The 51,730-nt window shown below is 38.5% G+C and overlaps 3 protein-coding genes across 3 annotated transcripts; 1 reads left to right on the top strand and 2 right to left on the bottom strand.

Annotated features, from left to right (window-relative positions):
• Positions 1-15,187: 15,187 nt before the first annotated feature.
• On the bottom strand, positions 15,188-25,013 carry LOC117291595 (rho GTPase-activating protein 8-like). Its single transcript, XM_033773410.1, has 10 exons — positions 24,790-25,013; positions 22,575-22,742; positions 21,855-21,942; positions 19,982-20,113; positions 19,017-19,202; positions 18,120-18,251; positions 17,707-17,777; positions 16,744-16,950; positions 15,897-16,003; positions 15,188-15,633 (listed from the first exon to the last, which is right to left on the bottom strand). Exons 1-10 carry the CDS (start codon positions 24,989-24,991, stop codon positions 15,406-15,408), a joined length of 1,521 nt encoding a protein of 506 aa, XP_033629301.1. The 5' UTR covers positions 24,992-25,013; the 3' UTR covers positions 15,188-15,405.
• Positions 25,014-25,145: 132 nt separating this feature from the next.
• Positions 25,146-29,108, top strand: LOC117291596 (small nuclear ribonucleoprotein E-like). Its single transcript, XM_033773411.1, has 5 exons — positions 25,146-25,310; positions 25,974-26,000; positions 26,412-26,474; positions 27,154-27,232; positions 27,672-29,108. The coding sequence occupies exons 1-5, from the start codon at positions 25,260-25,262 to the stop codon at positions 27,725-27,727; spliced, it is 276 nt and encodes a 91-aa protein (XP_033629302.1). The 5' UTR covers positions 25,146-25,259; the 3' UTR covers positions 27,728-29,108.
• Positions 29,109-31,552: 2,444 nt separating this feature from the next.
• Positions 31,553-49,409, bottom strand: LOC117291249 (EF-hand calcium-binding domain-containing protein 6-like). Its single transcript, XM_033772869.1, has 20 exons — positions 48,028-49,409; positions 47,629-47,720; positions 44,207-44,379; positions 43,274-43,340; positions 41,582-41,742; positions 40,856-40,993; positions 40,280-40,418; positions 39,961-40,095; positions 39,461-39,609; positions 38,469-38,582; positions 38,205-38,315; positions 37,512-37,691; positions 36,727-36,949; positions 36,195-36,319; positions 35,361-35,658; positions 34,986-35,072; positions 33,917-34,002; positions 33,719-33,797; positions 33,325-33,390; positions 31,553-32,447 (listed from the first exon to the last, which is right to left on the bottom strand). The coding sequence occupies exons 1-20, from the start codon at positions 48,395-48,397 to the stop codon at positions 32,232-32,234; spliced, it is 3,009 nt and encodes a 1,002-aa protein (XP_033628760.1). The 5' UTR covers positions 48,398-49,409; the 3' UTR covers positions 31,553-32,231.
• Positions 49,410-51,730: the final 2,321 nt, after the last annotated feature.

Consider the following 51,730-nt stretch of genomic DNA (forward strand, 5'->3'; position numbering starts at 1 on the left):
ACTTACATGTAGTATTAAATGTAATCAAATAATATAAATCTTGGCAAACAAGTGTAGATACTAGTGATGTATCCTCGAATATATACAATACAATTCTATATAAAGAATTGTCAGACTGAATTAGGAAAGCTTTATAAATTGTTTCCACAAGATTTTTTCCCTCAAATTTCACGAATGTCAACAACAAATCCTGATGGGTAAAGCTTCGTTTGTTGGTTTTAAAATTGTAAAGATCATTTTGACGATCATTTTGATGTATTTTTTTACCTGTTTGTGACAGCTATTATATTGGTCTTTCAAATCTCTAGCCTTTGTAACAACCAATAATTATTCTTCTGAAAGATGGATTTATAATATGGCTACCTGTTTGTTTATGAAACAACGACTGATTCACCACCATTTTTCCCACACTTTGGCAATATTTGTATTACTGTTTATAGAACAATCTAAATTTTAAGGCATTATTTTGTGAAACTCTTCAGAAAACCTGTGGAAAGCATTGTTTCATAGGGGGAAAACCCACAGCCCGCTAAGCTTGTAAAAGAACCGACCGTCTATGTTACAACCACTTTATTGTACTTTTTATCTGTCCAAGAAATATAATTGTGCAAGTCTTCCTTCTCAAGATTTCAAGAAGACTCCCATCTACAGTGGCTTATTTGATCTCTTATATTTTGTAAAATGGCATTCAAATTTCATGGTTGTGTAGAACAGATGTCATTAGGAATCTTATGGAAAACAATAAAGCACTAGCTTTTCAAGACCAATGGGAAAAGTTAAACAACAAATGAATTGTGCAATAGAGACTGTGCCAGGCCTGGAATTTCATTTTTTGAAAAGGCAAAGCCATTTTCATTTTGCAAAGGGCACTTCCATTGGAAAAACTTAATAGGAAAGTCAACAGGAATTATTTGAAGGGGCACCAAGGCAAAGACCAGCGTGTAATTCCAAGCCATGCAGTGCTACCAAAGAGCAAGGACGGGGATAAGAAAATGTGCGCAGACAAAAAGAGAGAGAAAAAGGTCACTGTTTCGGAGCAATCGACTAATCCAACCACTGAGAGTCACGCTTAGTCGAGCACGCCATTTTATGGGGACGCAGAGGCAGCTGAAGGGAGTCTCCAAAGTCGATTATTCCAACCTTGTGAATGATTCATGTCCCTGGTGAGATGCAACACAAACTGGCAATCATACGTTGCGCACACGCAACATTATTTATTTGCGTTTCTAATTCATGACCTTCCATATGGTCCGGCTGGATTAGTGTAGAGAGATGAACCACCTTGGTAAGAGCCTAGAGGAGAAGTGCACTAAGAATGTTTGTCTTTTCATAAATACAGTTTTAAAGGGTTAGTCGGTTTACTGCGTACATGTATGTATATCAAGCGTAACTATCGACCAATGCAGTGTCTCCAGTGCGTGTACTTGACATGAAATTGATCCGATTGAGCTGATCATCCACAATAAATCTTGATCGTGCCATTTTGGGGACCAATGCAAGCTGTGTTAGGCGTGCTCCATGAAAAATCCTATCATAAAAGTTGAACAGTGCAACCCATTATCATGAAAGATAACTTCAATATTGTTAACACGAGTCCTATAAGTAAGTCCTTAGTAAGTGGCAAAAATATGTCACAGGCAACTGGCAAAATTAGTCTCAAGCAAGTGGCCTAAAATTGTCCAAACCAGGCGACTAAAATTAGTCCTGGGACTAGCAAGTGGAATACAATTTTCCCAAACAAGTTGCCAAATTAGTCCTATTACTAGCAAGCGGCTAAAATAAGGCCTACTACTGGCAAAAATTTGTCTCAAGGAAGCAGCCAAAAAAAGTGTAGCAAAATTTGCAAGATACTGGGGGGGGGGGGGTTGCCCTTCCACCCTGACCCCTACCAACAAAACATGATTCGCCGCTTTCCTAACCCTTATTAATTAATAATCCAATCCAATTCAAAACCTTATAATAATAGAATATTTCATGATTGTCATTAGAGGCTACCAGTCAGGGTTGACAACAACACGTTTCTCTTCTTAAGAAATGAACGCCACACTAAACCTGTTTGAGTGATCACCACTCATTAGGAAGCGAAAGCGCGGTGCACTATCAAATCATTAATTTCCCCAAGATGCGTTTAGAGCGCCGGGGCCCAATCAAGTATTCATGCAACGCTGGGTTCCCTTCTTCGGATTACTGTAATTAATTTGGTTTTGTCTTTTAAAAGGTTGTCTATTGCCAAGTGCCTGGAGATATGCACTGCCAGGCAAAGTGTTTCCTAGTTGTGGCTTTTACATCTTCATTTTTGATTGAAAGAAAACATCAAAGACAAGATGGCTTATGTACCTATTTTAAAACAGTCAAATCCACAAAGGTTACCCTTTGCATTTTCAAATTATCTCAAAGTGTTGTTAGTATACGTTTCTATTTTGTTTAGAGCTTTATAAACAATTCAGTGTGTCTAGAAATATGTGACACTCACCCAACGCAAGTGTGTTTACGAATATTTTAAATTGAGAGTAAACAATGAAAGATCGACTAGAGCAAGATTTGAACCTGTGACCTTTAAGTTTTAAAACTGATCTAACTAGCCTGGTGGGCGAAAGAAGGAACATTGTGCCTTTTTGAAAGGGAGTTTTAAACTCGTGAAAAGGGAGTTTTAAACTCGTGACGCACAGGCAATTGTGCATCTACCTAGTGGACAACTCCATATTGCTTGTGAACCAATAGATGTACGCATGTGTGAATTTAAGCTTTTTTGATGGGAAATGTTATCAATGAATTATGAAAAAAAATTGTAAAAAATCAGGGTTTAAGTCAAAATGCCTAGAAACAAAGTTAGAGATAATCAACAAATCATGAATGCAAATCTTCTATAGAATCACAATACTCACTGTAGAAAGTAAAAATCCGTTTTCTTAACATACAAGACATTATGAATTCCCATAATTACTTCAACAAATGTTAATTGACTTAATGTTTGCATTACCTCCAATCAATAGATCTTTTTAGAGACGCATAAAATCTGACTTTCCGTTGCAAGCGCGATGAGTTAGAGTAAATAAGCCGCATTCACTCTGTCACAGTTTGCTCTCGAAGGTAAATTTACACAGAGTGCTGGAAGCAATATCTTTTCCTGCCCAAAAGGTGTCGCACAAAAGAAATTCTGCTAATAGACATTGATCTTTTATTCTCCATTAGAGACCATTTTTTGAGAGGAAGTACGATGTCAGTTATTAACGGATCAGCAGATCCAAGAAAACACCATCTGTCAGCTCGGACCTGGTTTATTTCATCTCTTGTTGAGCTGGCACAAACAAACAATGCAAGTTATTGTGGTCTTATTGTGACACGGGGTGTGGGTTCGAATCCCAGTTATGCCAATCAGCCATAGTGAGAGCTGGAGTACACTTGTTTCCCTGAGCAAGATGCTGGACTATAATTGCCTCTCTTCACCCAGAGGTATAAATGGGTAGCCTCATGGGTAGAAGTTGATGTGTTTGAAAAAGCCGTCAGAGCACCTTGGCAGCCATGGCTGAACACTCCCTAAGGAGCTGGGAAAGATTAAAGGAATGTTATTGGCCAAATGACCAGGGCACTTATGCAAAGCGCATTGATACATTAATGTAAAAAGTGCTATATGAACTAACTATTATTATTTTATTATCGTACGCAAGTTATTAAGCCATATTTTCTTTAATCAATTAAGTGGAGGCGATATGACATTTAAAGTCTGCCCAGTGATCTAGTCCAGACCTCCTGAACCAGCATGCAGGAATGCAGCTACTTAGCTCTAGCCAATGTGGTGTCATATTTCACCATGTCCATTATACTTCCATTACTTCCAAAATGAATGGATAACTTTGAGGACTGGATTAAGTTGATGTGTTTGATATTGGCCGGAGTCTAACCAATTGACCACGGTGGTGATTTGAAACAAGGTCCTCAGAATATTATATCTTGGTTTAAAAATCCACATTGTGCGATCAGGGTCATTCTTACTAATGGTTTTATCCTTCAACAGTTAAACATACATGCAAAACAAAATAATATGTAGTACACACACACATTATGTTTTTTGTACATTGGCTGTAATTCACACGTATCAGGCCTGATATAGCCAAGTGCTTGGAGAGCACCATGATACAGCACTAAAAAATTAACTGCTTCAGACTTTTTTTGATTCACTACACTCAATACTCAAACATTGGACATTAACGTTCAATGTCTCTTACATTACAAACTTGACACCATCGAAAGTGCAAGGATATAATTTCCTAAAGTAATGATTTTTATTTTTAGCTAGATGATTTGGTAATAAAACTATACCTTATATAATGAAACATTGATTAGTAAAATGTACCACTCAGTTGACATGGATACGGCCAGAGACAACGGAGAGATACTCACTGATATTCTGCTGTGCAGTGTGATTCATTGGAAATTCGTACCCAGCACCTTTAAAGATGCTGAACACCTTTGGTAAATTGTCAAAGACCAGTATTCTCACTTGGTGTCTCCCAACATACGCCTTAATGCAAACCTGTGAACATTTGGACTCAATTGGTCATTGAAGTTGCAAGAGAATAGGCCTAATGGAAGAAAATTCACCCTTGTTGTTTTCAGATGCTTATAAAAAGACATCAGCCGTGAAGTCTGTAAATGTTTGACGGAATGTTTGAAGTCTCTAAATGTTTGACAGAGAAATTACCTCTTTCTCAATAACTTTGATACTTCAGAGGGAGCCATGTCTCACAATGTGTATTAGTATTTGAGTGAGAAATTACCTCTTTCTCAAAAACTGCACTACTTCAGAGGGAACCGTTGCTCACAATGTTTCATACAATCACCAGCTCTCCATTGCTCGTTACCAAGTAAGTTTTTATGCTAACAATTATGAGGAATTTCCGAAAGTGTCCAGTGCCTTTAAGTTGCACCCCTGGTGATTGTAACACCAGACCTGCAAGACGGCAACTCCAATTCCCTCTATACTCAAGACAGTAGAGCTAAGGCTCAGACTAATAATCCAGTATCAAAGGCTCTCATGTGGTGTGACGATAGCAGCCTGAACAAGACCCTAAAGTACGTCCACATATGGAAAACCCCTTCAAAATCATTCAAGGTTTCTGAACACAGATTATGCTAATTCCTTGGAGTTATCCAAATGAGAATAGAGGATTTTTTTTTTTTCGAGATATACAATTTTTTCTCTCCTCTAGAACCTAATTCCCCAGGAACTCTATACTAATAGGCCTTGATGATCAGATGGGACTAATTTTAACAGAGCTACATGTACATCATACAAGTATTCGCTAAGCATGGAGAAAATCTGCTTAGCAGAAATTGGTACCAGCTATATTTATTCCACATGATGGGTGTTGTTTGAGCATAGATTGTCCTTTCTCTATGGTTTGTTACTGGCTCCCTCTGGATTTTGCTCAGCCGATCAATTTAATAATAAGCAAATATTCTGCATTGATGATGGTTGAAATATGAGCTGAAATGTGTAGTGCTTCTAGACTGTGTAAAGATACTGAAGATAGAGTGGAGAGGCTGCTACAAGGACACTATAATATTGAGGGGTTATAACGGGGCATTATAAGCCAATCATCGTAGGTTTCTTAAAACATGCACAATGCACAAGCACCATCTTAAAAATTATCACAGTGGCTGTGAAACTTAGAATATTAACTAACACTCATCTTGGTTAAATGGGTAACTACACCGATGTGTGTTAGCACTGTATACTCAGTACTTTCCCAAGTTCTGTTAAAAAATCACAGAACCCATGACCTTCGGAATTCTAGAGCAGTGTCACCAACTCGACCATCGAGATTGCCCGGTAGAGAGGCAGTTCGAATCCTTTGTTTAGCGGCGGGTTAAATTTGCATCGGGGATAAAGAATATTTATCTTGGTTTTACCCATACACATTCGTATGTTAGCTTTGTATACTACTAAAGATAGAACTTAAGCTGCCAAGATGGGTGCACTGCTGAAGTTCACATGATGTGCGCATGGCAGGTTTCATAGTTGTGTACCGTACCTACCACACTGTTTTGAAATCAGCGCGCCATGTCATACAGTAGTTGCCAGTTTGTTCCTTACTAGACTCGGGTTTCACCAAGAATCATTGGCGTGTAATTGATCATGCACATTAGGACCTGGGGCATTTGAACATTCCTATCAAACTGACTTTCTTCAGTACGCACAAAAAGGTTTGTCTCTTAAATCCATTCAAGTGAGCAAAACACTATTTTGTTTCTACATGCGTCAAAAATTGTCATTCCCAGTACATGTCTGGTTATATATCTTGTAGGATGCACGTAGGACACATCTGCTTCAAAGCTGCTACCATTCATTCCCACATTGTGGCGGAATTTTAAAAAGTATACAGAGCATAAATTATTGACAACGTAATGAAATAATCCCCCTGACATCTGATCAAACATATACTATTTACACTTTTCGGACACAAAGAGCGGGACATGCGACTCTCTTGTTAGCTTTTTGTAAGCAAACATCCAGAGTGCATTTTAGCAAAACAATCCTAATGAAATAATTGCTGGAATTGCCAGGCGCGCCTTGTTCTCACTGCTAAGAAATTACAACAGACATGACCGTACTAAAAAGGGTCCCCTTTCATAACTTGAAGGTCAGTCATACGGGCAAGGTCAAGTTTATTTTTTGTTTTGTTGGCGCGCAAACAGAGTTCATTGCTTCTTCGAAAAATGTCCAGGAATGCTCACTTAATTGCTTTCACTTTTTAATTTGTTTTCTGTATTCTCTGCGCATCGACCTTTTCCACAATTTACAGTAATGTCAGAATTCTTTAGTTCGAGCGTCGTCTTCAGGAACATCTCAAAGACACGATTGTTCCTCATTGTTAGAACTTACTCTTTATGGATCCAGCAATCCATACAAAATGAACGTACTTCTAACTACATTCTTTTCAACAAAGGATAATTCTTTGGAATTACTCCTCTCTCACATTAGCATTAGCCCTAGGGGAGTCTGTGTGTCTTTTTTGACATCCTGTTTTGAATCTTGCAACACACTTTATTTTTCATGTTAAGAGAAGTACACATAAGACAAGAAACTTGGGGGCATTTTTTCCCTTTAATTCCCAGCAAATATGGGACAATTATTTCGGAATTCTGGCTAAAACCCTTGTGGCTACTATGTGAATAATTATTAAATCTAACAATAATACAGCTGATTTTTTTTTAAAGGTCATGAAGGCACTATTCTTTGCTTTGATGTGATTTATCAGAAAAAGATTTGTATACATTATTTTGAGAATTTCTTTGTTTTCTTTCACGGACTATATTAGAGTCAGTACAAAGCGTTTGTCTCCTAAAATAGCATCACAATCCATTCATTTGGGCACAACGAAGTAACCCGGATGCTCACGCAAAGCAAAACCAACAGTCGCCCAGATACAAGAGCATAGTGCGAGATAGGCTTGACAATATTGTGACAATATCATCATGTTCAAATTCAATTCAATTCAAGGATTTGAATAATCAAATTTGTTGCAGACAAAGGGCTGAATTGAGAATAATTTACAATAAGCAGAAATATGAAACAACAATTATGTGAATTAATAACTCTCAAAGGAGGCAGAAAATATCAAATGCCACACGGTAAAGCAATAACAATTCCTTCAAAAAACCCATAAAGGCAACACTTGAGTAGAGGTAATTAAATATGTCAGTATGAAGCATTCCAAACATAGCAGTAATTAAACTAATTTGTGAACATATCCATCATGTGTCTCGAGCTCATCTCATTCTTGTTTTTTTATTCATCTCTAAAAACCCATTTTCGTGTAGAGGAAATTGAGTCTGTCTGAAGTTATGTAAAACATTCCATTTTTTATTTTTATTTTTTGGGTGGGGGGTTGTTGGTGAAAGAGGGGAATTTGTGTTAAAGGCAGTGGACACTATTGGTAATACTCAAAATATTTATTAGCATAAAACCTTTCTTGGTGACTGTTTTGATTTGAGATTACACGGATGGCAAGGATTATTCCCCACATAACTCCAGAAAGTATAAATTTCATAGTGTTTCAATCAGTGTATTGTAATGTTCAAGTTATAAATGCACCAATGATACAGGCCTACTACTACTAGGCCACACTTTACTCACTGATTACTTAGTCAGACTTAGTTAAATTCATGGTTGATCAATGCATACATTTTGATCAACCTCACAGTGTGAATGCATGCATCTCTGCTTTGCACTGACAGTAAATTGTCTCACGTGCTAATCAGAACTGATTAAAAAACATGCTGCTTGTATAATTTGATAACTCGTCCCATTATGTAGTCTTGCTATACACAGAGATGGAGCTTGTAATAGAGGTACTCTAAACTGGTATTAAATGTTATCAAGAGGTTCACAGTGCTTCTTTGCTGACAAGTTCATGTACATTGTTTGTTTGGGTTTTCAGTAAATCAGCAAATCAGTACTTCTGGGTATGGTTTAATTAAATTGTAACTTGAAGTAAATTTTATGTGAATTTGTTACACTCAACAGCATATTGAAGCCAACAAAATGGAACCGTATTTGTATATCACAATGCTTCAAAACTTGTAGGATTGGGGGCATTGCATGGTGAAGAATTAAAATGTAAATTTGGTTTTCTCTAATTCCATTACATCTACTTTGTTGTGTAGATTTTGTTCATTTAAAACAATCTCACTTGGTAGGATTACAAGAAGAATTTGTAATAAAAAGCCCCAAAATGTAATTTCTATTCCTAAGAAAATATCTTCACTGCTTTAAAAAGGGGGAGGGACTTCCCCCACCTAAATGAACCAATAAACAATCAAGCAGTTTGTATTCCTTACTCAATGAGAGATAATTACTGGGGGACTGCATTAACGTTTCTACAAATTTTAATTACTGATTGTCATTCATATTGTTTGCGTGGGACTCAATATTTGTTGGTGTTGTATGCAAATTTAATTAAATTTCCAGGGACACTAAAGGCATCAACAAGTATGTAAGCCTAAAATTGTCGTCTCTCATATTACGAGGAGTTGTCCTTGCGATTTAAAGAAGGCGGCCAATGAAAAAATATGTTTAGTTTCTGGTTAGCTCAGAGTAAAAAGGTGAGCCAGTTTTTTCCTGTAAGCATTCACAAAGGTGATAAGAAATCGCATCTGTTTGTTTTACAACCTTTTTGTTTTACATGTACAGCCATTGAAGTTGGCCCTAACACAGGAAAGTAGTTACTTTTAATAATATTAATAATAATACACAGCTTGTATTGACTATTAGCGCTTCACACAAAAATTCTCAAAGCGCTTTACAAGAAAAACCACAATACAAAAACCAATAATACAAATCAACATAATTAACAATAAGTTTAGCCGTGAAAGGGTTTCTTATCCATGAAATTAAATTACATTGTTATAAAAATTGTCTATTTCCCCATGAGCTGCAAATATCATTACGCAATGTGCAAGTAATAATAACACAGCATTTATAAAGGCGCGCTAAATCTGGTGAAAAACCATTCAAAGGCGCCGGTCAAGATGGAAAGAGGGAAAATTCTCAAGTGTTGGGGAAAGCACGTGTGAACAGGTGTGTCTTAAGTTGATGCTGAAAGATGGAGATGTCATGGATTTTCCTGAGATTTTCAGGGAGTGAATTCCAGAGCCTGGGTGCTGTAATGGAAAACCCCCTGTCCCCGTAGCTGGCTAGACGAGACCGGGGAACAAGGAGCATGTTGCTGGTGAATCTAAGTACTTGAACAACATTACATTGCCCTATCATACAGACAGATAAAAATGTTGTTTTGGCTATGTCTGATAACAAAAACCTTTTCCATCACTTTAAGAAGTATATATAACAATTTTTCAAAACTATTAAACCATCACATCCCCTTCATTCTTACAAAAACACAGAAATCACTGCCAACCACTCACAGGAGGGCAATTCAAAACAGCAATCAGACACTTATCGCCATAGCAGTTTAGGAGTTTCTTGCAGGTCAGAGGTCAGCTTACAACAAGGAGCTGCTGGGTCCTCCAACCAATCAGGACGTCCATCTAAAACAGCCGACTTGACTCCTCGCACCAAGACAATTTAGGGTGGGCATTTGGTTTGGAGCATCAGGGACCCTGCCAGACCCCCTTTAATCGTACCGGAGGTCCGAGGACAGCCTGCTGACCAACATCAAAGATAGCGAAATCCTTAGCTAAGATACTCACTTCAAATCCAAGATGGCGAGACTTAAATCCAAGATGGTGCAAGCTACATTTTTTTTGTACCCAACAATTAGTATATAGTCTAGTCTGTATTAATCTAGAATAGAAACATGATGTACACACTCTCACTTCATTTCAGATAAATAAATGATATGTGACTGACTGAAAAGAGGATGCAAGCAAAATTAATAAGTTTTAGTTTGATGGATGGGAACCTGCAGAGAAAACAATGCAAGGGTTTATATCAAGACAAACCAACCAATATTGGGAAAAAAAGTACTTACACTAAAAAATGGTAGATAAAGCACTTCCAACCAGTGGGGCGCTCTAAAAAGTTGTACACTCTTCCCTGAACACTCATCTTTTTCAAGGCTTTGCTCCTATTCATATGCATGGAATACTTCCTCTGAAGTTCTCTGTTCGTCTGTGCATCATTATTCATGTTCACATTGTTCAGACATGGTTTGTTGCCAATTCCTCCTATGGCAGTTGTAGCAATACCGACGGTGTTTTTAGGTAGCGAGGCAGTTGTGGCTGTCGAGGGTGACGGTGCTGCAGCCGCTTCAGACGGCAGCGAGTACATGCAGGTGTCCCCCGATGCCGTGCTTGTGCTCACGGGGTCCATTTCAACTTCCAAATCTGCGAGGCTGGAGCTGACAGTACTGTACGAATATCCACTCGTTTTCCGTGAGTTATTACTTGTCCGACCGTCTGCTTCGGCCATTCTTGACGTTGAACAGAGAATTAAGGCAATGTTCTGACTTCGGACTCTAAGTAAACCTCGGTTCTCAGACACATTTCGACAAGAACTATTGACATTTTCCAGGACGACACAAAATCACAATGGCGAAACTTGGTGTAAAAAGTGTGGCGTTCGTCGTGTGTGTGGTGTGTACGAAGCATGCAGACAACGTACAATTTCCAACATAAGGACGTGTAGTTGAGGTTATAACTCGTAACATTATAACGAACATGCCTAGTTCTTGTTCCACCTGCACGGCACACACACCATGTTTATCATTCACGTGCACCCAACAAACACACACACACGTGCCTGGATAATTGAGCCAATTTCATTGGCTAGCTGCACTTTATGAATATTCATATAAAAGTTGATTAAAAAAAGTAACCAATGAAATCGCGCATTTTGATTGAAGTTATTGCTATCACAAGAGGGCGGCAGGCACTTTGTATTGTTTCGTACAAACAACACAAAATAAAATAAAGTAAGCAAAACAAAATGCCAGTGTTTGAAGCTTTATTACCAAGATTTCATGACACAAGGTGCAAAAAGGGAAGACAATAGCAAACAATCCTTTATATTGCAATTTACTGCAAACAATTACATTGTTTTTAAGCAAACAAAAATATTAGTCACATGTCCAAAGTCGAACTCCCAATTTGCTCAACAAAAAATGGTCTCATTTAACTATTGAGGAGTGTCTGATATTTGCGGCTGCGGCTTTTGCCAATGGTTGTTTCTATGGCCTTTAACGCATGTTCACATGGTGATCAAGTCCCAGCCTTAGCCACTATTTCAGACATAGCTTTAGATTCGGTTAGCAATCCCCCACTTGCGTTTTCACTATTTTCTTTGACTAAAATACACAAGTCTAAATTGCCACGAATATTAATATCATGATTTATCAAAACCTCAGAGTAACATAAATATTATATAATATTTAAAGTGCTGTTTACAACAGCTAGCTATATAGAAATAATAATTACAACATTTAGATGTTTTGAAGCACACTACTTCTCTCAATTACGCATATAAATAGGACTATTTTATGTTATTAAATTACCTATTTTTGATTGATAGTAAACTACCTTCTTTTGATACTAAAATACATTGTTTTGATAAGTGTATTCTATAGACAGTTCATACATAAATTGTTAACGCAAGACTTTGTGTTATACAAGAACACTCATGCAGCCCGTGAGTTTTGCTATTGATTCCTTGCATAATTGGTTGGGTAAGAGCCCAAGTTCGCACGAAGAGTAGGTGTTGACTAGTATACACATATTGACTGGCAACGAGGTAACTAGTGTACGTCTATTCCCACGAGGGACTTTGAGTGACCAGAAGAGCGACCTATTTTCCGAGGCCGAGGGCCGAGGGAAATAGGCCCCTCTTCTGGTCACTCACAGGCAAGAGGTGTGTTATAAAGGCAGATATTCCCTTCCGAATTGATTAGAAATTGATCAACCCTTGGGCAAGGTAAATGGTCATGTAGTTAAATATCTCTTGCAAAACACTGGTCATGGGTTCCAATCCTTTATACACATGTGGTTTTGTTCTTAACATTTCAGAAGTATTGAGTAAATATCTACAAAAAGAGAAGTGAAATATTTTAATATTACATTTCGGTGAAGTTTTTATAATGATTATTATGTCTTAAAAGTCTATATGTTTAAAGGGGCTGCATTGTCATGACCATAGCATGCAGGCCTGTGGCTGGAATTGTGAATTCTCACCAAGGGTGCATTTTGGCGGCCGAAACCAATAATTGTTTCGGTCAGTGGCCACTGATTAACCAATGGCCAATTCAACCGAAATAGCTATTGGTTACGACCACCAAAACGAACACCCAGTTACTGCGCGTGCTTTTCATAGATATCTAACACAGGGAGGGTGCAAGCGTGCAGCAACTGGGTGAGATTTCATATGTGTCCATGTAAAGCCACAAACCTTTGCCCGATTTCATAGAGCTGCTTAAACAGACAATTTTGCTTAACAATTTCCTGCTTAGCAGAAACAAGCAGGATACCATTCACAAACAATACATGTGACATGGTATTTTGGCTGGTAACCTTAATCTGGTAAGCATGATGTTGCTGTGCTTAGCTACGTTTTGTGCTTAAGCAGCTCCATGATGAGATCATGACCCACGACCCCTTAAATTCTAAAGTCTGTACTCGTCCAGAAAAGTGAATACTTTATATTACTTACTTGCTATACTCAAAGTTACATGCCTATTCACTTTTGATCGGCTGAATTTTTTTAATGTGTGACACTAGTAACATTCCTAAACTTAATGCAAGGTTACTCCCTCAAGTGACCCATTTCACAATGTGGAACGAACCTCAGCACAATTTGTGTCTACCATTGTAAATGTTGTCTGTTTTCAAAGAGATAGCAACAATGTGTGAGGGGGATTTATTACTCTGATTGTACTCTACTTTTGTTCATTAAAAAGATCACAAATTTCGATTTTTAACCGTGTACACATTCTTTAATGCTTGATAATTTCTTCAACATAAAAAAGGACACCCTCCCCCATAAAAAAAAAAAAAAAAAAAAAAAATAACATCGTAGTAAATACACCAAGTTCCTAGAATTACATAATTCTTATTATTCCACTGTAAGTCCTTTTATCATAAATTAATAGTAAAAATTTGCATTGTGTATTTGTATTTGGTATTACATTATTTTTAAAATGACCTTTATTTATTTATTATTACTTGATACTATGTACAAAAGAGTGCAAGAAATGTCAAGTCGAATGTTGATTTGGAAACAAACTTATGATGAAAAAAATAAGGAATGTAGAATTTGGAAGAAAAACTGACAGATACAAAGAGAAAAGAGCTGAAAGATCTGCATTTAAAAAAATTATTTTTCAAATAATGTTTCACTGCATCAAAATGTTCCTTATAATTAGAAGAGAGTACATACTTACTATTGAGATAGAACTCACTCCGCTTAGGTCAACATCTATTATTTGGCTGTCTATATCTTGATTTATATTCTTTTGTATAAAAGCCAAATTTGTAAACAGTTTTTACATCTTTCAAATCAAAATAAGTTGATCTGTATATAGACAATATTTTCTGAAACATATCTAAAGGTTGGTTTTACACTTTCAAGTTTAACAAGAGTCGTTAGTTTTGGGCAGGTACACAGGCCACAACAACTAGGGCTGCGATACATACTAAACTATTGTACTTTCAAGAGAACCAATCAGAGCGCTGACTGACTCTACACTAAATCCTCTACACCCCTATAAACAGGTCCACTTCTCTCATATCTCTTCAGCCTCCTGACGATGACTACAGCAAGCTCGTCGAAACATTGAGACCAATTAAGAACTCACTACGTGGTAGTGCAGTTAATAACAACCCTATAAGCTAAAGTAGTAGTCCAAGCTGATTTTCTACCTTTCGCCCAGGGAGTTGTTAAAAAGCATGACAGTTATTTTCAGAACTGAGAAGTATCCCAAAAAATCTACTCCACATTAGTAGAATATACAGCAAGACAGTTCTCTAAAGAACAAACTCTACCTGGCAAGTAGATATACACGTGGTGTTACCGCAAACAAATATATATTGATACCTGACCATGCAATGCCTCAAATCATGTATACTATACATGTACTACAATCTGTTCACCAACATGTTTGTAACCCTTCTCAGGGCGCTCACCCCCTGCCTAATCACATTATTGCCTTAGCCATTAATCCAGGGGTCTTGTAATGTCCATACTGCTCAACTCTAACATCCGATTTCCTAATAGCATTTTCTGGGGTGAGGATCGAACATCTGTTGCGAGAACCAAGAACATGCTTTTGTGGTAATATGATAATTTGATAGGAATTTAAGTTGACAAACCTAAAGCAAATCCTGCAGAGCTTTGTGTAAGTACTGACAAAGAAATAACATTGCGCCCGCTCAAGCTTTGGTAAAACTACAACTGTCAAGCATAGGCAAGCGTGTGACGTCATAATGCAGGGAGTGTCTTCCTGTAGAACTTTATCAATGAGCCAAATTTTTGACAGTGTGGGGGCACTCTCCATAGTATTTTTATCACTTCCGGTGGGTATCAGGAGTCCTGCACAGTTTTAATCAGTGTTCTGTCACTTTTGTTGCGCCATAGTTTTAAGTTGCTTTAGAGGTGGATTATAACGGCTCCTTTAAAAGTCTTATTGTCTGTGATGGATTAGATGTCTGTGGTGGTAATGTGCGGCAGTCTTTGACAACTGTTTGGGTTTGAATCAATATACCCCGGAAGTGATACAGTGTGTTCAAGAGCGCCCTCACGCGGTCAAAAATACGGCGCATCGTAACTTGCATTTTGCATAAAGGAAATAATATCTGAATGCCTGTAGGTCATTAGAGCAAGATTTGACCTCTGACCTTATCAGAGCAAGATTTGACCTCTGACCTCATCAGAGCAAGATTTGACCTCCGACCTCATCAAGTTGTCTGTGGTGTCTCCCCTTTGGATGCCAGCGGCTCTTGCATCATGGGAGCCTGACGTGTGAAGATGTGGTCGTAGTGGTAGAGTAAGGTGGCAACGAAGGAGTTGATTTGTGAGAGAGAGGCGAGGGAGATCGCCTTGTTCTTGGGCCAGACGAGGTTGGGGCCGAAGACGATGGAAATGTTGGCGGCAGACATCTTGGTCTTGTCGCTGTTTTCAGTCACCTGATATACACAGATAAAAATAAAAACCGATCAGAACCACTCTTCATAAACATATTGGGTTGGGGGAAAAAAAAAAAAATTGTAACACAGGAGTCATTTTTCTAAGTGCCTTACCACTTGGGGGTTGAACAAAGATAAATTGACTCGAGCGGTACTGGAACCTGTAACCTCCGGATCACAGTGCCAGAGATCTACAAGTGAGCTAGCTATCCCTATGTTGGTGGTCTCTGTATCTGAGGTGAAGTGCTTAAGAGTTGCCTTACCTCATGCAGAAGACGCATCAAATAATGTAAGACGTTGTAGTTCATGTCAGGGAGCTTCTCAACGATGCTCCTACAGCTTGCTATCCTAGCATCATTGTCTTGAAGACCTGTTGATTTCAAATCATAAATCAGCAGTTGAGTAATTGACCTCAATCATAAAACAGCAGTTGAATAACTGATTTCAATCATAAAACAGCAGTTGAGTAACTGATCGCAATCATAAAACAAGAGTAAAGGGCATTCACATGAGAAGGATAATACTTGGACCCTTTTTGAAACCAAGCTTTTGGCTAGGGTTCAAAGGGATTCGCTTAACTTTTTATTTCATTCACCCACCGGACGAGTCAACCAAATTTGTGGGTCTCCTGCAAGCTTTTTACAGCCAGCGTTCGCTACCACATTTAATCCACCAAATTTCAAGACTTGTCAAACCATTTGGGATTTTACCACTATACCCCAGGTGCGGGGTCAAGAGAAATTTACAAACAGTTTATCACACTTAGGCAGGACATAGGACGAGTGCTTGCTGGACATCGGTCAGTAAACGGACAAAGAATTCAACCTTATTTCTATCATGGCAGCAGGCGGGTCACTTTCAATTTTAACTGTGACTGCCCTATCTTGCAATCTTTAGCCCACTTCTATGCACCAGTCGATGTCTAGAAATCACACATGCCACCCAGCCTCCGCTACCATTGTGAATCAGGTATTAAGCCTGGTTCATACTTTTGACGTCACATGGCTGTTTTTGCAGCGAACAGATCGCAAGAGTTGAGCTCAAGTAAACTGATGCGAACTAGTCCAAATTTTGTATCGCATTCACGCTCACTTTAAATGTTACCCCTACCATGCATTGCAAGAATGTCGTCATAAAGTTCATAGGTCATTATCGGTGCCGGTAACTCCCTGAAGAATGTCTTTAAGATGAGAGCTGGGATATGAACGTCAACCAAGGCCTCAAAGTCCACGGCTACTCCTTGATTGTACTTCCTCTGTACTTCTTTCACTGTGATGGCGTTGGGGCATCGGCGGAATATTCCTTCAGTCTCTAAACCTACAACCAAACATGAAAACGTAATAGTTTCAATAATAGGCAGTTCTTATTCAGTGTTTTATCACAGTGGAATGGATAGATCAAACTGCTTTACACTATTTTAAAAAAAGATTTGAAGAGCTGTTATCCAACGAGACCCATTTTATTTATACCGCACTTCAAAGACACTGGACACCATTGGTGCTTGTCAAAGAACAGTCTTCTCACTGGCTGTATCTCAACATATGAATAAAATAACAAACCTGTGAAAATTTGAGCTCAATCGGTCGTCTAAGTTGCCCTGGTCAAACGAAGTTGTGTGCGTTCAGATGCTTGATTTCGAGACCTCAAATTTTAAATCTGAGGTCTCGAAATCAAATCCGTGGAAAATTACTTCTTTCTCGAAACCTACATTACTTTAGAGGGAGCCGTTTCTCACAATGTTTTATACTACCAACCTCTCCCCATTACTCGTTACCAAGTAAGGTTTAATGCTAATCAATATTTTGAGTAATTACCAATAGTATCCACTGCCTTTAAAATGAGAAAATAGTCTTTTATAGCACTGAAAAGGTACTCAAGGCGCTTCAACAGATAGACATATTCTAAGACAGGTTTTTAAAAAAACAATTTGGAGTACAATACCAAGTTTACGTCACAAGGTACTGGGGCTCCTTCAGCAGGCATTGCCAGGAACAATTTCTTCAAGTGTTAATATTCTGAATAACTATTTAAAACCAACAAAAAGCTAGTTTACATGGCTGAGATTGAACCTACCTCTTGTCCTTACTGCTTCAACTGTTTCTCTCACGATCTTGGGAATCGGTTGCCCCTCATTCTCAATCAAACTGAAAATAATCAATCAAGATCAAAATAGTACACCAATATGAAACTCAAAAGAGTTTGGAGTGTTAAACTTCCATGTATTCTACAAGGCCTTGAGTTACACAAGGGCCACTCAGCCCATGGCCTTCGTTGCCCCTGGTCTTGACCTTCGTTGCCCCTGGTCTTGGCCTTGGTGCCCTTCAAAAATTCCCATTAAGATTTTCCAATCGAATGCCCTTTGCAAAATGAAAATTGGCCTTGTCCTTTCAACATGTTCAAAGATGAAATTTTAGGCCTGCTCTAAAAAAAGAAAAACTCACAAACTTTTGTATTTATAATTTAAATAATGTTGCCTGATATCTTACATTTCAAGTGGGACTCCAAACTGTTGTGTTTTCGGCGGCTCTTTAGGTGCATCTACCGCTGTGGTGTTCGGACTCGATGCTGTCTGTCGTTGTTGTCTCCCTCTACGTCGCTCAATCATTTGCATATCATGCCTGGAAGTTTTAAATGAGTTAACACACTTTTACTATTTTTAAATTTTCATATAAACCACTAATGAGTGAATGAATGTATGGCATAGTCAGTGCTTTCCTGATTCCTGTGAAGAAAAACAAATCCACAGGCACATGACTCAGTAGGGACTTGAACCAAGGACCTTTGCCATGCTGGATGTCTTACCACTAGACCATCGAGCTAGCCCAGTGGCTAGAGGCAGTTTGAATCCTATATTTTAGCAGCGGGTACCATAACATGGCAAAAGATCAAGAGGGTGCCTACAGCAACATTTGTGGACACCCTGTAGCGGGAATCTGGGCCCAATTTCATAGAGCTGCTAAGCACAAAAAATTGCTTAGCGCGAAATTTCTTCCTTGATAAAAACAGGATTACCATCCAAATTTCCATTTGTTGCATATTGCTTGTTACTGGTATTCAGCTGTTGTTGGCTTATCCTGAAAATCACAAGGAAATTTGGTTGGTAATCCTGTTTTTATCAAGGCAAAAAATTTCATGCTAAGCAAATTTTTGTGCTTAGCATCTCTATGAAATTGGGCCCAGACAGCGAAGAGACAAGGGTGTTACTATGAGCATCTTATGAGCATTCAAATTGGTGGCTGCGACTACAGATATGACTGTTGCTAAGGACATCCTATACTTCAACACATAATGATGCGGAAGTCTAGCCATAGCCATAGCCATAGCGGTAGCTAAGTCCTTAGTCTCTGATTCAAGGCCTAAGTCTCTGATTCAATGGCACTTACTTTTTGACAACCTCTGGAATGGCTAAACGCTCAATGTCCATCAACCCATCCAACTCGCTCATGAGATGAACATAGGTAACCTTGCGACTGAACTTGGTGCTGACGAGATGCCTGAAGATACCCCAGAATACCTTGACAAGATTGGAAGGGTGTACGATGATCAGAGCCTTCAGATTCTTCTTGAACCTAGCAAATTAAACCATCAAGAAGGAGGAACAAGGGATGAAGTTTAGAATTGTTTGAGTGTTACATATGAAGTGTGGACCTGAGAAAACAGTAAGTCCATGTAAGAATGCAGGGACTTAAAGGCAGTGGACACTTTTGGTAATTACTCAAAAATATTTATTAGCATAAAACCTTACTTGGTAACGAGTAATGGGGAGAGGTTGGTAGTATAAAACATTGTGAGAAACAGCTCCCTCTGAAGTGAAGTATTTCAAGACTTTAGTGAAGTATTTCAGATTTAGAATTTGACGTCTCGTAATCAAGCATCTGAAAGCTTGATGACAATAATACTTGATGACCAATAGTATATATAAAAACATTTGTGAAGTAACACTAGCCCGTGTTCTTAAGTGAACAAGGCGACGGAATTTCCACAGAGTATACAAACAAGTGCTTTTTGTCTCAGTGTCAGTGGGCATGTACGTTATACACTTTCAAACTGGGAAACAATAGGGGTCCCCGCTTGGGTGAAGGTGCCCAGGTTTGAAAGGGTGTACAAAACCAATGGGGGCTCTTGCCACAAAGTAAGAGTACAAACAAAAGAGAGACAATAGGAGGTCCTCAATCGCAGATGCTTCAACACTTTGGTGTGTGCGCAAGTTTGCGTCAAACAAAGCTAAAAGCCATACAAGGTATGGGTTGTAAAAATAGAGAAGTTTCTTCAAAAGACACAAAGAGCCCAGAGGTAGGTATTGATAATACTCGATATAAACTATCAACATTAATTATTGACTGCTTACTTTCTGTCCAGCTCCCTGTATGCCTGGGTCAACCAGTTGAACGAGGGTCTATTTACGTGGACCAATCCGTGTTGAAACACCACCAGTGTGTAATCATTCTCCACATACTGATCAAGTGTGTACTTCAGAAACCTGTACAAAATAATATACACAAACAGATAAAATAAAAGTGCATTTGTAAGACATTTTTATCAAATTCCAAATTCGATTTCACAACAAGGTTAGCTTTATTAGGAACACATCAAAGAAAGGCCAAATAGATCCCTTTGCATTGGCCGCCATCATTGATGAGGTGTGCATGCATGAAAAGCTATCATTGGCCGAGAGTTGTGCACAGCGCGCACTCGCGTCCACGTTTCCATTGTTTGTCATCAAAGATGGTGGTCAATGATGTCATGTGCAATCCATCTATTCACTTCAGTAACAACATGTAACACAATCCAGTACAACAAAATCCAAGCACACTGTAGATCTTCTTCATACGAAACCATAATTTGTTCAGCAAATAAAACACTTTAATTCATTCTTTCAAAGTGAAACAGTTAATACAAAATTATTTGAAGTAAATTCATTGAAGCCCTAATACATTTAAACAAAGACCTACCATCAGTGACAACAAGTTACCCAAAGCCAGTGAGTTTAAAAACTACATGCAATGTTCCATTCACAAAACACAGCAGACAAAACTACCATTCAATCACAATTGGTCGGGTTGGTGCCAGAAGAACTAGTGAACAATTCAGCTTTCGGTAAACATGGTGAGACCTTAGAAATCCCAAGCCCATTGTCAGTATTGTTATATGTGTGTTTTCATATCCCGCGCATCATCGAACACTAACACTGAAGGATCCACCTTTGAAATAACAACAAAACAATCTTCTGTTTCAGTTGTTATTTATAGCTTGATACGTGAGCACTGAACAGAACTTGGAGTTGACTCTACTGCCTAATGTATGACGTAGTGGTTTACAAAATGTGAGCTTGAAAATGAGAATACCTCATGTATGTACGCTTGCTGCCACTGCAAGCAGAGACTCTATGATTCTGTCTGTAACCTTGGATTCTACAGTTAGCAGACAGAGACCTTGAAAATCATTACGGTGCATTGCATCTAGTAGGGAAGGCAAGCCCAAATTTGCAGGAAGCTGCGGTTGCTTTTAAACCGTGGGGTCAGCTTTTCCTATTTTCATTCTGGTCTTGCAATTAAAATAGTGGTCTTGTAACAAAGAATCTGTTCCAGTAAAAATGTTGATTTACAAGCCCTGCTGACTTATTGTAGATTTTTCCCCCCAAATTAAGTATTACGTGCCTGGTTTGAAGTGTTTTAAATATCAAGAGAAACTGGCAACATTATGTTTCTTTATATATTTGGTTTGCGGTAACAGCATGTGTGTATCTATTTGCCAGGTACACTTTGTTCTTTAGAGAACTGTCTTTCTATTATTCTACTACAGCGGAGAAGATTTTTTTGCACTGTACAGGAGACTTCTCAGTTCTGAAAAGAACTGTCCTGCTTTTTGACTACAGTTTGTTTCTTTGCATACACGTATCCCTACATTGTATCACTACATTGTGGAAGACAATGTCACAAAATCGATCAGCATTATTGTATCGTAACTTAACTCTGATTAATTTGCTAAGCCTGACCTGCTGCAAAGCACGGATGGGTTGGGTTACTGACTCCGTCGGAAGTAGGAAGGCTTAGGATTCAGAATTCAGTTGTATAATCAAGCGAAACTACTCAGGGTGATTGGTTCAAACGAATCCAGCTGAATCAATCTTTTGAAAACTGAATCGTTGATACAGTGGAAATTTTGTCTTTACCATTCCTTTAAGATCTCACAGAATAACAAAGAAAAAGGTAAAAACTCACCCGAGTAGCCTTGCGGTGTTGTAGGTTTTTGTCGGAGGTAGGCGATTACAAAAGAAGAGAACCAACTTCCTGCCAACACTGTCGTCTCCTGTAATTCCAAACAAAAAAGCTCTGAATGTACATTGCATTTTTTGATACAAAACCCCACACATTGCAAGGTAGAAACTATATTTTTTACAAGATAGTATTTAATTTCAGTTAAAAGTTTGTTCAGTCAGGTCAGATTGGTAAGGTCAATCAGGTACTTGAGAGCTAAATTGTTTAAAAGATTGCTATTTAAACTTGTTTATAATGTGTTTGTGTATCATTTCATTGTAATTTTGATATTTGTACACTTTTTTACACGTTTTTGTAATATTGGTTCCAACTTAGGCCCCGACCTCAAGATTTTGAAAAACTAGCCAGGCCAGTTTGCTTTATTTTTGAAAAGGCACCAAGGCATTTTCTCCTTGGTAAAGGGCACTCTAAGAAAGAGGAAATTGCAAATTTCTACTGGAGCATTTCAAGAGCACCAAGGCAATGACCAGGGGGCACAGAGGCAATCGCCTTAATTGCTTCTGTAAAATATCAGGCCTAATCTAGCTACTAGTCATTTGACGGATTTTGTATTTTTATACCTCCATATTGCAACAAAACTTCTTTTCAAAAAGAAGCTACCACAAATGGCATTACAAAAGTGATGATGTAAAGATGCTTTTTGCAAATCCTCCTGAATCTTACCTGCAACTTGAATGATGTTGTGTTTTGCAATATCTTCAAACGTGTCCTCTTGTTGTACAATATCGACCGTTTCCATATTGTCTGCCGTCGGTGTTGCTCCGGCTGAGCTTGCGGCCTGGCTCCCATCCCCGCCGGCCCCACCAGATTCATCAGAGGGTGATCGTAATTCTACATTCATCAGGGAGGACAAATATTTAGGCAAACTTAATCCTCCTACTCTTTGACCATTCAATGCCAATATCATGATTCAAAGTGGTTTTGAATGATAAACTAAGTACGCCAGCCTGCACTATGATATCTAGCGGTGAATGCATCTTCACAGTACACAGCTGGACCCCTCCTACTATTTGACCACTCATCAATGCCAATATCATAATCCAAACTGTGGTTTTGAATGATAAACTATGCCAGCCTGCAATATGATACCTAGTGCTGAATGCATACACAGTACACAGTCAACCCTCCTACTGTTTAACCATTCAATGCCAATACCATGATCCATTGTGGTTTTGAACGATAAACCAAGCCATGGCCAATGATTAACATGGTATTTTAGAAATTGAAACCAACACATTGATATCACGGCTAATGTTTCACTTGACTTCACTTTTTAATATTTAATTTCCGCAAAGTGCTTGAGTTTGGCTTCAGGCATCGTCAATGCACATTTTTACAAGGAAACTGTGTATAAATGTCTTTACAGGGGAAATGGCAATAAAAAACAAACAGCAATCCTATTTTTAGAAAAGTGCTGTATACCATTGTGTGAGCAGTACTATTGTGTGAGCCGTACTGCATATATTCGCCCTAAGGCAGTGCATGACGCAATCGCTTCAATGCAAACATCCTACGGTGTAATTTTAGTGTTGTTTTAAAAAGCATTCCGTACTAATGTCTGATGCTCAAAATACATAATGTGACTTGTCTGACAAATAAATATTCCACCACTACATGTAGCGCTCACATGCAGAGATGCCAAGTCCAGAGGCCAGCTATGCGTGAGATTTTTCAAAGCTCACCACCCCCCCCCCCCCCCGAATTTTTGCCAGTTTTAGAAGGCCTTTCGAAATCGCCGCCCAACTTTTTATTTTATTTTTTCTTTTAAATAAAACAAATTGCAGAAATTTAATTGTGGACTTTTAGTGTTCCAAATTGCATCAAAAACCTCTTCAGAATAATTAAAACTCACATGAGGTACACAGGAGTTGTTGATGGTTAATGTGGAGGTACGATTGTGTCAGATTATTTCCTTCCAAAATAAAAAAAAATCAACTAAAAATGATGTCCAAAATCCTCCGCTCACTTCTTCGCCTGTTTGTGTCTTCGCTAGTGGAGCGCATTTAACGAATTTGCTAAACGAATCGGGAAAAACTTGTGCGCAATAGCCGTTTTGCGCACTGCCGAATTTTAGCTGAACCTGCTGGGAGAGCAAAAGCGTGCGCAATCTGGAAAATTGTGCTCTGTTTGTGATGATTCTGATAAACCGCGTGCAATCTGAAGATTGTGCAAACATTGTATATTGCGTTTTTTGTACACACGAGCATTGTCGTTAATTTGTATGTTTTTCCCGGTCTGGCCCCAATGCTTGAGAAAATGGTTGATGTGCGTGTGAGCGTGAGACAGAGCCCAAATGCGTGAGTCTCACGCCTAATGCGTGAGACTTGGTAGGTCTGCACATGATAACTGCATCTGCACACCAGACTGCCATTAGTAATAAAGGTGTAAAAAACAAGTATATTAAAACAAAATTCACTTTAAAAATCTTGCGACACCTAGAACAATTATAGTAAACCAATGTTGAAATGGAAAAAGAACACTCATAAGTTCAAAGCAAAACAAAACCCAAAACTAAAACCAGAAATAAACTATAAACTCTGACATGACAAGTGAAGTGTTTACCAAATATATTAAATAATGAAAAAAGTGTGTTACTGTAAACTTTTTTAAAGATAGTGAAACAAAACAAAAAGTAGAGACCGAGTCTTATTCTTTAAACTTCATTTAGAGAAGTGTTAATTTACCCGTAACCCTGCTGTACCAATACCCAATGATATACAATGTTTGTTCAATCCATGTTATTATTTTCAATGAAAACAGTAAACCTTCAAATACACTGCCACTCCCACAAACATGTTTACTCACTGCAACAGTGCGGGGTATGTGAAGCATGACATGCATTTCAATAATGACATTGACAATATTTTTTTCTACTCACTCAACTGGGCGTTCGAAACAATTTCTGTATCTTCTTGCTCAAGTGACAGCTCGTTATCCTCCTCGAAATCGTCCATGCTGTGAGCAGCAAAGGCCCCTTCCTCGCCCTCAGGAACTCCTCTTCCCTCTGCTGGGACATCTAAATCTATACTTAAATTCTCCCTGTTCGCGCTTGTTTGTGTTACTTCCGCCATTTTTCTCATTCATGTTCGAGTAAAATAATACTGAAAACATGGAACAGTCGTGCGCGGACCTTTTATTTTCCTGTTAAAAAGTCAAAACAGCGCCACCACGTGTCGGAGATGTTTATTTTGAGATGAAAACCAAAGTGGTGGCGCCCTTGAAGCGTTGCCCACCGCCATTTTTTTTTAGACATTTCACGTGCACACAAAACAAACGTTATCGTTTCGTCGACAGCAATTTTTTGCTGAATTTTTTTTAAGTGACTGGAAAGCCGAAGCAACTCCAGCCATGGCAGCCTACAAGGGTCAGAAAGTGCAGAAGATTATGGTTCAACCCATTGTATCCTTTTAAGACGTCTACAGGAATATTTATATGATTTTTTTAGATGTTTTTGTTCAACGTTTTTTTTATAACGTTTTGGTTGTCTGGCGTTGGTTGTTCCGTTGATCTTTGACTCACCATGGGATGACCAAGTCGACCTTTTATTTTTAGATAGGAAGGAGAGAAGTCAATGAATAGAATTGTTCTTCATTTTGCCTTGTTATTTTCCACTAGAAATATTTTAGAACTTGACAATAATAAAGGTTACAAATATGGAACGCTATTTATTTCAGTATCACTATAGTATCAATCATTTTATTTTTTAAAATTAATTTATCATTTTGTTTTTTGGGGATTTTTTTTATTTTATATATTTGTTTGTATTTGTAAAAATTAAATGCTTTCTGAATTTTTCTGTGTGATGAAGCTAATGTAAGGTGACAAGTTGGCAGTGCTATCCGATAAATTTAAGAAGAGCATCATTCATGATCAAGTTGAGGTGCGCAATATAATTTAAATTTGAATTTTGATGCCAACAACTTGAATTGAACAAGTAAATACAAGTTCACTTCATTGAATTTGATTTAAATTTATAATGCAATTTTATTGTGTGGATTTGTGTGTGAGCAGAACAGTTTACTTTCCTTAACTCTTTCCTTTTTGAATTGTTTCTTGTTGTAGAATCTTATCTTCAGATATTTACAAAACGTAAGTTAAGTATTTCTTATGACTGAACTGCATTTTATAATTAATAAAGACAGTGACTACGACGTGGTGCACAACAATAGGTCTATATTACACAAAGACACTGTCGGCCAAGGCTTGTTGCCCTGCTCCCCTTGGTACTGGCCCTTGGCGCCCCTTCAAGATTTTACAGTCAAAGTACCCTTTGCAGAATGAAAATGGCCGCTTGGTTTTGCAATCTATAAAAGATGAAATTCCAGCCCAACAACAACTCACAATTGATTCCTTATTTATTAGAGATTGAAGATTGTTGTCTTCTTGAGTTCTTGATGTAAAGTTATAGTGTATTTAAGAACTTTATTTGGTATTAATATTACTTTTATTAGTGGCTAGTCAGTTTATAAATTTGTGGATTTGTTTATATTTTTCTTGCAGAGATCGAGAGTTCAGGTGTGGTTATATGACCAGGTCAACATGCGCATTGAAGGACACATTATCGTTAGTGAATACATAATAATTTACCATTGATATGTGATTTCTTTCTTTTTGGGAAAACAGAAAACTGTGTCAATTTCTACAAAGATTCTTGAATTAACTGTAAATTATTTGTTTGTTAAGGGACAGTTATGTCCATGCAGGAAGAATAATCCTTAATTAAAATAACAATCTGAAAAACGTTTCATACAGAAACGTTTCTCGGATTGAAGTTTGTTTGAATGATTTTCTCAAGATGTTATACATTTAGCAACAGCTGCAGTGCTTTTTACCAAGTAAGTTTTTTATGATTATTAATTTATTGACTAATCACAAACAGGCCTGTATGCTTCGTTTTTTAAAGGGTAAGGGCACCAAGGCATTTTCTCTTTGGCAAAGGGCACCCTATGAGGGAATTGTAAATTTCTACTAGAGCATTTCAAGGGCACCAAGGCAATGACAAGGGGCAACGGGAGGCAATCGCCTCCGTTGCCTCCGTGAAGTATCAGGCCTGCACAAAGATATACCCTCCCTTTAAACTCGACTTGGAAACATACACAGTTTTCTCTTGCATTCCTAAAAGTGGAAATACCTGTTTAAGTGTTGAGGTAACCCCAAATATTGTTTTAAAACCTTTGAGGTCTTAATAAAACCTACGATAACGAGGTAAGCATTGACGCCATGGAATTCATTTTGTCTGCAGGGTTTTGATGAATACATGAATCTAGTCTTGGATGAAGCAGAAGAGGTTCACCTCAAAACAAAAGCAAGAAAACCACTCGGTGAGTTCATTGTTTTAGAGAGCAAGATCTTGTCTCAACAGAATCCAACCCTCCTACTGTTTGTACCATTTTTTTTAGCAAGTTGACAGACTCTAACCCTCTAAATCGGTTAAGTCTGTCCCACGCCAATATGGTTCATCAGGCCGGTGTTTATATCCACGATCATGATAAAGTGCCTTGCGCAGGAACGCACAAGTGTCACAACTGACCTGGCCTAGATTCAAACCCACATTCTGTATTAATTACAGAACTTGAGTCCACCACCCTAGACCACTTGGCCACACACCCCTCAAACAAAACAAGCAGTTGATTTTAACTTTGCTACGTAGTGCAGTAATCAGTCCAACAGAATCCATCAAAACATAACAAGCTGTTGGATTTTAAAGGGTTGTAGATGGTTACGGTCAATTTAACTCATTGTTTTGTTTCTGTTTTACAGGAAGGATAATGCTAAAGGGAGATAACATCACGTTAATACAGAACGCTCAAGAATAACGAAAACCCTTCATTCCGTCAAGCTGGAACTTTGATATTATTTTTGTAAATATACTTAGGAATCGTGTTTGTTTGTTTGTCTTTTCAGTTGTTTTTGTTGTTGTTCTCTTTGTTTCATGTATCATAGCAACTGAAAAGGTCGAAGGTCATTACAATGACCTACACGCTCAACCCTTTAGAGACGATAGTGTCAAGAACTAGCTTGTACCAAAATGCTTGTAGCAGCCGTCAACAGAGCCACAAGATCTCACCTACTTCCTCTCAATCAAAAAGGTCAAATTAAGAGGTCATGACCTGAGTTGACACTTTCTAATGTTGTCCATGTTAACATAGTATCTATTGTTCTATAACGAAACAACATTACTGTTTTACATTATTTTTCAGACACTTGTATAAGGAAACAGAAATCAAAAACTCCACAATATTGACCATGACTGGGCGTATTGCGATGGTTATAAAGGAGTGACTAGTCTCTGAAGGGTTAATGTTCTATTTACATTAGAAGTACACCAGAACTTATTTAATTAAGAAATCATCACACAAATTTGTTTTGATCAAAAAATCAACATATGGAGATTGTCTGTGTTCGATTAAGTCGATTTAGTTTTATGAAATGATGCCTTGGATTTTTACTGCTTTTGTAAAAACAATTCTGGGTAGCGTCTCCGTATTCCATTTAGTGTTAATTTGTGTATTTGTGAGTGTATGTAAGAAATTGTGTTTAAGTTTACCTCCAGGAATGTTGAGGATTTGTTGAGGGTAGAAACTTGCCGGTGGTTGGTTTTAAAAGGGGGGAGTGTTTTTACACGCGTTACATGTACAACTGTATACATTTGCCAGGAAAAGCAAACCTCCTGTGTTTTGTCTTGTCAGTGCATCAATGTTATGGCACTTTTTGAATTTGTCCGAAGTACAATTTTTTTCTAAGATACTAAGTTTTGGCAACATCGAGATACATTTTTGCACTGATAAGATTATTCCAAGCAGTAATTCAGTGGAAAGATACCTTTTTTGTCAATACTCATATTGTGTCACAGCCTGTTTTGTACTTGATACAAACGCTTACTTTAAACACATCTGTTTTTGTGTCACATTTAAACAGTACAATTATTTAGTATTTTGGGACACCTTTGCTTAATTGACAAGTGAAAGTCAGTCAGCACCTATAGAGTTAGACTACCCGGTACACTAAATACCAAAACACTTTAATTTTTTTCATTCCTTTTTCATCTACATACTGTACAAAACACTACCGTTTGACTTAAAATTTCATAGATTTCATAGATAAGATAGAATAGGTAAAGAAGGCACGAATGGAGGCAGTTTTATATAAATATTTCTTTTCGGAACAATAAAAAGGTTTTGAATTTTGTACAAATAACATTGTGGTAAGATCATGATTTATCTGGATGGAGTTACATAAACCCCTCAAAGGAAACAAAATCAATACGAACAAAGCAGCGTGGGCGCCATTTAGGTAGAGAAAATGTTTCGATACTAAAGGCAGTTGTCTCCATTGATATAAATTGTTGCTAATTCTGAAACAGAGTCCAGTACATCATTTCACTCATGCCTACAGCGCTGTATGTACTAGGCTGGATCTGCAGTGACTTCAATGGGAAACCAAGATGATGGGGAAGCAGAAGCCTACAGCTACCCGATGGCCCTCTTAGAAGAAAAAATAACACACACAAATATTTCAATATTTACAGATACTTCATACAATTTACATCTTGATAATGACTATAAAACAAGTATAAAATATTTTTCTTGCAGTAAATCTATTGCATATCTACACAAAATTCATGGAATTCATTCTTGAATTCACAACACAAAAAATACTATAACTATGTTTTTATATATTTCGATTTTTTTTCTATTTCGTAAGTGAAAGCCAGCTGGGCTCGTGTGCGCTCTGTGTACTTACTAGTCCCTGCTGTGTAATAAAAAAACTAGAGAGAAATATTCCAGGAAAAACATATACAAGTCAGGCAGGGACTGAAAACCCAACCCACATAGTGCCCCCTGCATGATTCTAACCAGGGTACTAGAGGTGGAAGGTAGGGACTGAAAACCCAACCCACATAGTGCCCCCTGCATGATTCTAACCAGGGTCATAGAGGTGGAAGGCAGGGACTGAAAACCCAATCCACATAGTGCCCCCTGCATGATTCTAACCAGGGTACTAGAGGTGGAAGGCAGGGACTGAAAACCCAACCCACATAGTGCCCCCTGCATGATTCTAACCAGGGTACTAGAGGTGGAAGGCAGGGACTGAAAACCCAACCCACATAGTGCCCCCTGCATGATTCTAACCAGGGTACTAGAGGTGGAAGGCAGGGACTGAAAACCCAACCCACATAGTGCCCCCTGCATGATTCTAACCAGGGTACTAGAGGTGGAAGGCAGGGACTGAAAACCCAATCCACATAGTGCCCCCTGCATGATTCTAACCAGGGTACTAGAGGTGGAAGGCAGGGACTGAAAACCCAATCCACATAGTGCCCCCTGCATGATTCTAACCAGGGTACTAGAGGTGGAAGGCAGGGACTGAAAACCCAACCCACATAGTGCCCCCTGCATGATTCTAACCAGGGTACTAGAGGTGGAAGGTAGGGACTGAAAACCCAACCCACATAGTGCCCCCTGCATGATTCTAACCAGGGTACTAGAGGTGGAAGGCAGGGACTGAAAACCCAACCCACATAGTGCCCCCTGCATGATTCTAACCAGGGTACTAGAGGTGGAAGGTAGGGACTGAAAACCCAACCCACATAGTGCCCCCTGCATGATTCTAACCAGGGTACTAGAGGTGGAAGGCAGGGACTGAAAACCCAACCCACATAGTGCCCCCTGCATGATTCTAACCAGGGTACTAGAGGTGGAAGGTAGGGACTGAAAACCCAACCCACATAGTGCCCCCTGCATGATTCTAACCAGGGTACTAGAGGTGGAAGGCAGGGACTGAAAACCCAACCCACATAGTGCCCCCTGCATGATTCTAACCAGGGTACTAGAGGTGGAAGGCAGGGACTGAAAACCCAACCCATATAGTGCCCCCTGCATGATTCTAACCAGGGTACTTGAGGTGGAAGGCAGGGACTGAAAACCCAACCCATATAGTGCCCCCTGCATGATTCTAACCAGGGTACTAGAGGTGGAAGGCAGGGACTGAAAACCCAACCCACATAGTGCCCCCTGCATGATTCTAACCAGGGTACTAGAGGTGGAAGGCAGGGACTGAAAACCCAACCCACATAGTGCCCCCTGCATGATTCTAACCAGGGTACTACAGGTGGAAGGCAGGGACTGAAAACCCAACCCATATAGTGCCCCCTGCATGATTCTAACCAGGGTACTTGAGGTGGAAGGTAGGGACTGAAAACCCAATCCACATAGTGCCCCCTGCATGATTCTAACCAGGGTCATAGAGGTGGAAGGTAGGGACTGAAAACCCAACCCACATAGTGCCCCCTGCATGATTCTAACCAGGGTACTAGAGGTGGAAGGCAGGGACTGAAAACCCAACCCACATAGTGCCCCCTGCATGATTCTAACCAGGGTACTACAGGTGGAAGGCAGGGACTGAAAACCCAACCCATATAGTGCCCCCTGCATGATTCTAACCAGGGTACTTGAGGTGGAAGGTAGGGACTGAAAACCCAATCCACATAGTGCCCCCTGCATGATTCTAACCAGGGTACTTGAGGTGGAAGGTAGGGACTGAAAACCCAATCCACATAGTGCCCCCTGCATGATTCTAACCAGGGTCATAGAGGTGGAAGGTAGGGACTGAAAACCAAACCCACATAGTGCCCCCTGCATGATTCTAACCAGGGTACTAGAGGTGGAAGGCGAGGAAAGATACCACTACGCCAACCCAACCACTCGGCCAGATGATGACATCTTTGAAAAAGAATAAATTGGCTTTTATAACACCCCGTACAAATATTCTGCCTTTTCATTGGTTTAGAGCACATCACATGATATGTCTAAGTTTTACTAGACGGCGGGGAGGTCAGAGTGCATCGTTTGCCGCGTGATAGTCTGACGACTATCACACGGTGTGCAGTACCCAGATGTCTTTTTATCCAACTCGAACCCAATCGGCTGTGCATCTGTGTATCTGAAACGCGCATACGAACATTACGTGTACGAAGATGATAAATAGTCTTTTGGAGATCACCTCGGGAGTCGTAGTTTTAACTATAGTACTCGAACAGTCAATATTTGTATACTTGTCCAAATCGGTGGACACAACTACACGATGGCTGTGGCTAAGTGTTGCTAAGGATGGGCCATACTTAAACGCATGACGACGTGGAAATCTAGCCGTAGCTGTAGCCACCAATTCTGTCACGGCCTTACAACAATACATTCAAGAACAGCACTCTTGGTATGAGGGATGACATCCTTTGTTGTGATGACATATGGAAAACTTTTCTCAGCATCTACCTAGGAAGGCGAGGAAAGATTTATAAGACTACGCCAATCCTAAGATGCTTCAAACTGACATCATACTTGATATGAATTCATCATACGAGATCTTCCCGTCAAGATTCTTATCAAGCTCCGAGACGATGTGATAGAAATCTTCCTCATCAAAGCGGAGTTTACTTTCAGCTAGGATGCGACGGAACTCGGGCACGCTCAGAGAACCATCTTGATTGAGGTCGGCTTTCTTGAAGACTCTTCTTAGACTCTTCCAATCTTGTAAAAGCTGAAACAAAATTCAAAATGAGTATTAGGTTTTTTGGACACTTAATTTATTTCAAGCTCTTTTCTTCCAGTATCTTGCTGGGAACCTTATTTTGTTAAAGGCCTTTTCTTTAAAGCCATTGGACCCTTTCGGTACAGAAAAAAAAAAAAAAAGGTTCACAGATTTACAAATAATTTACAGGGTTTACAGAAGGTAATGGTGAAAGACTTCCCCTGGAAATATTAGTCCATGAAATGCTTTACTTTTTGAGAAAACGGTAAAACAATAATAATTCTTGTTAGCGAGAATTACGGATTTGTTATAAACACATGTCATGACATGGCGAAATGCGCGAAAACAGGAGTGGGTTTTCCCGTTATTTTCTCCCGACTCCGATGTCCGATTGAGCCTAAATTTCCACAGGATTGTTATTTTATGTTTAAGTTGTGATACACGAAGTGTGGGACTTGGACAATGCTGTTTACCGAAAGTGTATAATGGCTTTAAAATCCTACTTCTTTAAAAATCATCAAATAAATAAATTATTTAAATATTTCAGAAAGTAGATAACAACATAACGTTAAAAATACTTATAATGAGGGCTCTTTCTTAGCAGTTTAATCAAATAAAATACAACTTTTTAAATAATAATCCAAAGCCAGTTACTACAGTTGTCACCCTCGATTTTCCCATCGTTCTTAGACCGAAGGGTTATGATGAACCACAGGTTAAACTTTGCAAACATTTTATATGTAACCAAAATGTTGAAAAAAATCGTCAAAAACCTTTGCCATACTTTTACACATCATAGTCTTAGACCTAAGGGATGGACCAAGAAGATTATTGCAGCTAATCTAAAGAACGCCCTTAGATGACCAAAAACCACAAAAAACTATACCTGTTTTCTGATCTTTATCAAGGCAGATGACACAGTAATCTCGTCACTTCCTTTACCTTTTGGGTCCTGCGAGAGAGGAGATAATTTTGATTAAAGGTTGTATCATAAACTTGGTTGTAGTCCCAGGTTTACACAACAGCTAAAGGTTGTATGGCTTCTGACTGGCACCCCAAATGTAGATAATTATTGACAAAATAAGGAAACCACCAACATAGGGCTAGATAGCTCAATTGGTAGAGCGCAAACATGTCTTTGTTCAATCACAAATTATTACAAATTTACCCTGTCAGTTTCCTTTGTGGTTTATTACTTTATTTTGATTAAAACACATTTCTGGGTCTTTAGTTTCAGGAACCTAAAATCACATTTGGAAGAGACATTACAATGTACTCACCGACACCCGGATCCCAGACTTGCTTGACTTCCTACTTCCGGACTCGACAAACAGTTGAAGAAATTGTAGATAGTGAAACCTGGCCAAAAATAATAATCAAACAAGATATGAAAATAAAGCAAATGTGATTCCTGTCTGCTGAGAAGGATTTAGAACCATTTTTCCTGCTACATAATGAAACTGGATTGTTCAACTTACTGTCCGTTCTGACTGAAGTCAAATCGAGAGCAGAGTCGTGTCAGTTGGTCAGAGGATAGATTGATGTTAACATGATGAAGAAGATCCTAAGAAAAAGGGAAATAATGAACATCAAAAAGATAATGCATACAGTAAAATAAGAGACTTTATTAAAAACAGGGGGGGGAATTATAGTTTCAATTAGAATTTGTTTTAGAATTACAATATTGTTTGTATCATATAAATACAGAAATTAAGTTAAGAAATAATTGGTGTAACTATACTCTTTTCCTAAATGCAGAGATATTTAAATATATATTTAGATATTTTATTATTTATATCAAAATTGCAGCAGTGATATGAACAGGATAAAAAGGAAAATACAAAACATAATCATCTTACAAAAGATAAGTCATACAAAAAGTGACTGCAGAAAATACACATGTAGAAAAGAGATACACAGATGAACATGGGGGGGGGGATAAGAGCCAAAGAAATGAAAATAAAAAGACTTTATAATTCCTTTAGAGGAATCACTTGTAATTAATGCAAGACATAGGTCTACATATTCTTTACTTATATCAGTTGATGAAATGAACCAAAATGAGCCTAGATTTATGCATTTTCAAAACCGATGCACAAAATACATTTTAATTGCAAAGTAAAATAAAAAAATCCTAGCACTGAGATGCCCTCTGGTGTGATTAAGTGCAAAATCAGAAATGCATATTAAAATTCAATTCAATTCAATTCAATTCAATGTATTATTTATATCCGCACTCACAATAAGAAACAGTACCATTGAAAAAAAAGTACAATACAAGCGAAGAGTTACAAATTACCATTGATAGTAATAGTGACAAACAGTCAAATATCAATTCAATTGAATTTAATGTTATTTTTACATCCGTAACTCACAGTAACAAGAAAACAGAATCATCAGACAAAAATACTACAATAAACCAAATAGTTACATATGACCAGTGATAACATAACAATACTGAAAAATAATAGAACATCAACTCAAATTCTCAACACTCAAACTCGAACAAAACTCAAAGATTTGATAAACATCCATATGCCTACTCACTTGGAATTGTGGAATTGGGACCATGGCGACTCCGTATGGGTCCATAACTCGTAGACATCTCTTCAGTTCATCCCAATTTTGTAGAACCTTTGTATTGAGAGAAAAGGTATAAAGAATAAAATGAACTGATGTTTGCAAGTGGAATTATGGTTGAAAACAAATGCTAAGCGGACATACAAAGGCCCCACACAAAACGTCTGAACTTATAATAATACCAATGCAAATGACAGCAACTCTGTCTGAAAACCAAATTCACGTAGTGCCCCGGTGTGATTCGAACCAGGGGCCTAGAGGTAGAAAAAAAGGAAAGAAACTACTACACCAACCGGACTGCCCAAAGACTCAAGTAATGATGTTTTAATTTGTTATACTGACCTGTGGTCTAATCCTGCTGATAATGTCCTCAGCTGGCGTTCCAAACATATCTCTGGAGGCATCCTCACCAGACTGTCTCTTAGAGCTAGGATGCTGGGACTGTGTCTCCCTCAACACAGCCCTCTCCTTTCGTTGCTGCTGAGGTGCGTTGGTCCTGGCTGGTTGAGCAGCCCCTCTTTGCCTGGTCCGATTGATAAAGTAATCAAAGAGCTCTGCATAGTGGACGAGACCGTCCTTAGCGATGTTCAAGGCACTCCAGAGAGTCTGTAGCTCCGTGGGGTGGAGGAGAAAACCAAGCCTGGGGAATTCAAACAACAAATCAATCTTACAAAATTCTAGGGGTGAGAATCAAAAAGAATACTTAAACTTAGAATCCAAACATTAGGAGTTAAGATGAAAAAAAAAAAAGCAATACACCTTTTGGTAAGTTTGTGGGGTTTAGATTTCACAAAGCTTTTTAGGAACAGTGTCCATAGCACTAGATAAAAGATCACAGAGCAGGATGTGGACAAAATAACGGCTGGTTTGCTACAACAGGTCAACTCAAAAGTCTGAATTCAGATAAAAAGCTGAAATTTCTCATCCCTGAAAATCAAACGAGAAGCAATTATTTGTTTATTATTATTTTTTTTTTTAAATGCAAGTTCGCACAAAACAAGGCTAAAAGCCACTCTAGGTAAAGGGCTACAAGGAAGAAAACATAGAAATGCAGAAACTCAGTGGAACTGAAGGCAGGAATTGATATTATAAAATTCGGCTCTGATTGTAACAGTCCCATGAACATTGCGTCATAGATGTGATTTTATGGATAGCTTAGAAAGAACAGCGTCTTACTGTTGTAGCCACTGATGCAGTTGTGTCTTAGACAGTCTTCCCGTTGCCTTGCGATCAATCTTATGATATGCCTCCTGAGCCTCATAACCTCTCCTCCTCAGTATTTCCTCGATGGCGTCTTCCATCTGAATATTTAAAGAGAGAAAAATCAATTGTCAAATCACATATAAGGCATATTTGACCTCTGAAATAAAGTAGGACAAATTGGGACTAAAAAAAGGACACAGCACCTTTTAAACTGTTACACAGTGCTATGTACTAAATGGGTCTTTTTCAGGCAACTTGGAGGCAATTAAACGCAGTGCATTGCTAAGGGACCACTTTGGTAGCATATGAGTCAGTTTTAAAACATTGTCTTACGATCCATGCCCTTTCTTCTTGGAGATTACCTGGAACTGGTTGCCCGTAAATTGCCTTGTGCGACATGGCCCTTATACTTCGAACATAGTTCAGCATACCTTGTACAAAAAAATAATGAGCGCTTTGAGATGCCCTCGCTCGGGTATGATAAAGCGCAGTTTAAGTAGCCTACCTCCTTGACGGGTCTATATCTTGTATCCATTCCTTTCCTCCTAGTATGTCCCAAGACGGCTGCTCCATCCTCCGCTTCAGGCTTCTTACCCCCAAACTCCATGGACCCAGCAAGGTTAGGGGGAACTATGTACTCCTCTGGTGTGGGTATCCTGGGCGTAACGTACCCAGTACCCAGTTGGGATTGGGGTCGAGGGGTAGGTGAGCGTAATACAAGAGGTTGTCTTGAAGAGGAAACACAAAACAAATCAATTAAACACTGTCAATATTATACTTTCATTTGGTTTTCAAAAGATATCAAACCAAAGATGTATTTTAAACCTTTGCTTATTAAATATTGAACTAAAAATGAATTATTTACCGTAATGGGAAATACTGACTCACTAGAAAGTTTGAACATTAAACCTACAAATAAAAACCAATGACAACTTTCTTTTTTAATCGTTGTGAATCATTACTTTCAAATCAGTTAAATTCAATTTCAATTGATCTTGTAAAAAATTATAAAAATTGTTTTCCAGTGTGCATCTTACGATAAAAAACACAAGATAAAAATATAAAATAGAAAGGAAGAACTATAAAATGATAAACGCGACAAAATACACAGTGACATAGATTTTACAACATCCTTTAAATACAAGCCTAATTTTTTAATCAATAAATTTTTAAAAATTCAGAGAGTAAAAAAAATATCTAAATTACAAGTAAATGATAAACATAAGTAGTTGTTTGATGTTTTTGCCAGTGAAATAAAGAAATTAATTGAAATGATTTAAAAAAAGTCACCTTTTCCGATTGAAGACTGCGAGGAATTCAGGATACGGCACCAGGTCATCAAGGGCTACCCCCATGTCCATGAGTATCTGATCCAGTTGGAGATCCGTCATGCAGATATTAAAGACTCGATCGATACTGTCTCTAAACTGCTTCTGGGTGATCAACTTTAGATTGTACTGGTCTTGACTCCTAAAAATCAAAATGAAACAATAAAATAGATTAATATCATGCAATGATAATAATTTCAAAAGAAGAAGACAAGATCAAATGTGCCAAGACCTGGCCAGGAAACTTCGTAAGATTTGGCAGTGGAAAGTGAGAGAAGTCCCTGTAGTGATTACTGGGGAAAAATCTTGATGAAACAGGGACAAACGCGCCAGGATAATTCTTTTGGAACAGGGAGGATCCTGAGAAACACTCTTGTATTGAGAAGGCTTAAGGACGCAGCCCAACTCGATGAGTTGAAGGCACAAAGGAACTTGTGTTCTTTCTTTTGCAAGTTTTGATAAGATGAAATAACAAAAAACGTATGGCACACAGTTTCTGGAGGACCAGTCAAAGGTGCTGGTTGCTAGCGAATCAATACGGGTCAAACGAAAGATTGTAAAATGTGTGTCTTAAGATGGCATTGGAATGATGACAGATTAGTTGTGACCCTTAACTTGTCTGGCAAAGAATTCCTACGTATTTAGGAGTACTTACTTGAGCGTAGCAAGAAGCTTGAGAAAGTCCTTGTGAAACATTTCTACTAATTTGGCTTCAGCATCTTGGGCTGTTAGATTTCCAGCAGGTGTTTGGGCTCTGGTGTTGAATCTGCAGAGGGGGAATGATTAAATTCATAATTAATTTATAGACTTTTTAATTGAAAAACACAATGTTACAAAGGAACTACCATCTCGATTTGAATAATGTTTGAGGGGAAGATTATTAAGATAGACAGACAAACAGACAGCCAGACAGACATACCTGTGTGAGTTATCCATGATGACTCGGTGCGCAATACCGCTGTCCATTCGTGACATAAACCTATTTAGAAAATCCTTGTAGTTTACTCGACCGTCTTTACGACGAAGGCCAACTCTGTCAATTTAAATCATAAGATTTATATTTTAATCATTACACGAACACTTTATTATATTCAAACAATAGAATTAATTAAGGCCCCCTAGAAAAAGGAGAAATGTTTTCTTGTGTTCTCAACATTTTCAAGACGTTATCATCCCAAGACACAAATTTTCATCATCTGGAAGACATCTTACTTTAGGGTATTGTCATTAAGAGATAACTCATCTTAAAGACACTGGACACAATTGGTAATTGTCAAAGACTAGTCTTCACAGTTAGTGTATCTCAACATATGCATAACATAATAAACCTGTGAAAATTTGAGCTCAATCGGTCGTCGAAGTTGCGAGATATTAATGAAATACAAAAACACCCTTGTCGCACCATGGTCACACAAAGTTGTGTGCTTTCTGATGCTTGATTTCGAGACCTCAAATTCTAAATCTGAGGTCTCAAAATCGAATTCATGGAAAATTACTTCTTTCTCGAAAAGTACGTCACTTCAGAGCGAGCTGTTTTTTACAATGTTTTATACTATCAACCTCTCCCCATTACCCGTAATCAACAAAGGTTTTATGCCAATAATTATTTTGAGTAATTGTCAATAGTGTCCACTGCCTTTAAGATATTGTCAAACATTAATGTCATCATCCTACAAAATGGCCTCAGGGCAGGTTCTCAAAATGTTGAACAACACTTCCAGAGCGCCGTAAAAAACAATAACAGTCTCCGCTCCGCTCTGTCATTTCCCATCACCAATATAATGAAACAACCTAATAGAGTCACAACCTGAAGTCAAAGTCAATATCTCCTTTACTGCGATCATCTAAGACAAACACACACAGCCCCATACACCCTGAAGGATATAACAATGCTATCATATCAATGGTTACCTTTCTAGTAGTTGTTCCATCTCTGTCGGCACCATGGGTAAGTCATATTCCAGCAGGACATTGCGGAATTGGGCCCGAGAGATGGTGGCGTCGTTGGAACAGTCAAAATGCTCAAACCCCATCAGGAAACTGTGATAGTTTTGCTCCATCTGTATACAGAAGGAATAAAGAATTTAAAATGGGCTTTATAGGCAAAAAATACATTAGGCTTTAGAAACCGTTTGATTGTATATTGTTACTGTGATTTAACCCGTCTCAAAAATTCTAACTTTGAGACCACCTTCGAAGTGAGATGAATAAATATGAATGTATTTTTTCAACTCTTGACGTACCTCTAGTTTGCAAAGTATCTAAACCTATTATAAAGTTGTCCGTCTATATCTTGATTCGTATGCAAGCATCTAGAGTTATTTGATATATTGAAATTTATTTGAATCGTGACATCTGAAGAACTCCAGCTTTTGAAATGAACTTAAAACGAATGAGTTTTTTGGTCATACCTTCCTCAGTAGAAAAGAAATTACATCTACAGACGGTGCTCTCGGTAAATCTGTAGCTAGTGAAGGTTCCGCTGATGGTATTTCTACGTTCTCCGTTTCATCAAAAGGTTCTTGGCCTTCTTCACGAATCTGGGGCTAAGAACGAGAATAATCTTAATAAAATATCATGTGTTTAAAATTGATCTTTGATTTGATTTGATTTGAAATGATTTATTAAAAACAAAGACCATCACAGCCAAAGGATGCAGTAAAATAATAAATTAAAATAGACAAATTACATAGAGTTAACAAAACAAGAAAACAATCAAAATTTTCTTACCACCCAGGGTGTCTTGGGTTGATTTCTGACTCTTGGTGGTGCGGTTCTCGCTCGTCCTAAATACCTCCCTCTATTGTCCAGACCAATCTGAAGAAGGAACCAACTACTGTTGATGGCTCCAGTATTCTCTAAATCATATCTGACGATTAAACATAAGCAGTATTCATTATTGTAGTGGTATAAACTGAGCCCCAGGTGCTTTTTCAATCGAAAAGGATAAATCATGAAAACTGGGAAATGTTCAAAACTGAGCCAGGACTCGAGATAACTAATTTTCTTGGGGGTTCAAGGCAACATACATATTTGGCTAACATCAACACTTGTGTAAACTAAATTTTAATAAAATTTGTTATTTACTCGTTCATAAACATAATCAGCAAGATACATTCTGTTTGGTAAGCAGGACTAAAACATTTATTGAGTTTTTCCAAGGTTTTGTAAATCCTAATTTTTTTTGTAATTTTAGGTATATGCACACAAACAAATTCTGGTACAGAAAGATTAAATAGTCATCCTCTTGTGATATTATCAGCTTAACTTCCAACTAAACCAAACAAAGATAAGATTTTGACAAACCTTTCCCAAAACTTTTGCATTTCATAGTCGTCTAGTCGGACTCCAATACTTGCAAGACATTCTTCAAGCTGTGGAGGTAAGATAACTGCACCTGTATCGAAGCAAGACGGAGCTAGATGCTTCTGGAGGTCAAAATCACTGCGAGTAAATCATAACAAATTATATGATTACAAAATGTTTGTGTAAAAGTACCTGTCTCTGCTGAATTAGCCATTCCTTGAGATAAAACGCTAAAGAGGTAACGATTGTGTTTTTCTGGGCCTAACTTTATGTAGCTGCTGAAGCAGGCGATAGTGCTTATTTTCAGCCAAAAATAAGCAGGATACAATCGTACATTAAACAGAGTAGTTTGGCTGGTAATCTTTCCCTGATCAGCACAATTGTTTTGCGCTAAGCAAGTTTTTAATTAAATTGTTGCTTGTTTCATTAACACATCTGCCAAGAATTTTAACAATCATTGGTTAGCACAAAAGCAAGTTAAGAGTAGGAAGTTCACAGGTTGTATCTTAAATTTGGATGTGATCCCTGGCCGCGTGGCAGCTAACGATTATATGGCTTCTGACTGGCAACCCGAACAAAGGAAGACCCCAAACATAGGGCTAGATAGCCCAGTTGGTAGAGCACCGGTATGTTAAGCAGGAGGTAATTGGTTCAAATCTCGCTCCAGTCATTTTTTCTTTGTTCAAATCCAAAGTATGATGGAAAGCGAAACAGTGTAATTCTTACCTATGTCTGCATTTCTCTTTCAGCACTGCATTTGCGTATGTAGCAGTCACCATATCCGGGGCTAGTCTCTTGGAGCGTAGATGCTCCTCTAGAGGTAGCCTCTTACGCTCTGCAGAGAATTCCTTCCTGGCAACAGGGCTTAACCACTCACGCTTTACCGTCTACCACAAAATAAGAAACAAACTCTTTTATGACAAATGTCTTCTTTTCTGTTTTGCTTCATTGCAACAAAAAGCTTGTATGCATAAATAAGTGTGCAAAAAGCTGGGATAAGTACCAAGTTACCAAGAAAGTAAATTATGTTTCTGCATTTTATAGGAGGAGAGGTTGAATATAGCTATAAGCTCAATAAGAATAAGTTGACACATATTTATTTTAAAAACATATTTCTTTATTGATAGTAATAAGACATATTCCAGAGCAGTTCCGGATCCAAAACAAAGAAGATACATAATGTCCCATTGCACCAATGTTACACACGGCTATTCAATGTCTGTCAAGCTTGACACCATGAGAGTAAATTATGGTAAATTAAGAGAGTAAACGCTGCGCACAACACATGGTATAACAATGGGACAATGACTCCCAAAATGGCACAGCCAAGATAACTTTGATGATGACGCCAGGTAAATTAGATCAATAGGACTTGTAGATAGATTGGAATAAGGAATATACACTGGTGCTATTGTTAACTTCTCTGCCATTCAAGTCAGTACGTTGTGGCCGCTACAGCGGTGGATGTTACAGAGGGCATTACTTTGGCCATCCTGCAACTCAACACATGTTCACGCAATCAAGCCACAGCCAGTAATTCAGCCATGGCATTTAAAGGCAGTGGACACTATTGGTAATTACTCAAAATAATTATCATCATAAAACCTTTCTTGATTACGAGTAATGGGGAGAGGTTGATAGTATAAAACATTGTGAGAAACGGCTCCCTCTGAAGTGACGTAGTTTTCGAGAAAGAAGTAATTTTCCCTGAATTTGATTTCGAGACCTCAAGTTTAGAATTTGAGGTCTCGAAATCAAGCATCAGAAAGCACACAACTTCGTGTGACAAGGGTGTTTTTTTCTTTCATTAATATCTCGCAACTTCGATGACCGATTGAGCTCAAATTTTCACAGGTTTGTTATTTTATGCATATGTTGAGATACACCAACTGCGAAGACTTGTCTTTGACAATTACCAATAGTGTCCACTGGCTTTAAAGGCAGTGGACACTATTGGTAATTACTCCAAATAATTATTACCATAAAACCTTACTTAGTAACGAGTAAGGGGGAGAGGTTGATAGTATAAAACATTGTGAGAAATAGCTCCCTCTGAAGTGACATAGTTTTCGAGAAAGAAGTAATTGTCCGCGAATTTATTTCGAGACTTCAGATTTAGAATTTGAGGTCTCAAAATCATCATCCTGTGCGACAAGGGTGTTTTTTTCTTTCATTAATATCTCGCAATTTCGCAGCCAGTTGAGCTCAAATTTTCACAGGTTTGTTATTTTATGCACATGTTGAGATACACCAACTGTGAAGACTAGTCTTTGACAATTACCAATAGTGTCCAGTGTCTTTAACCCAAACCAAAGCTGGAATAAAAACAATCATCTGGTTCCTTTTCTGTCAACTGAGATTTAAAACCTTTACTTTCATTGTGTATAGGCCTACAGGGACCGAGACATGGAAACTTACCTCGTTGTCACGAAAGCAGGATATGAAACTATCAAAGGAGACCGTCTCTGATTCCTGAAGTCCAACTCTATAAACAATATCAACAGCAACAAACTCTCAAGAAATGTGTCTATGAACGACTCTCTTTAGATAAACTCAGACAGACAACTTTTCAAAGTGTATAATCTGATTTTGACAATCTTGTTAACCTGGGGTCGACTTCACATAGATACTCTGAACTTAGGACTAGGGTTATTAAAAACTTGGGGCTAAGTTAGGTCGAGTAACTCGCCCTATAAGATTAGTCTTAACTCTTTGTGACCTCCCCCCCACCCCCCTAGGCAGCTCCACAAAATTAGGCCCTGGTATTAATAGATGGTACAATGAGAAAATGATCGGGTAAGGGCTACAATCTTTAGTAAATCAACCGGGATTCGTGGCCGAGCGGATAAGAGCACCGAACTCAAGCTCTGATGCTTCTGTTCAGCAGAGTGTGGGTTCGAATCCCGGTCGTGACACTTGTGTCCCTGAGCAAGACACTTAACTATAATTGCTTCTCTCCACCCAGGGGTAAATGGGTACCTGTGAGGGCAGAGATGGTTCTTGTGATTGATTTAGCCGAGTAGCGCATATTAATGTTGCACAGGCTGCATACTCCCCACCAGGGAGCTGAGATGGTTTAAGGAGTGAATTAAGGCCCAGTGACCAGGGGTAATAATGTGAAGCGCTTTGGGATGCCCTCCGGGTGTGAAAAGCGCTATATAAAAATGGGTTATTATTATTAACATGAATAATAAAGCCTGGTTCATTCTTCCTGGGAATGCGAATGTGATACCAACTTTGACGTCCCAAATTCGGAAGAGTTGCCCACAGCCCAACTCCTGTGAAACAGTCACAGTGAATATGGAGCTGTGACGTCAACATTTGCAGTCACAGGAGTATGAAATCACGTACCTTGTCAGAAAGTTTTGGACTTCATCTCTGGTGAGGTACCCAACTAGGTGGTAGAGGATGCGGGATAAGGCGACCCTTGACACGGTGCCGTTACCCTGGGGGTCATTAGCGCGGAAGAGTTGCTGGAGACCGTGGAAACCTGTGGTCAACCGCTCTCGGATCATTTCATAAAGCTAAAGAAAAATAGGAACAAAATTGGAAAAAAAATTTAATCCAAATAAACTTCAGTTTCAATCTTTCAAGTGTGGGATTGTTGGTCTTGTTTCTTTTTGTCAGATTGTGAAAAAAAGAGTTTGCAATGAAACGTTTTAAACGTATTTGTTGCAATTCTACAGAGAGCTCTGGAAGGATTGTGAAAATTCTTGCGGAAACTATCTGGAAATCTTGAAAAGTTAGTTTATATTTTCAGAGTACTTAGCAATATTCCTACTATATATAAGTCGCCATGGTAAGGAAGAGGGGTAGGAGTGCATTCGACTAAAGTCACCTATGGTAAGGAAGAGGAGACCGGTATGAGTGCAGTCGATTAAAGTCACCTATGGTAAGGAAGAGGAGGTATGAGTGCAGTCGATTAAGGTCACCTATGGTAAGGAAGAGGGGTATCAGTGCAGTGGACTAAAGTCACCCATGGTAAGGAAGAGGGGTAGGAGTGCATTCGACTAAAGTCACCTATGGTAAGGAAGAGGAGGTATGAGTGCAGTCAACTAAAGTCACCTATGGTAAGGAAGAGGGGTATGAGTGCAGTCGATTAAAGTCACCTATGGTAAGGAAGAGGGGTTTAGTGCAGTCAACTAAAGTCACCTATGGTAAGGAAGAGGGGGTATGAGTGCAGTTGGCTACAGTCACCTATGGTAAGGAAGAGGGGTATAGTGCAGTCAACTAAAGTCACCTATGGTAAGGAAGAGGAGGTATGAGTGCAGTTGGCTACAGTCACCTATGGTAAGGAAGAGGGGTATGAGTGCAGTCGATTAAAGTCACCTATGGTAAGGAAGAGGGGTTTAGTGCAGTCAACTAAAGTCACCTATGGTAAGGAAGAGGGGGTATGAGTGCAGTTGGCTACAGTCACCTATGGTAAGGAAGAGGGGTATAGTGCAGTCAGCTAAAGTCACCAATGGTAAGGAAGAGGAGGTATGAGTGCAGTCGATTAAAGTCACCTATGGTAAGGAAGAGGGGTATAGTGCAGTCAACTAAAGTCACCTATGGTAAGGAAGAGGGGGTATGAGTGCAGTCGATTAAAGTCACCTATGGTAAGGAAGAGGGGTATAGTGCAGTCAACTAAAGTCACCTATGGTAAGGAAGAGGAGGTATGAGTGCAGTCAATTAAAGTCACCTATGGTAAGGAAGAGGGGTATAGTGCAGTCAACTAAAGTCACCTATGGTAAGGAAGAGGAGGTATGAGTGCAGTCGATTAAAGTCACCTATGGTAAGGAATAGGGGTATAGTGCAGTCAACTGAAGTCACCTATGGTAAGGAAGAGGGGGTATGAGTGCAGTCGATTAAAGTCACCTATGGTAAGGAACAGGGGGGTATGAGTGCAGTCGATTAAGGTCACCTATGGTAAGGAACAGGGGGGTATGAGTGCAGTCGATTAAAGTCACCTATGGTAAGGAAGAGGGGTATGAGTGCAGTCGATTAAAGTCACCTATGGTAAGGAACAGGGGGGTATGAGTGCAGTCGATTAAGGTCACCTATGGTAAGGAACAGGGGGGTATGAGTGCAGTCGATTAAAGTCACCAATGGTAAGGAAGAGGGGTATGAGTGCAGTTGGCTACAGTCACCTATGGTAAGGAAGAGGGGTTTGAGTGCAGTTGGCTACAGTCACCTATGGTAAGGAAGAGGGGTTTGAGTGCAGTTGGCTACAGTCACCTATGGTAAGGAAGAGGAGGTATGAGTGCAGTTGGCTACAGTCACCTATGGTAAGGAAGAAGGGGTTTGAGTGCAGTTGGCTACAGTCACCTATGGTAAAGAAGAGGGGTTTGAGTGCAGTTGACCGAGTCACTTGTGGTAAGGAAGAGACAAGGGGTATGAACATAGTCGACTAAAGTCGCCTACGGCAAAACATTGAGCTACTGTCCTTGTAAATATATTTTCATTACCAGAAACTCAAAAGGAATTCCAATAGAAAAGAAAAAATTGAGAGTAAAACTTTGGCTGTAAAACTTTCATCAGGTTTGCTTGATATTATGAAACTTTCCTAATCATGTCAGTTTCACTTTTTATTTACCACTGAAAGTTGAGCCATGGATCAACTTACAAAATATATATACAAGGTCATAACGTGATGCTTCTTTTGAGCAAGCCTTTCATTTTTTATAAGTATTTTTGTGCATGAAAGGATGAAGGTCTTGAAATGGGGATTACACAATAACTCTTGAAAAAAGGGTGACTTTGAGCTTGTATTCCAGTACCTTTTGTCCTACTTCGAACAGGGGAGTCAAATCATACCCCGTACAGGTGTTACTGTTCACAATACACAATGGGTTTAAACATTTTAAATGGTTTCTATCTCAAGTTGCACCACGTATTCCAAGTACATTTGTCAATGTTTACAAAATCTACTGTTTGCATACAACTCATAATCACATTGGTTAATGATTATTAGAAATCTCAATTGGTCGGACCAATTCAGTTTATCATCGTTTCCAACAACAACATTAGTAAAATATTTGTGTGTATTTATCTGGTGCTTTTGTGTAACCCCACAAACAAGAATTGATTTCTTGCCCCCTCTGTCCACACCATCTAGTGGTTAAACAAACACGGGTGGCCTTCTAGTTTTGTAGTTTTGTTTACCCAGTGATCTGTGGACAACTTTTGCAGGCGGACTATTTAAAATGGATTAGGGGATGAACAGTAGGTCTGTTGTCATACTCTCGAGTTGGTGACTCGGTGGGACATATTTGTCAACAGATGAAGGAGGGATGTAAACATCGAGTTGGAGCGTGCAAACACATTAGAAAACGCAGTGGCATGCGTTTAGATAGGATTATACCCACCATCAAAATTCCGTGGGTCAAGGCAAATGTGCTCATACAAAAAGTAGGGGTGGTATATTTGGCTTAAAATCAACATTATATCAGTATTCTTTAGTGTACAAACTGGTATTTGTTTATAGTACTAGCTCATGTGTAGATTTTTGTGTATGGCTTTCTTACCACAGCAAGGTACTGGTATGTGGAGAAAAACAACTACTTTTTCTTCAGTAAAGCAGTATAAACACGGTAGCAAACAGCATCAAGACATCAATTGTTTGAGCATCATACCCTTTTGTTTACGAGACAAACTTTTACTAAAAATATACAACCATGGGAAGATTGGGGGGGGGGTTATAATATTTACTGTACTAAGGGTAAACAAAATAAAAACAATAATATAATAAAGACTGTGTTTAAAAATTGTACATTTTTGTCAGCTTGGTTTACCTCTTCCGGGATGTATTTTCTTCTTGGTGTGCCTGCGACCCCTTGCACTTTGGCAGTCTGTGCTCTTCGGTCACCTGCTCGCTGCTCATGAACTGTAACAAATATTATAAGATGATTTGAAAGGATTTCACTAAACCAGCAGAGATAAAAAGTACAAACACTGTTTATAAACATTAACTCTATAACTCAATTATAACTATAACTACAACTACAGTACTCCTAGTACATAATATAAGCCAGACTCTGTGTGTACATTTATTACTAACTAGTAAAAAGTAGTATTCTATCGTTCTGACCACTGATAAATTACTTAAGTTATTTTTATCAAAATAAATATAGCAGTACTAGAAGATAGAAATAAGTTATTTTAACAGTAATTTTATCTAGTGTTAGTCTTACCTGGGGGCCATGTTAACATTCTATTGTGTTTTCGTGTTCCTGTGCCTCTTCTACGAGCACCATCCAGAGACGCCCCAAGATATCTATTCTCCGTCTCCCGAGCGTACACCGGCTCACTCTCGCCTTTCTTCAAAGGGGGTAAATTCGATTTCACCCCGTTGGCTGCTCCCTCGAAACCCGCCTTGAGTTCGTCGCCGGACGGAGGTGAACATCGACCCAGAGGGGAAATGAGATCCCCTCGGTTTGTTCCTCGTATATTCAGGCTGTTTCTATCGCCCAGACGAGATCTAGGGTGTTCTATGACGGGTAAATTCGACAGTCTTCCACCTGAAGTTGTTGGTCGGCGATTTTGCACTACACCGGTCGCCATGATGGCGGTACAATTTCCACCCAAAAACTTGCTGTAAAAAAAGTGTTTCTTTACGTTGAGAAAACCCCAAACATGACGAAGTGCTTGCTATGTCTACAATGGTAGTCTCAAAAGCTCAATGTTCCTTTGGTAAAAGATCCAAGTTGAGATTTGGTGTTTAATTAATTAATTCAAGACGTTTAATGTCATTAAATTTATAACAGTATTATCAACTCTATCAGCCGTACACAAGTACATACACACGAGTTGGAAGTGCAAAGACAGGTGTACATGACTTTTCTATTTTCTTGCAGGGGTGCTAAAAAGTAAACCAGAACACATCCGATTAAATCAAACCAAATTAAAGTGTTTAAGTACCTCCCTCAAAAGATTTAGAAGAAATATTTGTTACACCTTTTCAAATTAATTACAGTCACTCAAAACAATGCATAGATCTGGTAAAAACAATCACCACTCCATTCTGAAGTGCAAGCCTACCCCGTGTAAATAGTGGATCATTCCAGTCATTGCCTAGATACGGGTTTAGAGGGTGAAAACACAAAAGTGATCTGCCGTGCGGCAAACCTGTCCTTTTGTGCTTCCATTTAATTGATTTTTAATGCACTATAATCAGATTAGCTCTACTCGTATATAACGGTGAAGAAGTGCACTGTTTTGTTGTGGGACACGCGTGGAATTCCTTCTGCAAAAATCTACACTGAAAACAATAATCTACTAGCATTCAATTTTAAAGGCACATAGTTGGTCCTTTGGAAAAGTACATTATTATTTGGTTTGTGTGCACTGTGTATGCACCGAGTTATTACCCAACGTTCTGTGAAGAAAACAAGATGCATATAACTCAGGGTGCGATTCGAACCCGCATCCTTTGCCAGGTTGTAAAGATGTCTTACCACTAGATCTCACATCGGTGATGTACAGGCAAAAACCAAATAATAACCCTTAACCCCAGATACAAAATTAACACAGAAAGGTACATTTTTTAGGTTTAACAGCCTTTCATCATAATTGAAGAATACCCACATTTTACGGGGGAAATTTCTTCAAAGTGTTTTTCACTTTTGTAAGAAAACAGCACAAATGAACACGATTGGATATTTTACTTTCAAAAAGCTGGCCAACTCTGCAAAGTAAATAAATTATACGTTTTACAAATTGCCAAAGTATACTTTTCTTGAACATCCATTGTCCAATAAACTTTATTGTACAATTTCCACAACAGATATTCATAATTGAGTACAAATAGTTAAATAAAAATTTGCGTCCACATAGATGCTCTGAAATTAATGTTAATGCTGAAAATATTTGTTAAGTATTGGGAATAAATATACATAGTCCTGGAAGTGCCGTCCACATTGCCGGGACCCTTTCATAGTTGTCTCAAGATGAAGAGATCTTAAAAGTTGAAGAAAATTTAACTGATGTTGCTTTTCATGTTTTCATTTAATTTCATTTACCTGGTCGTGAAGCCAAGGACTCTCAGAGAAGCAAACTTAATAAATATACTAGCCAAGAACCCAATGTAGAGAAGTTGAGGAAGGAAGTTATGGTTTAAGATGTGACAGGAAAACCCCAGAGAATTATTACAGGGAAAGCCCAAAAAGTCAGGTAGGGACTGAAAACCCAATCCACACAGTGCTCTCATAGCTCCGCATAGCTCAAGAAGTCAGATAGCACTTCTAGGGCTCCGTAAAAGAAAAAAAATGGAACAAAAAAGAAAATATATCACCTGGAAGATATGAACAAATCAAAACAATCAACAGTTCCAAGTCATGATTATACCTCTAAGGAATTAAAACTCATGATTTCTCAATGGTGGTTCACATTTTGTTATAATTTGAAAATAATCTAAGAAGAGTTCATATTAATTATCAAATACAGTGCTTGCATTGACAAAGTAAACATAATTTATATCATAATACATGGAGTCAGTGAAAGCTTTTCTACAATAATTTTTTTCTACAATATTATATTTACTCTACAAAAAATATCTTTACAAAACTCAAAAGTATCTCTCTAGTGCACTACAGTTTCCTTCTGTCGGAAGAAAATCATAAATTATAAATTGATTTTAGCTACAATATAAATTTTAAATCACATACAATCGGTGGTTAATTTAGCAGCAATCGTGGGATTGTTAATAACAATAGTGGTGTAAAAAAAAAACCCAGATAGCACACAAAACAACAGTTAGTAAGGCTGCTTCAAGTGCATCCTGGCTGGTGAAGTTTATTACCAACCAAATACTACCCTGTGTGGATAATGGTAGAGTCTACAACTCAACATGTAATGTTTTAAATGGTAGCCAAAAGGGCATTATCATGTTTTCAAAAAGGGGTGGTCACATCAATATATGAATTCTATGTTATGGTGCTAACATTTAAGCATAATACATGTAGCTTGCCATAAGCTGCAATGTTAGAGCGCCGGTGCACTTTGTAAGCTCAACCCTTTATTCTTTGGTCTGGACAAAATTATCCTACATGCTGTGCTTTAATTTAATGAAGGGCTTAACCAATCAAATAACATGTGACAACATTTTGACCAATCATCAAGCACAGTTTGCTTATGCATATGTATGAGGTGAATAAACAAAAAACAAAAACCTTTTAATAAATGGTTTGGAGAAAACTGCATGTCCACTTTTGGGGTAGGAATAATTATTTTCAGTTCATACAAAAAGAGTTAAGGAAGACATACCCTTCAGAAATTAAATATATAGGTATTAACATTGATCGTCTTCTGTACTCAAGCCCCTTTCACACAAGAGCATTTTAGCAAGGGTCCCTTGCTAAATTACAGCAAGGTTGTACAATTTTACAAAATGTACCTTGTGTGAAAAGAAAAACATTTTTTTTAGTGTATTCAAGGTCCCTTTGTAAAATCTTGTCCAACATTGCTACATTTTGTCGGAGGCCCAGACCTACGACAAAAATCGTCCGCTAATGAAAGTTTTGACCAAGTACGTGCGTTAAATCATTGTGTGAAGGGAGTGCTACTCTTTAAGTATCCACCGTATGAGAGTTCATTGAGAGTTTATCTGCTATCCTGGAAGTAGAAACTTAAATCTTTACACCAAACGCCCAGACGTACATCCTGTACTTTGTATTATACCAGTCAACCAGAACAATACCCTTTTGTTACAACCCTTACCGCCCAGCCTAAGACATAATAGATTTAACATAAACCCATTTATATACTATTTGATAACCATAGCTAATGTCATTTAGCTGCTTTTTAGAACACTAATATTTCTAAATGCAGACAAAATACTGCTAAGCAGAAACAGGTTAAGTAAGTTCCCAGCAAATTGTTGCTTAGCAGACAAACAAG

Source organism: Asterias rubens, chromosome 6 (assembly GCF_902459465.1).
Source record: "Asterias rubens chromosome 6, eAstRub1.3, whole genome shotgun sequence".
Lineage (NCBI taxonomy): Eukaryota > Metazoa > Echinodermata > Asteroidea > Forcipulatida > Asteriidae > Asterias > Asterias rubens.

Bases quoted from the DNA above. Each gene is read 5' to 3' on its own strand.
- LOC117291595 (XM_033773410.1), bottom strand. From the start codon at position 24,991: ATGAGAAAAATGGCGGAAGTAACACAAACAAGCGCGAACAGGGAGAAT. The intron at 21,943-22,574 runs GTAAGATTCAGG...TTGGAATTACAG, and splicing joins CAACATCATTCAAGTTGCAG to GAGACGACAGTGTTGGCAGG. The intron at 19,203-19,981 runs GTAAGCAGTCAA...TTAATTTGCTAG, and splicing joins TACAGGGAGCTGGACAGAAA to GTTCAAGAAGAATCTGAAGG.
- LOC117291596 (XM_033773411.1), top strand. From the start codon at position 25,260: ATGGCAGCCTACAAGGGTCAGAAAGTGCAGAAGATTATGGTTCAACCC. The intron at 26,001-26,411 runs GTAAGTTAAGTA...TTTTTCTTGCAG, and splicing joins TCTTCAGATATTTACAAAAC to AGATCGAGAGTTCAGGTGTG. The intron at 26,475-27,153 runs GTTAGTGAATAC...TTTTGTCTGCAG, and splicing joins GCATTGAAGGACACATTATC to GGTTTTGATGAATACATGAA.
- LOC117291249 (XM_033772869.1), bottom strand. From the start codon at position 48,397: ATGGCGACCGGTGTAGTGCAAAATCGCCGACCAACAACTTCAGGTGGA. The intron at 34,003-34,985 runs GTGAGTAGGCAT...CCTTTTTCTTAG, and splicing joins TCCCAATTCCACAATTCCAA to GATCTTCTTCATCATGTTAA. The intron at 33,391-33,718 runs GTGAGTACATTG...CCTCTCTCGCAG, and splicing joins AGTCTGGGATCCGGGTGTCG to GACCCAAAAGGTAAAGGAAG.